General features: G+C 41.1%; 1 protein-coding gene across 3 annotated transcripts; it reads left to right on the top strand.

Annotated features, from left to right (window-relative positions):
• The first annotated feature begins 35,361 nt into the window (after positions 1-35,361).
• On the top strand, positions 35,362-52,706 carry LOC107814329 (DNA mismatch repair protein MLH3). Of its 3 annotated transcripts, none has more exons than XR_012707912.1 (25): positions 35,362-35,631; positions 35,911-36,040; positions 36,766-36,817; positions 36,924-36,971; positions 38,643-38,797; positions 38,887-38,944; positions 39,028-39,085; positions 39,199-39,291; positions 39,375-39,537; positions 39,630-39,645; positions 39,771-39,967; positions 41,053-41,119; positions 41,436-42,839; positions 42,922-43,051; positions 43,178-43,272; positions 43,543-43,616; positions 43,707-43,904; positions 49,622-49,656; positions 49,730-49,783; positions 49,913-50,019; positions 50,179-50,227; positions 51,276-51,335; positions 51,560-51,632; positions 51,935-52,020; positions 52,144-52,706. XR_012707912.1 is itself a non-coding variant. In XM_075250020.1 (25 exons), exons 2-25 carry the CDS (start codon positions 35,915-35,917, stop codon positions 52,315-52,317), a joined length of 3,582 nt encoding a protein of 1,193 aa, XP_075106121.1. In that variant the 5' UTR covers positions 35,365-35,631; positions 35,911-35,914; the 3' UTR covers positions 52,318-52,706. The 3 variants fall into 3 exon arrangements, 2 of the variants coding, with proteins under 2 accessions (XP_075106122.1, XP_075106121.1); XM_075250020.1 differs by having other exon boundaries at positions 35,365-35,631; positions 49,612-49,656; XM_075250021.1 differs by lacking the exons at positions 49,622-49,656; positions 49,730-49,783; positions 49,913-50,019; ... (3 more) ...; positions 51,935-52,020; positions 52,144-52,706 and adding an exon at positions 44,645-45,393.
• The last annotated feature ends 19,383 nt before the right edge of the window (positions 52,707-72,089 follow it).

Raw genomic sequence — 72,089 nt, 5'->3', positions numbered from 1 at the left:
GCAGTCGCGCTGGCTCTTCCGCGATTGCACGCGATTTCTTGCGGACCGCACTAGACGGTTCAGAGACTGCAGCTTCCTGAACCTGCAACACCTGACTTTCTAAGCCTAAGGCATCTCGGAACCTACTCGAAACTCACCCGAGCCCTCGAAACTCCAACCTATGTATACACACAACCTCAAAAACATCCAAAGACATATTCGTGTAATCAAATTACCAAAATAACATCACGAGCATCGAATTAAACATCAATAAAATTTCTCAAAACTCTTTTAAACATCAAGTTTCTCAATTAAGGTCCGGATCGCATCAAACGACGTCTGTTTTTAACCAAATTTCACAAGAATGACTCAAGTCATATATAAGACCTGTACAAGGCGCCGGAACAAAAATACGGGCCCGATACCATTGCTTTCTAATCAGTTTTCATTTCAAATTTCCTTGAACAATTTCTGAAAATAATTTCACTTAAAAAAATTTATTTCATGGGCTTGGGACCTCGGAATTCGATTCCGGGAATATGCTCAATTCCCATATTTTTCTACGGACCCTATAGGCCCGTCGAATCACGGATCCGGGTCTGTTTACCCAAAATATTGACCGAAGTCAAATTTATTCATTTTAACATCAAAACTTAGCATTTTTCAAGGAGTTTTCATATTTAAGCTTTCCGGCTATGCGCCCGGACTGCGCACGCAAATCGAGGCAACTCTAATGAGGTTTTCAAGGCCTCAGAGACACAGAAATCAACTGAAAGCAAGTGATTACCCTTTGGATCGTCACATTCTCCACCTCTAAAACAATCGTTCTTCCCCGAACTGATAGAAAAAGGAAGTACCTGAGTCGAGAAAAAGATGAGGATAACGGCTACGCATATCGGACTCGGACTCCCAGGTCGACGCCTCAGGAGGCTGACCTCTCCACTGAACATGAACAAAAGGAAAACTATTCAACCTCAACTGACGAACTTGCCAGTCTAGAATAGCTACCGGCTCCTCCTTATAAGACAAGTCCTTGTCCAACTGGACAGTGCTGAAATCTAACACGTGGGATGGATTGCTGTGATATTTCCGAAGCATGGACACATAAAACACTGGGTGCACGCCTAATAAGCTCAGCGGCAATGCAAGTCTATAAGCTACCTCTCCCACTCGATCAAGAATCTCAAACGGACCGATGCACCTAGGGCTAAGCTTGCCCTTCTTCCCAATCTCATCACACCCTTCATAGGCGACACTCGGAGCAATACCCGCTCTACAACTATAAAAGCCACATCTCGAACCTTGCGGTCTGCATAACTCTTCTACCTAGATTCAGCTGTACGAAGCCTATCCTGAATGATCCTAACCTTGTCCAAGGCCTCCTGAACCAGATCCGTACCCAACAACCGAGCCTCCCTCGGCTCAAACCATCCAACCGAAGATCGACATTACCTACCATACAAAGCCTCATAAGGAGCCATCTGGATACTCGGTTGGTAGTTGTTGTTGTAGGCAAACTCTGCTAAAGGCAAGAACCGATCCCACGAGCCTCCAAAGTCAATAACACAAGCTCGGAGCATATCCTCCAATATCTGAATAGTCCGCTCGGACTGCCCGTCTGTCTGAGGATGAAATGTTGTACTCAACTCAACCTGGGTGCCCAACTCTCCTGAACTGCTTTCCAGAAGCGCAAGGTAAACTGCATAACTCGGTCCGAAATGATAGATACCGGCAAACCATGAAGACGAACAATCTCCCAGATATAAATATCAGCTAACCTTTCGGAAGAATAGAAAACTGCCACAGGAATGAAATGCGCTAACTTGGTCAGCCTATCAACAATGACCCAAACTGCATCGAACTTCTTCCGAGTCTACGGGAGTCCAACAACGAAGTCCATAGTAATCCGCTCCCACTTCCACTCGGGAAGCTCAATCCTCTGAAATAAACCACCAGACCTCTGATGCTCGTACTTAACTTGCTGACAATTCAAACATCGAGCCACATATGCAACAATATCTTTCTTCATTCTACGCCACCAATAATGCTGCCGCAAATCCTGATACATCTTCGCGGCGTCCGGATGAATAGAGTTCCGGGAGCTATGGGCCTCCTCTAAAATCAACTCTCAAAGCCCATCCACATTAGGCACACAAACTCGACCCTACAATCTCAAAATTCCATCATCACCTAAGGTAACCTACTTAGCACCTCCACGTTGCACCGTGTCTCTAAGGACACACAAATGGGGATCATCAAACTGCCGATCACAGATACGCTCCAATAATGAATAACGAGCGACCGTGCAAGCTAATACTCGGCTAGGCTCAGAAATATCCAACCTCATAAACTGATTAGCCAAAGCCTTAACATCCAAAGCAAGCGGCCTCTCACCAACCGGAATATAAGCAAGACTGCCCATACTGGCTGACTTTCTACTCAAGGCATCGGCCACCACGTTGGCCTTTCCCGGGTGATATAAGATAGTGATGTCATAATCCTTCAACAACTCCAACCACCTTCTTTGCCTCAAATTCAACTCCTTTTGCTTGAACAAATACTAAAGACTCTTATGATCCGTGAACAACTCACACGCCACGCCATACAGATAGTGCCTCCAAATCTTCAATGCGTGAACAATGACTGCCAACTCTAAATCATGAACTGGATAGTTCTTCTCATGGATCTTCAACTGCCTTGAAGCGTAGGCAATGACCTTGCCATCCTACATCAATACGGCGCCAAGCCCAATACGGGAAGCATCACAATAAACTGTGTAAGGCCCTGAACTTGTGGGCAAAACTAACACCGGTGCCGTAGTCAGAGCTGTCTTGAGCTTCTGAAAGCTCTCCTCACACTCATCCGACCATATGAACTGGGCACCCTTCTGGGTCAACCTGGTCATCGGGGCTGCAATAAATGAGAACCCCTCCACGAACCGATGGTAGTAGCCTGCCAATCACAAGAAACTCCGAATCTCTGAAGTTGATGCTGGTCTAGGCCAGTTCTTGACTGCCTCAATCTTCTTCGGATCAACCTGAATACCCTCTGCTGATACGATATGACCCAGGAATGCAACTGAACTCAACCAGAACTCACACTTTGAGAACTTATCATATAACTGACTATCCTTTAGAGTCTGAAGAACCACTTTGAGATGTTGCTCGTGCTCCTCCTGGCTGCGGGAATATATCAAGATATCATCAATGAAGACTATCACGAACGAGTCCAAATAAGGCCTGGACACTCGGTTCATCAAATCCATAAAAGTTGCTGGGGCATTTGTCAACCCGAATGACATAACCAAGAACTCATAATGTCCGTACTGAGTGCGGAAAGCTGTCTTAGGGACATCAGATGCCCTAATCCTCAACTGATGGTAGCCAGATCTCAAGTCAATCTTTGAAAATACCTTGGCACCCTAAAGCTGATCGAACAAATCATCAATCCTCGACAGCGGATACTTATTCTTGATGGTGACCTTGTTCAACTACCAGTAATCAATACACATTCTCATCGAACCATCCTTTTTCTTAACAAACAAAACTGGCGCACCCCAAGGCGAAACGCTGGGTCTAATGAAACCCTTCTCAAGCAAGTCTTGCAACTACTCGTCAACTCTTTCAACTCTGGCGGGGCCATGCGATATGGCGGGATAGATATGGGCTGAGTGCCCGGAGCCAAATCAATGCAGAAGCCAATATCCCTGTCGGGTGGCATCCCTGGCTAGTCTAAAGGAAAAACCTCAGGAAACTCATGAACCACGGGCACATAATCAATAGAAGGAACCTCAGCACTGGAATCACGAATGCAAGCCAAATAGGCCAAATGCCCCTTCTCGACCATATGCTGAGCCTTCACATAAGAGATAACGCTACGGGTAGAATGACCAGGAGTTCCTCTACACTCTAAACGAGGCATACCCGGCAAAGCTAAGGTCACAGTCTTGGCATGATAGTCCAAGATAGCATGGTAAGGTGATAACCAATCCATCCCCAATATAATATTGAAGTCGACCATGTCTAGAAGCAACAAATCCACATGAGTTTCAAGACCCCCAATCACAACTACATAAGAGCGATGGACTCGATCTACTACAATAGAATCACCCATCGGTATAGACATATAAATAGGAATACTCAACGAATCACTAGGCATAACTAGATACGGTACAAAATAAGATGACACATACGAGTATGTAGATCCTGGATCAAATAACACTGAAGCATCTCTATCACAAACCTGAACCGTACCTGTAATAACTACATCTGAAGCCTCAGCCTCGGGCTTGGCGGGAGAGCATAATATCGGGGCTGGGCCCCACCACCCTGAACTACCTCTCTAGGACGGCCTGCAGCTGGCTGGTCTCCACCTCTAGAGGCCTGAGCTCCACCTCTAGGACCTCTACCTACACCTCTAGCACCTCTACCCCTACCTCTAGCTGGCTGGGCAGGCTGTGGAACATCTGGTGCCTGAACTATAACATAGGAACTCTGATGCGGAGAACTGCTTGAAGCTCGAGGGCAATACCAAGCAATGTTCCTCGTGTCGCCACAAGTAAAACAAGCCCTGGGTTGCTGGGGCTGACGACCCTGAAAACTCTGAAGCGGTGGTGCACTGATAGGTGTTGGTGGTGCACTGAAGGACTGCTGATCAGAATACTGCATCGGAGGACCACGACTACCGGAAGAACCGTGAGAAACCTGAAGAGCTGAATGAAAGGGCCTAGGAGGATGGCCTCTACCATATGAATCTCTACCTCCAGATGAGGTACCACTGAATCTGCCTGAATGACGGGGCCTCTTATCCGACCCCTGACCACCTCCCTACGATAGGACCATCTCCACTCTACGGGCCACATTGGCCACCTCCTGAAAAGTGATCTCACTCCCAGCCTCCCTAGCCATCTGAAGGCGAATCGACTGAATAAGACCATCAATAAACCTCCTCACCCTCTCTCTCTCTCGGTAGGAAGTATGACAAGAACATGGCGAGCTAAGTCGATGAACCTGGTCTCATACTGGATGACCGTCATGGAACCCTGTTGGAGGCACTCAAACTGCCTCCAATAGGCCTCTCTCTGAGTCACAGGGAGAAACTTCTCCAGAAACAACACTGTAAACTGCTCCCAAGTCAAAGATGGTGATCCGGCTAGTCTAGCTAAGCAATAATCCTTTCACCAAGTCTTGCCGGATCCAGACAAGCAAAATGTAACAAAATCGACCCCATTAGTCTCAACAATACCCATGTTCCTGATAACCTCGTGGTAGTTGTCTAAATAATCCTGGGGATCCTCAATAGATGCACCGCTGAAAGTGGACGTGAAGAGCTTGGTGAACTTATCCAGCCTCCACAAAGCATCGGCAAACATTTTCGGTCTAAGCTACCATACCCGGCTGAACTACTCCAACTAGCTGAACCGCTAGAGTCTGAATCTGGGGAGCTACCTGCTCCGGAGTGCGTGTAGTAGGAGTCTGAGCCCCTCCTCCAGCCTGAGAAGTGGTTGGTGCTACAGGAAGCAAACCTGCTCGGGTGACACTCTCCATAAGGCCCACCAAGCAGACTCTACTAAGTTTGTCTGTGAACTGTGAGACCCATGTAACCTAGTGCTCTAATACCAAGTTGTCACGACCCGGAATTCCCACCCTCAAAAGTCGTGATGACGCCTGCTAATGTGAGATAGGAAAGCCAACCCTTAACTATCTACTACCTTTTTCATATTATTTCTTTTAAAACAAACACAGGGCGACAATATAAATAAAGCAGAAGTTAGGAAATAGGCTGAAGTCAACATTTATAAAGCGTAGAGCTACGTCTATTACCACTTTTAAGCTACAATACCCCAAAATCTGGTGTCACAGTACCACAGACTGTCTAAGAGTCACTACATGCAAAGTTTGAAGAAAATACATAGTACTGTTCCTGAGCAAGAGATAAAGGAAATAGGAAATAGAGATAGAGGGATTCGCTAGGGCCCGCGAACGTCTGCAGGTCTACCTTGGGTCTCCGAATGGACTGAAGGAAGCCCTCCAACTACTGTCCGAAAGCTGCTCCAAGATTTGCATACAGTGCAGAGTGTAATATCAGCACAACCGACCCCATGTGCTGGTAAGTGTCTGGCCTAACCCCGGCGAAGTAGTGACGAGGCTAGGACCAGACTCCAGATAAACCTGTGCAGTTATATAATATATGGCGGAAAAGTAAACAGATAATAAGCAATTAAAACTGGGTAAGGGGAATATGCTTCGAGGGTAGCTGACAAAACAAAATAACAAGAAATAACAAGGAAGCTAACAATATAACTTCTAACACAGATAAAGAACAACTTTCACTTTCAGTTTCCATCTTGTTGCAGGCGTGCAACCCGATCCCATTTTTCATATCTCGTGGTAGGCGTACCCCCCGCTCCCATTTTAGAATATCTTGTGGTAGGCGTACCACCCGCTTCCATTTCATAATATCTTGTGGTAGGCGTACCACCCGCTCCCATTTCATAATATCTTGTGGTAGGCGTACCACCCGCTCCCATTTCATAATATCTTGTGGTAGGCGTACCACCCGCTCCCATTTCAAAATATCTTGTGGTAGGCATACCACCCACTCCCATTTCATATTATCTTGTAATTTCAAGGAATCCCAGCAAGGGAAAATAATCAATATATTGACTCCCCGGCAAGGAAGCACAACAATGTAATAATTTTCCCGGCAAGGGAGAATCAACTATAACCAATCTCAACTTAGCTTGTGCTCAGTTCAATTATTGAAAATGCTCAATCATAGAAGATCATTAAGTAAAGCACCCAAGTGTCATTTAAGAACACAACAACTTTCAATTTAAGACTCACGGTAATGCTTGACACTAACGTATATATAATCGTCACCATGCCTATACGTCGTACTCAACAAGAAGCAAGTAGCAAATATGACTCAACTCCTAATCCCTCAAGCTAGGGTTAGACCAAACACTTACCTCGATGCTTTGAACACCACTCAAGTCTCAATTATAGCTTTACTCCTCGATTCCACCACCAATCCGCTCGAATCTAGTCACAAGTTACTTAATTACATCAAGAAGTGCTAAATGAATCAACCTCAATGCATGAAAATGAATTTTCCAAAGTTTACTCAAAAAGTCAAAATCACCCCCGAGCCCACATGGTCGAAACTCGAGGTTCGGACCAAAACTCGATTACCCATTCCCCCACGAATCCAAATATATAATTTGTTTTGAAATCGGACCTCAAATTGAGGTCCAAATCCCCAATTTTAGAAAAACCAAGGTTCTACCCAAAACACCCAATTTTCCCCATGAAAATCTTTGATTTGAAGTTGAAATCATGTTAAAAGATGTTAAGGAGTGAAGAAAATGATATAGAAATCACTTACCAACATTTTGGAGAAGAAAGGTTGTCTGAAAAATCGTCTCTTATGTTTTTGGGGTTTTGAAAAGTGAAAAATAACAGAAATTCCCGTTTATTTTATACCCCTCTCAGACCCCTTGTGCGGACCGCATCAAATGGACCGCGGCTGCACTAGCGTACCGGAAGACCTGCAGTTCAGCACCCTGTGCGGACCGCACAAGGCCGACTGCGGCCGCACAACCTCCACCACGGACCGCACAAAGGCAACCGCAACCGCATTGGCCCCTTGATGGTCGCACGCGATTTCTTGCGGACCGCACTAGAGGGTTCAGAGACTGCAGCTTCCTGAACCTGCAACACCTGACTTTCTAAGCCTAAGGCATCTCAGAACCTACTCGAAACTCACCCGAGCCCTCGAAACTCCAACCCAAGTATACACACAACCTCAAAAACATCTTACGGACATATTCGTGTAATCAAATTACCAAATAACATCACGAGCATCGAATTAAACCTTGAGATCAATAAAATTTCTCAAAACTCTTTTAAACATCAAATTTCTCAATTAAGGTCCGGATTGCGTCAAACGACGTCCATTTTTAACCAAATTTCACAGGAATGACTCAAGTCATATATAAGACCTGTACCGGGTGCCGGAACCAAAATACGGGTCCGATACCATTACTTTCTAATCAGTTTTCATTTCAAATTTCCTTAAATAATTTCTAAAAGCAATTTCACTTAAAATAATTCATTTCTCGAGCTTGGGACCTCGGAATTTGATTCTGGGCATACGCCCAAGTCCCATATTTTCCTACGGACCCTTCGGGACCGTCAAATTATGGATTCGGGTCCGTTTACCCAAAATATTGACCGAAATCAAATTTATTCATTTTAATATCAAAACTTAGCATTTTTCACAGAATTTTCATATTTAAGCTTTCCGGCTAAACGTCCGGACTGCGCACGCAAATCAAGGCAACTCTAATGAGGTTTTCAAGGCCTCGGAGACACAGAAATCAACTGAAAGCAAGTGATGACCCTTTGGGTCGTCACATTCTCCACCTCTAAAACAATCGTTCGTCCTCGAACAGACAGAAGAAGGAAGTACCTAAGTCGGGAAAAAGATGAGGATAATGGCTACACATATCATACTCGGACTCCCAGGTCGATGCCTTAGGAGGCTGACACTTACGAGCACATGGGGTCGGTAACACTCTGCATTGTGTGCAGATTCAGGAGCAGCTTTCGGACAGTAGTTGGAGTGCTTCCTTCAGTCTACCCGGAGACCCAAGGTAGACCTGCAGTCGTTCGCAGGCCTTGGCATCTCCCTCTATCTCTATTTCCTGTTTCATTTCTTTTTGTTCAAAAACAGTGTATTGTATTTCTTCAAACCTTGTATGTAGTAACTCTTAGACAGTCTGTGACACTGTGACACCAGGTTTTGGGTATTGGAGGTTTTAAAGGTTGTAATAGACGTATCCTTAAGATATATAATTGTTGACTTCCGCTTATTTATTTAAAATTCCGCTTTATCATATTATCGACTTGTGTTTGTTAAAAAGAAGCAAAAATGAAAGTGTAGCAAGTAGTTAATGTTTGGATTGCCTAGCTCCCATTAGTAGGCGCCATCACGACTCCCGAGGGTGGGAAATTCAGGTCGTGACAAGTTGGTATCAGAGCTCTAGGTTACATAGGTCTCACAGATCACAGACAAGCTTAGTAGAGTTTGAGGGATCGATACGGAGACGTCTGTATTTATCCCCCAGAGGCTACAGAGTTAGGAAAAACTTCACATTTGTTCTTCCTCGTCGTACGATTTTGTTTCTCATACTAATTGAACTTCTACTCTGTTCTTTCACAGATGGTGAGAACACACACTTCCTCATCCTCCACTCAGTAGCTCGAGCCCCCAACAGCCGCTCCCATGAGGGGGAGAGGGCGAGGCCGTGCTAGAGGCCAAGGTAGGGGCAAATCTCAGCCCCGAGCAACAGCCCTAGTGACGGAGTCTCAGGTTAATTTTGATGATGAGGTTCCGGCTCCAGCAATTTTGATGGGCCCAGAGGGGTTTATTGCTACCCTAGTTCTTTAGGATGCTCTGGTCCGATTAGTGGGCCTCATGGAGAGTGTCACCCGGGTAGGCTTGCTTCCTATAACACCAGCCGTCTCTCAAGCTGTAGGAGGGGCCCAGACTCCTGCTACTCGCACTCCGGAGCAGGTAGCTCCTCAGATTCAGACTCCAGTGGTTCAGCCAGTTGGAGTAGTACAGCCGGGTGTGATAGCTCAGACCGGTGATGGAGCGGCTATGTCTGCCGATGCTTTGTGGAGACTGGATAGGTTCACCAGGCTCTTTACTTCTACTTTCGGCAGTGCATCTACTGAGGATCCCCAGGATTATCTAGATAGCTGTCACGAGGTTCTCAGGAACATAGGCATTGTTAAGACCAATGGGGTCGATTTTGCTACATTTTGCTTGTCTGGATCTGCCAAGACTTTGTGGAGGGATTATTGCTTAGTAAGACTAGTCGGATCGCCAGCCTTCACTTGGGAGAAGTTTATAGTGTTATTCCTGGAGAAGTTTCTCCCCGTTACTTAGAGAGAGGCCTATCGGAGGTAGTTTGAGAGCCTCCAATAGGGTTCCATGACTGTAACCCAGTATGAGACCAGGTTTATTGATTTGGCTTGCCATGCTCTCATCATACTCCCCACTGCGAGAGAGAGAGAGAGAGAGAGGGTGAGGAGGTTTATTGACGGTCTTATTCAGCCGATTCATCTTCAGATGGCTAGAGAGGCTGGGAGTGAGATTTCTTTTCAGGAGGCGGCCAATGTGGCCTATAGAGTTGAGATGGTTCTGTCACAGGGAGGCGGACATGGGTCAGACAAGAGGCCCCATCATTCAGGCTGATTCAGTGGTACCTCATCCGGAGGTCGAGATTCGTATGGTAGAGACCATCCTCCTAGGCCCTTTTAGTCAGCGCTCCACATTTCTCACGGTACTCCAGGTGGTCTTGGTCCCTAGATGTAGTATCCCGATCAGCAGTCCTATAGTGCACCACCTGCTCCTATCAGTGCATCACCGCTTCAGAGTTTTCGGGGGTCATTCAGGTCGTTAGGGCCAGCAATCTCAGTAGCTGAGGGCTTGTTACTCGTGTGGTGATCCGAGTCACATTGCCAGGTTTTTCCCTCGAGCACCGAGTAGCTCTCAGCATCATGGTTCTCATGCTATAGTACATGCACCAGGTGTTCCATAGCCCGCCCATCCAGCTAGAGGTGGGGGTAGAGGTGTTAGAGATGGAGGTAGAGGTACTAGAGGTGGAGTCAAGCCATCTACAGGCCATCCCAGAGATATCATTCAGGGTGGTGGGGTCCAGCCCCGATGTTACGCCCTTCTAGACAGGCCCGAGGTTGAGGCTTCAGATGCAGTCATTACAGGTACTATCCGCTTAGAGTGGAGAGGGACTCCTGGTCATTCTACCCGTAGTGTTATCTCGTATGTGAAGGCTCGACGTATGGTCGAGAAGGGGTGTTTGGCCTATTTGGCATATGTTTGTGATTCTAGTGTTGAGGTCCCTTCTATTGATTCTGTGCCCGTTGTTCGAGAGTTTCCTGATATTTTCCCTTCAAACCTGCCGGGTATGCCACCCGACAGGAATATTGACTTTTGCATTGATTTGGCTCCGGGTACTCCACCCATTTCTATCCCGCCGTATCATATGGCCCTGCTGGAGTTGAAAGAGTTGAAGGAACAGTTGAAAGACTTGTTTGAGAAGGGTTTCATTAGACCCAGTGTTTCGCCTTGGGGTGCACCGATGTTGTTTGTTAAGAAGAAGGACGAATCGATGCGAATGTGTATTGATTACCGACAGTTAAACAAGGTTACAATCAAGAATAAGTATCCATTGCCGAGAATCGACGATTTGTTTGATCAGATTCAGGGTACTAAGGTGTTCTCAAAGATTGATTTGAGATCTAGCTATCATCATTTAAGGATTAGGGCATCCGATGTCCCTAAGACAGCTTTTCGCACTCGGTACGGGCATTATGAGTTCCTGGTGATGTCATTTGGGTTGACCAATGCCCCAGCAGCTTTTATGGATTTGATGAACCGAGTGTCCAGGACTTATTTGGACTCGTTCGTGATAGTCTTCATTGATGATATTTTGATATATTCCCGCACCCGGGAGGAGCACGAGCAGCATTTTAGAGTGGTTCTTCAGACCTTGAGGGATAGCCAGTTATATGCTAAGTTCTCGAAGTGTGAGTTCTGATTGAGTTCAGTTGCATTTATGGGTCATGTTGTATCAGCATAGGGTATTCAGGTTGATCCGAAGAAGATTAAGGCAGTCAAGAACTGGCCTAGACCAGCATCAGCTACAAAGATTCGGAGTTTCTTGGGATTGGCAGGCTACTATTATCGGTTCGTGGAGGGGTTTTCATCTATCGCTGCCCCGATGACCAGGTTGACCCAGAAGGGTGCCCGGTTCAGATGGTCGGACGAGTGTTAGGCGAACTTTCAGAAGCTCAAGACAACTCTGACTACGGCACCGATGTTGGTTTTGCCCACAGGTTCAGGGACTTATATAGTTTATTGTGATGCATCTCATGTTGGGCTTGGTGCAGTGTTGATGCAGGATGACAAGGTCATTGCTTATGCTTCGCAGTAGTTGAAGATTTATGAGAAGAACTATCCGGTTCATAATTTGGAGTTGGCAGCCATTGTTCACGCACTGAAGATTTGGAGACATTATTTGCATGGCGTGGCATGTGAGGTGTTCATGGATCACAAGAGTCTCTAGTATTTATTCAAGTAAAAGGAGTTGAATTTGAGGCAAAGGAGGTGGTTGGAGTTGTTGAAGGATAACGATATCACTATCTTATATCACCCGGGAAAGGCCAATGTGGTGGCCGATGCGTTGAGTAGGAAGTCAGCCAGTATGGGCAGTCTTGCTTATATTCCAGTCGGTGAGAGACCGCTTGCTTTGGACGTTCAGGCTTTGGCCAATCAGTTTGTGAGGTTGGATATTTCTGAGCCTAGTTGTGTATTGGCCTGCACGGTCGCTCATTTTTCTTTATTGGAGCGTATCCGTGATCGGTAGTATGATGATCCTCATTTATGTGTCCTTAGAGACACAGTGCAGCACAGAGGTGCTAAGCAGGTTACCTTAGATGATGATGGAGTTTTGAGATTGCAGGGTCGAGTTTGTGTGCCTAATTGTTGATACCCAATTTTTTCCTGTATTTTTATGTACAAAATACCTTTCAAAATAGCATGTATATGCATATATAGGTATGTCCCAAGGTCCAATTATTTTCCCCAATTTTTTCAAGGATTTTTAAATCAATTTACTACCCTATTTTATCAAGAAAAAACCAATAATAATCCCCAAAATTATCATTTTGGTGATTCATTTATTGGAGTCTCATGTTTACACTGAAATATGGCTAAGATATTTTTTATATATTTTTTACAAATTTATTTGATATTTTAAGGATAAAATTGCATAATTGCAATATTAGCCATGTTTAGATTTAAATTCGTCTCGTGTTTATAAAATAGGGTCTTATATTTTTAATTTATTAATTTTATATTATAAACCGTTTTAGCACTTTCAATTTGTTTTCAAAAATTCATTTACTATTTTTATAAATTAAATGGGAAAAAGGGGCTATTTAACTTATAACCAGATTTGGCTTTATAATCTAGCCTAAATTACACCAGACCCCAACCCAAATTAAACCAGCCCAAAGACCCAAGCCCAATCCCTAAATCTACCAAAACCGGATTAAATCTTGGTCGTTGATCAAAATTGATCAACAACCCAGATTCACTCTTACCAAATTAAACCCAAACGACCATCCCAAACCCCTCTCATTTCCTCACTCAACCGACTCTATTCTCTCTCTCTCTCTCTCTCTCTCTCTCTATGGTTCTCTCTAGAACCTTCCCCCTTCCCCTCCACTTCGATGAGCTCCACTCGCCTTCTCCGGCCACCTCCTGCCTGAATCCATGGTGGTCTAACCACCTACCAGCCTATTATGGTTCCTACACGCTTGGTTACTAAAGACTCATGACTTGACCACGAAGAAGCTGGGTCCTAACCTTGTTTGATTCGAGTTCCATGGCTATCTCCGGCAAGCCATGTCTGTTCGAGCCTGGCCTCGACTCCTCCTGTTTAGATCAACGACCATCCAAGTCTTTCTCACCATTTGGGTTCCTCTAAAACCCTAGCTTTTGAGGTTCTTCTGATTTCCTTAGATCTATTCTAGATCCATGTTTTCCCTAAACTTTTGAAACGATTTCTTGACATTTCTTTTAAAACTATGCTTTCAAAACCTTTATTTCTTCCGATCTAGGGTTTTTGAGTTATATTTCTCCGACTTTATTTTTTCTCTTATATGTTTCTTTGATTTTCTTATTCTTTATGTGTTTCTTCCACTATGTTGCTTCTACTGTGTTCTTTGTGTATTTCGTCTACCTTATTTTCTCCTACTGTGTTCTTGTTAAGTTTTTTTTCACCATGTTCTTATTTGTTTCTTCTACTAGTTCTTCTATTGGTTTCGCATGTTGTTCTTTTACTATGTCTATCATGAGTTCCTACAACTAAAAGAGCATGTTAAAGGTCTCAGTTCCTTTTTGAGACCTCTGAACCTGTTTCAATTAGTATCTTTTCCCATAATCACTTGCCATTTTGTCTCTGCACTCGGTTAATGGCAAGAACCCTAAATTTGGGGGTTCATCCGAGTTTTGAGACCCCTATCTATGTGATTTGATTGCTCTTCATCTTTGAACTTGTTTGATTTCAGAAAACCTAACTCTTTTGGACCTATTTCGAGTTTTCTGAATTTGTTAACTGAGTCTTGAAATCTCTATTTCTTTAAGCGATTCTGATTTTTCTACTAAAACTCCTCTAAGGTCCTTATACTGGACCCTTTGTATGCTATTTGATACTATCTTTTCTAACCTATGTGACTACCTACTGATTTTGCAATGGCATGACGTTTTCTTTGCTCTAAATTCAACTTAGCATATTTGTGTGCTCTTTATATGTGTTGAACTTCCCTCTAAAAAATGGCTTTTAATTTTGATTGGTTTCAGACTTCCCTTGTATAAGTTTGATTGATTTCTTTCCTTGTTTGCTGATTTCCCTGTTACTTGATTTGAGTCGAAAACTTTCCTTAGCCCATCCATGAGCCAGTAATTTCAAACCTCTGACCCCTTGATTTATTGTATACTGATTGATCCTTACCTTATTTGTTTTAGCCGTGTATTTCAAAATTCTTCCCTTAATTAAAACTCCTATGTATTTACCCCTAATTGCCTACTTTGCTCAAGATGTTTATTTGATTCCTTTTCCTAAATAGCTTTTACCGTTTAAGTCTGAATTCCTTAATTAAAGGAAGTCTTGTATTGATTGATTTTAATTGATATTCAGTTCCTTAATTATTTTCTTACCTTGTTTCTGCCTGTTTTCACACTATAAATACCTGCTCTTCATTGACACAAACAATGATCTCTTATAGTCATTCTGAACTTACACTTACACTCGGAAAAAAAAAATTCTTTCTTGTTGCTTGTACTGTGGCTTGTTTACAAGATCTACTACTTACTTTTCTTTACTTGCTTCTTTGAAAACTGGTATGTCCTGATTTAAGCTTTTAGTATCACAACAATGTGTTTATTTACTGCTTTTGTATCCCTGTCAGCTTACTGTTTCTGTGTGTTTCAACACTACTGATTTCTTTCTGCCTGCTCTATTATGAATCCCAAACCCCTGCCCCCTATGTGTTTAAGCTATAGTTTGAGGCATGGCAATAATGCAAGTTATTGTCCATGAATCAAACTCGATCCCTTGGGATCCTAGCCTCTAAATAGTGTGTTTTGGAAGGTTTGAGGGTATGCTAGCATCCTCCATTGCTGAGCATGCTTGAAGCCTGCCCTTGCCTAAGCAATAGGCCCTTTACAACCTCCATATTCCCTATTTCCCTACGTGTACTTATTTGTAGTTGTTTCCCTCTCCCTTTCCCCTTTCAGAATTCTGTTTCTGCACTTGCACCCTCTCTTAGTCTTTAAGTTCTGCCCTCCTCTTGTGAGCCTTGCCTTGGGACCCTTTGAGCTCCCTCTGAACTTGGACACTTGAGGGTTGGCCCTTCCACACTACACTTGTCCTAATCTGATAATACATTTGGGTGTGAGCATTGCCTAGAGTCCCATTGAGGCTCTTAGGGAACTTTGACACATTCAAATGAGAGAAAGGCTTTGGATCATGATCTCTTGGAGTTGGTTTACCTCATATTTCAGACAAGAAGTCTGAATCAGGCTCTCCTTTGGTTGTACTTTTATATTTTCTGATGTATTTTTTTACTTTATTCCGGGCTGTAATAATTTGTAATAAACTCTTGGGGATGGTTAGTGAAAAGGGGCGGGTAACTACGTATGCAAAGGGTAGATACCATGAAAAGGGCGGGTAACTATGTGTGCAAAAGGTAGATACTATGCCTACAGGTCATTCTAAGTGCTACATTCTCACATAGATACCATGTCTATAGGTGTTTTTAAATTCTGCACATTCAAATGCATATAGAAAGCATGCCTATAGGGGATTCTGAATGTCCATTTTCACATAGAAATCATGATCATAGGATTACTACATTCGTATAGATATTATGCTCATAGGTTTTAAACAAATGTTGCATTTAGATATCATGCTCATAGGTTTTTCTGCCAGTTAGATACCATGTTTATAGGTTAAAACCAGTTTTATTCATTTAGATATCATGTCTATAAGGCTTCTGCATTTTTTTTACCATGTCTACAAAAGGCTTAAAATCAACTACGCATAGAAAGTATGTCTATAGGAATTCCTAATCGAATCTGAATCGCTTCATTCACGTCTAGAGCTAAAACCAGTAATAACGAGTATCATCAATGGCAGAACTTGTGACCTTCGTAAAAGCTTGCTCTCTTTAATAATCTGACAACCTTTTTAACTAATACTTGTTCAGTTTATTATTGCTTACTGAATTCAGTAGATACCATGCCCATAGGATCCTTGTCCAACATTTAGGCAAGCCTTAGGGTAAAGTTATAAACTGGATCTGTTCTATTAACTACAACAAGCAGGCAGGCCTGATTCGGGCTTCTTATCTGAATTATGTAACAAATTAGTCTGCCTCAACCTTTAAGTCCTATCATATTAGTATTTAATCAGGCCATAAACAGTATGTGAAAGTCATGCTAATTATGTGTTGTCTTTGTTCAAGGAGGTATATCTGAGCCTCTTACTTGTTATGTGTTTTCCCCTAACTTGCTATACATGTTTTGTGTGTCGCCTTAGAATTTTGCCTTTGAAACTACAAATAAGCCTAATATCCCTCCCCTTTAGGATTAGTAGTCCTAAATGCCTCTGGGACTGATAGGATTGGGACGGGTAATAGCATGCAATAAGTAAACGAGACCATTTCGCGCTTTAATACCTTAACGGGGTGGGAAAGGGTAGATATAGATATGATGACCATGCGATAATGTCACGTGTAACCCCTCATTGAGGAGTTATTACCGTACATTGTGTGGGTTGATACATATTATTAATAAACCTAGGAACCCCCCCCCTTTTCTTTGTTTCTTCTAAAGATTTCAAACTATTTATTTTAAGAAAATCATCTTTCTTTTAGTTCTTTCCAACTTTGTTTATTTGTCAACCATTATATGAAAATCCCCTCTTATTTGAAGTTTTATTTGCTTACATGTTATTTGCACCTAAAGTCACAACAATAGTCTGACTGGGAACCACACTAGTGGATCCTGAGGGGTGCCTAACACCTTCCCCTTGGGATAATTTCAAGCCCTTACCCCAATCTCTGGTTACTCAAATCAAACCTTCTTGGTGTCCTAATACACCTTAATCATTAGGTGGAGACTCTTCGATTCAAACCCAAATTCCCAAAAGGGAATGAGTTGTCCTCCCAAATGTCATAAACCAGATTTCGCGAGGAAAAAGGGGGCGCGACAGTATGGCGACTCTGCTGGGGACCTTTTAGGCTTTTACCATTTCAGACTATTACTGCGGCTTGACATTTTCTTTATATGCCTTTATTTGTCTAATACCTTTAAGCATTCAATTTCCCTTTCAACAACAAAACTGACTTGTCTTTTTGTTTCTTTCCTTTATTTCTTTGACTGATTTTCTTTACTGCTTTAAATTATGAAGAACCATTGTATTTACTGCTTTCTCAACGTGCAAATACATGACAATCTGCTTTAGTTATTGCATAAACATGTTTTCAACATCATATTCCACTCGTGCCAAACAAAATACCATAGCAACGCTTATAATGAGTGGTTGCGCTCTTCCGATATTATCACCCCTAAATTCGGCAAAGGCATATTTGCGGTAAAACCAGTCGATCAACGGTGTAGTCGACGGTTCCGCGCCTTTCCCTCTTGAGTTGTCCGCTCAAGGGTACCAGTCTAAAACCCTATAGAAACCCTACTCTGTTTAATTGTGCATGCATCATGGTCAAACCTAGCCGAGTCAGTTATGTTGTCCGCATAATGACTCTTTAAGATAGCATTGTCCAAAGTCCACTAGGTTTCCCTAAAACCCAAACGAACACTACCACGTTTTGTGCATTTATTTGGAGAACTAAATGTTTTATGCCAATTATTGATATTTAATAGTCGAGTCAGGTGGAGTTAAGGGCCTAACCCTTTTGTCTTGTAGAAATATAAGACACGAAGTCCCCAGATTCAGCATGATCACTTACATCCACCCAAAATTGCTAAGCTGGTGGGAGGATCTTCATTCTAGTGATCAGACTCTTGTCCGGAAATACCTAGGAAATATACCTTCTCTCCTGGAAATCCAAGGTTAGAATCTAATCACGATGGTCTGGGTCATCTAGGACTTGCTAGGGGCTACAGGATCATAGACGAGAGGGCCGAGGCATAGGTCAAATACAATCAACTGTGCAAGAGGATTCGGGAATGCGAAAACGAGCACCGTGAGATACAAGAAGCCCACCAAAGGTTGATTGAAGAGTGGAAAGACATGGTTGTCAGTGCCAACAAACGACTGAGATATTTGGAGTGGGGTTTAGTAGAGCTGGAAAGGAAATTTATCAAAAGAATCAAGGATTGCCAAAATGCTGAAGGAAACGAGGGCGGACACCTAGCCAGAGCTTACCTGTTGCTGGGACTTCGCGAGTTGGTGAAGCTTTTCGATAGAGCCAAAGATGTCGAGTCTGGGGAAGGTCCTTCTAGGACCAAGTAGATAGGAGTTTTTCCTTTTTTGCTTTACAAGATGTAATAAGGCCAACGACCATTAGTGATTTTTCACTTCCTGTTTATTTAGTGTCAATTTGGGATTCGTCTACTTTTTATCAATAAAATGAGGCATTTAGCATTCTAAGTTCTCCAAATCAATTTGTCGCTAGGCCTACCTCGGGCATAAAGAGGTCCCCAAATTAAGACACGATTTAACGCACTATGTGTTTAAATACTGCAATACTTTTTATGATCCTCACTAACTTGGTTACCTTTGGTTTTATTCTTTGTTTTTTCTATTCCCCTCCCCAAAGGTTAGTTCGTGCAGTCTCGCATCATCATTTTACTTCACAAGGCCCTTTCATATGGGCTGTAAGCAGAGGTGCACATCTCAATAATTGTACCATCAAGACAACCAGAGCCCGACGAGCCTCGGGGTAGCAAGGCTAAAACAAGCATTATCCATTGTTTTTACTAAATGATTTTCTTTTCGCATTTTCAACTCCCGCAATAAAACCTTCAACGTTCAAAACGGTTATGCAATTTATCAAAGCATTTTGATTTTTTTCCTCATAAATCAACACTCATTATAATTTGCTCTCATTACTCTACTTATACAACGTTACTATTACTTATCTTGATGAACCAATGACTGTGACATGCAATGAGACAACGCAACAAACAGACATTGATTCAGAGGAAGATGGCATACCAGAGGAGATTGTCAAAGAAGTTGAGAACTTTGAGAATAGACCTAAGTCCAACCTGGACGAGACTGAGATTGTTAACCTGGGAGATGTAGAGAACGTCAAAGAAACAAGAATAAACATTCATTTGTCACCGTCAGAAAGGGAAGAGTACACAGAATTTCTAAGAGAATATGAAGATATATTCGCCTGGTCGTATGATGATATGACTGGTCTGAGTACATCTATTGTGGCTCACAAACTACCAACTGATCCAACATGTCCACCGGTAAAGCAGAAGCTCAGAAAATTCAAACCTGATATGAGTTTGAAGATCAAGGAAGAAGCAGACGGAAAGCCTTGGTTTTATGATATCAAGGAATATTTGACAAAAGGAGAATACCTAAAACTTGCAAAACCTACTCAGAAACGCACACTTTGGACGTTGTCCAACAATTTCTTTCACAGCAAAGGTATCCTGTATAGGAGGACTCCTGATTTGGGATTACTAAGGTGTGTCGACGTGAAAGAAGCATCTAAACTGCTAGAAGAAATCCATGTTGGGACCTGCAGTCCATATATGAATGGTTTTGTCTTAGCTAAGAAGATACTCCGGGCTGGTTACTTCTGGATGACTATGGAAACGGACTGCATCTAGTATGTCCGAAAATGCCACCGCTATGATAAAGGTGCCCCAAATGAGTTTACTGCAACAAGCTCACCATGGCCGTTCGCCTCCTGGGAATGGACGTTATTGGACCAATCGAACCTGCCGCGTCCAACGGGCACAAATTCATCCTAGTAGCAATCAACTATTTCACTAAATGGGTCGAAGCATCGTCTTACAGAGCAGTAACTAAGAAAGTCGTGGCAGACTTTGTCCGCGATCGCATTGTTTGCCGATTTGGGATTTCAGAGTCAATCATCACTGATAATGGCTCCAATCTCAACAGTGACTTGATGAAAGCTATGTGTGAAACTTTCAAGATCAGACACAAGAATTCTACAGCCTACATGCCTCAGATAAATGGAGCCGTAGAAGCCGCCAATAAGAACATCAAGAAGATACTAAGGAAGATGATAGAGAAGCATAAGCAGTGGCACGAGAAGCTATCATTTGCTTTACTAGGGTACCACACCACAGTCTGCACATCAACAAGGGCAACCCCCTACATGCTGGTACATAGCACAGAAGCGGTCATTCCCGCTGAAGTAGAAATCCCTTCCTTGAGGATCATACAGGAAGTAGAGCTCGACGATGCAGAATGGGTAAAAATTCGATATGAGCAGTTAGCCCTCATAGACGGAAAGAGGATGAATGCAGTTTGCCATGGTCAACTTTATCAAAACAGGATGTCTAGAGCCTTCAACAAAAGAGTCAAGTCAAGACAGTTCACACTGGGGCAACTAGGGGTGTAGCCCGCACAGCAACTAGGGCAGCACCTGCAAATCCACCAGCCGCCCTAGTTCATGATCAGGTCCTAGTTGCGGATGCTCCAGCAAGACCATCTCAGGCTCTTGATGTGCCTGTATTTATCCCAGGCCTTTAGGAGGCCCTAGCCCAGATTTTATCAGTGTGTACTGGCCTAGCTCAGGCGGTCTCAATTACTACGGCCGCAACTACTTCTCATGCCGGGGGAGGCACTCCGACTCCCGCCGCTCGCACACATAAGCAGGTTGTACAGGGACTTCAGACACCGAGGGCACCTCCAGCCCAGCCGGTTACAGCTGCACAGGATTATGTAGCTCCTGTTATGCCAGAGGACGAGCAATGCAGATTGGAGAGATTTGGGATACTCCAGCCTCCGTCATTTAGTGGTGTTGAGGGTGAGAATGCACAGGGTTTCTTAGATAAGTGTCAGAGGATGCTTCGAACCGCAGGTATTCTGGAGACCAGTGGGGTCTCATTCACTACTTTCCAGTTCTCCGGGGCTACACTTAGTTGGTGGGAGGCTTACCAGAGGCGTAGGCCGATTGGCGCAGCACCCCTTTCTTGGCAGCAGTTCTCCGTTATCTTTTTGGAGAAGTTTGTACCTAAATCTCGCCGAGAGGAGCTGCGCAGGCAGTTCGAGCAGCTTCGTCAGGGTGATAGGTCTATTACACAGTATGAGATACGGTTCTTTGAGTTGGCTCGTCATGCGGTCTGGTTGGTTCCCACAGACCGAGAGAGGATCGGGAGGTTTATAGATAGCATCGTTTTTCATCTTCGGTTGCTTTTGACCATAGAGAGGGTGTATGGTGCCATTTTTGATGAGGTTGTTGACATAGCTCTATAGATTGAGATGTTTCGTGGTCATGAGAGGGTTGAGAGGGAGGCCAAGAGGCCTCATGGTCAGGGTGGATTCAGTGGTACTCCTTATGGGGGTTAATTTCAGCATGGCAGAGGCCGTCCATTTAGGCATGCTCGGTCAGTTCACCCAGTTCATCGTGGGGCATCATCGGGTTGTGGTTCTCACAGTTCTCATCAGGGCCATTCATCACTTAGTGCCCTTCTAGCCCAGAGTTCGTCCCATGCTCCATCAATTCAGGGCTCTTCCATGCCAGGTTCTTCTACTAGTCATCCCGGTGCTAGGGGTTCCCTTCAGTTCCCGTCTCCAACACCAGGGGTTGTTATGAGTGTGGAGAGTTAGGACATATGTGAAGGCAGTGTCCTCGTCGTCATGGGGGTCCGCCTCAATAGAGGAGTCAGCCATCGACTTCAACACCAGTTACTTCACCACCCACCCAGTCACCTAGAGGTGAAGGACAGTGAGCTAGGGGTCGCCCCAGAGGGGGAGGTCGATCAGGTGGTGGTCAGGCCCGTTTTTATGCACTCCCAGCTAGACCAGATGGTATTGCTTCAGATACCGTGATCACAAGTATTGTCTTAGTTTGCCATAGAGATGCCTCTATATTATTTGATCCTGGTTTCACTTTTTAATATGTGTCATCATATTTTGCTCGTTATTTGGATACGCCCCGTGAGTCTCTGATAACTAGGAATTCTAGTCTATTTTATACTCCTTTTTTCTTGAGTTTTGGACTAAAAATATATACAAGTAATACCGAAAGCTTACATGTTGTGCTTGTTTGCAGGGTTTGATCAAAAAATGACAAGTAGTCAAAACCGGCTCAAAAATGAGTGAAACCTGCACAAGTACCAAGAACAAGTCAAGGCACTACTGTAGCATAAAATCCACTACAACTGCAACAGACCCACCGCGGCCGTAGTCCATTTAGTGCGGTCCGCGGTGGAAAAGATCAAAGAGATGCACTTTTGGAAGCTCAAGCACTGTGATCCGCAATAGATTCTTCGTGGCCACAGTAGCCTCTTCGCGGTCGCAATCTACTTATGTGGTCCGCTGAGAGGGGATTCAGAGAGCTGGGAATTTTGAAGATTAGAAGCCATTGCGGTCTACGGTTCATTTTGTGTGGACCGCAGTGAAGCCACCGCGGTCGCGGTGAATTTTATGCGGTCTGCGGTGGCCAGATTCACAGACTGAGCAATGAAGCTAAAAAGTCTCACCGCAGTCGCGGTGCATTTTTCGTAGTCCACGGTACCTTCGTCAGGGGTATTTTTGTCTAGAAAATTCGGCATTGTATAAATAGTTCTTTTTCACATTTTTAGGGTATCTTTATCTTAGCAGAGCACGTGAACGACAGATTTGTTCTATTTTGAGTAATTTGTAGCTACTTTAACACTGAATCTTCAATTCTTAGTTTTTAATCATATTATACGGGTTATTCTTCATCTAATTTTCTGATTTCTTCCATTATTATGAGTAGCTAGACCCATTAGCTAGGGTTGTGGCATCCCTAGTGTGGGTATTTGATGGGTCTTTTATTTTAAGGCTTAGGTGTTTATGGGTAGTTGATATTTGGGCTGATTTATGTTTTCCATGTTGAATTAGTGGTTGCAAACACTAATTTGTGCCTTTTTGACTTGGGCTTTTCTTGAGAAAGAGAGCTTGAGTCTAGAAAAATCAGCCCAACAAGGAATTGGGGTGTATTCAAGAAATTGATAGCCCCAATTAAAGGGTTAAACCTAGAGATAGTAATACCTGACTTGAGCCTATATTGCTTGCACAATTTTGACACCCAATTGGTCTCGAGAAAGTCAATTAGGGCAAAGTCACTCAGGCTGTCGAGAGGTATAGAGTGAGTAATTCTGTGCATTAACTATATCGCAATCCCCAACATAAAAACTTTTTCTTAGGCTTTAGATCCCGTCAAGTATTCACCTAGGAGAAAGTCACTTCCCTAGTGCCTCTTTAACCATTTAGAAAACGTTACAAACATTCATACTTAGTTTAATTTAGCATCTTATTAGCATTAAATTAGAAGTAACAAACGAACAATTATGATTGGAAGTGTAATTAAGAGCACTACACACTGCTAGTTTAGATAGGAATCCAAATCCCAAACAATCTAGCTCCTTGTGATTCGATCCCGACCATCTCGGGTAAAAGCTGCATCGACCGCTCTTGCCACTTTGTAGTGGGTAGGGTTGGACCTGATTAGTCTCTTGTTTCTTCTGTTCATGTATCTACTCCGGTAGGCGATACTATTATTGTGGACCGCGTATATCGATCGCGTGTGGTGACTATTAGGGGTTTGGAGACCCGAGTGGACCTTCTGTTGCTTTGCATTGCTGATTTTGATGTGATATCGGTCATGGATTGGTTATCTCCGTATCATGCTATGTTGGACTGTCATGCTAAGATAGTGACGTTGGCCATGCCGGGTGAGCCACGGATTGAGTGGCGAGGTTCGTTGGATTATGTTCCTAGTAGAGTAATTTCATTTCTGAAGGCCCAACAGATGGTTGGGAAGGGTTGTCTTTCTTATTTGGCCTTCATGAGGACTCCTACCATTGATTTAGTCCCGGTAGTGAGGGACTTTCCGGATGTGTTTCCTGCAGACCTGCTGGGCATGCTACCAGATAGGGATATTGACTTTGGTATTGATTTGGTGCTTGACACTCAGCTTATTTCTATTCCACCGTATCGTATGGCACCAATGGAGTTGAAGGAGTTGAAGGAACATCTTTAGGAACTCTTTTATAAGGGGTTTATTCGGCCTAATATGTCGCCTTGGGGTGTGCCTATTCTATTTGTGAAGAAGAAGGATGGAACGATGAGGATATGCATTGATTACAGGCAGTTGAACAAAGTCACAATCAAGAACAAATATCATTTGCCTTGTATTGATGATTTATTTGGCCAACTTCAGGGAGCGAGGGTGTTCACCAGTTGAAGATCAGGGACTCGGATATTCTTAAGACAGCTTTCAGGACCTGATATGGTCATTATGAGTTCCTTGTAATGTCTTTTGGGCTGACCAATACCCTAGAAGCATTTATGCATTTGATGAACAGCGTATTTCAGCCCTATCTCGACTCATTTGTTATTGTATTCACTGATGATATTCTGGTGTACTTACGTAGTCAGGAGGAATACGCTGAGCATTTGAGAGTTGTATTGCAGCAGTTGAGGGAGGAAAAGCTTTATGCAAAGTTCTCTAAGTGTGAGTTTTGGCTCAGTTCAGTGGCTTTCTTGGGGCATGTGGTGTCCAGTGAGGGTATTCAAGTTGATCCGAAGAAGATAGAGGAGGTTTAGAGTTGGCCCAGGCCGTCCTCAGCCATAGAGATTCGCAGCTTTCTTGGTTTGGCAGGTTATTACCGTTGGTTCGTTCAGGGATTTTCATCCATAGCATCACCCTTGACCAAATTGACTCAAAAGGGTGCTCCTTTCATGTGGTCGGATGAGTGCGATGCGAGCTTTCAAAAGCTCAAGATTGCCGTGACTACAGCTCCAGTGTTAGTTTTGCCATCAACTTCAGGTTCATATACATTATATTGTGATACTTCTGGATCGGTATTGGATGTGTTTTGATGTAGGAGGGTAGAGTGATTGTTTATGCTTCTCGTCAGTTGAAGTCCCATGAGAAAAACTACCATGTTCATGATTTAGAGTTGGCTGTCATTGTTCACGCGTTGAAGATTTGGAGGCATTACCTCTATGGTGTGTCTTGTGAGGTGTTTACTGATCATCGTAGCCTCCAACACTTGTTCAAGCAGAAGGATCTCAATTTGAGGCAGCGGAGATGGCTGGAGCTGTTAAAGGATTATGATATCACTATTTTGTACCATCCGGGGAAGGCCAATGTAGTGGTCGATGCCTTGAGTAGGAAGGCGGTGAGTATGGGTAGTTTGGCGTATATTCTTGTTGGGGAGAGACCTCTTGCAGTTGATGTTCAGGACTTAGCCAATCGGTTTATGAGGTTGGATGTTTCGGAGTCCAGTCGGATCTTAGCTTATGTGGTTTCTCGGTCTTCCTTGTTTGATCGCATCAGAGAGCGCCAGTCTGGCGATCCTCATTTACTTTTCCTTAAGGACAGAGTTCAGCATGAAGATGCCAGAGATGTGACTATTGGTGATGATGGGGTATTGAGGATGCAGGGCCGGATATGTATGCCCAATGTAGATGGGCTTCGGGAGTTGATTCTTGAGGAGGCCCATAGCTCGCAGTATTTCATCCATCCCGGTGCCGCGAAGATGTATAAGGATTTGAGGCAGCATTACTGGTGGAGAAGAATGAACAAAGATATAGTAGGATTTGTAGCTCGGTGTCTCAATTGTTAGCAAGTAAAATATGAGCATCAGAAGACCGAGTGGCTTGCTTCAACAGATGGATATTCCAGAGTGGAAGTGGGAGAGGATCACCATGGATTTCGTAGTTGGACTCCCACGGACTTTGAGAAAGTTCGATGTTATTTAGGTAATTATGGATCGACTGATCAAGTTCGTGCACTTCATTCCTGTGTGTACTACCTATTCTTCAGAGCGGTTAGCTGAGATTTATATCCGAGAGATTGTTTGCCTGCATGGTGTTCCAGTTTCCATCATTTCAGATAGAGGTACTCAGTTTACATCGCAGTTTTTGAGAACCGTGCAGCGAGAGTTAGGTACTTAGGTTGAGTTGAGCACAACTTTTCACCCTCAAACGAATGAGCAGTCCGATCGCACTATTCAGATATTGGAGGATATGTTGCGCACTTGTGTCCTTCATTTTGGGGGTTCATAGGACCAGTTTCTACCGCTCGCGGAGTTTGCATATAACAATAGTTATCAATCGAGTATTAAGATGGCTCCATATGAGGCTTTATATGGGAGACAGTCTAGATCTCTAGTAGGTTGGTTTGAGCCGGGTTAGGCTAGAATTTTGGGTACAGACTTGGTGCAAGATGCTTTGGACAAGGTGAAAGTGATTCAGGAGTGGCTTCGTACAGCACAGTCGAGACAAAAGAGTTATGCTGACAGGAAGGTTCGTGATGTATCTTACATGGTTGGGGAGAAGGTTCTACTGAAGGTTTCACCCATGAAGGGTGTCATGAGATTTGGAAAGAAGGGTAAATTTTGGTTCATTGGGCCTTTTGAGGTGCTTCAGAGGATTGGGGAGTTGGCTTATGAGCCGGCTTTGCCACCTAGCTTGTCAAGTGTGCATTCGGTATTTCATGTTTCTATATTCTAGAAGTACATTGGCGATCTGTCTCATATTTTGGATTTCAGCACAGTTCAGTTAGACAGTGATTTGACTTATGATGTGGAGACAGTGGCTATTTTGGAGCGGTAGGTCCGAAAGTTGAGATAAAAGGATATAGCTTTAGTGAAAGTGCAGTGGAGAGGTCGGCCCGTGGAGGAGGCTACGTGGGATACCAAGCGGAAGATGCAGAGCATTTATCCACACCTGTTTGAGGATTCAGGTATGTTTCTTGACTCGTTCGAGGACGAACATTTGTTTAAGAGGGGGATGATGTAATGACTTGGCCGGTTGTTTCACGAGTTACAACCCCGCTTCCCCCATTTCCTCTTTTTTATGTGTTGTTCAGCTGTATTTCATCGTATCGTATTGGTTGTTTTGTGTTTTGAGTGGCCTTAGATTGGACTGAGACACTTAGTCTCTTATTTAGAAGCTTAAGCTGGAGACATTAACCGGATATTGACTTATGTGTAGAAGATCTTGGATGTGAATTCTAATAGTTTGGATAGCTTCGTTATGTGATTTTGGACTTATGAGGGTGTTTGGAATGTAATTTGGAGGTCCGTGAAAGATTTAGGCTTGAATTGGCGAAATTGGAAATTTGTCATTTTCTGGTCGGTAGTGGAAATCTTGATATCGGGGTCGGAATGGAATTCTGGAAATTAGAGTAGGTCCGTATGTCGTTTTGTGATGTGTGTGCAAAATTTCGGGTCATTCAGGTGAGGTTTGATAGGTTTCGACATCGTTTGCTGAATTCAAAAGTTTGGAAATCTTTAAGTTTGCATCCGAGGGTGATTTGGCGTTTTGATGTTATTTTGAGCGTTCCGAAGGTTTGAATAAATTTGAATGGTGATACATGACTTGTTGGAATATTTGGTTGAGGTCCCGAGAGTCTCGAGTTGATTTCGGAAGGTTGACGGATCAAGGATGAGATTTGAGGAAGTACTGAAGATTTTCTTCAGCTGTCATAATCGCACCTGTGGAGTGGGGACTGCAGGTGCGAGATTTGCAGAAGCGGGAGAGCAGCCGCAGAAGCGGCCAAGGCCAAGGAAGCCAGGAGCCGCAGGTGCGGAAGGGGGAACGCACCTGCGTGACCGCATGTGCGGGTATTCAGATGTAGATGCGAATAAGGGCGGTTAAGTGAAAACCGCATATGCGATTGGTTTGATCGCAGAAGCGGTGTCGCAGAAGCGACTTATGGACCACAAATGCAGAAGTTCTGGGCATAAATTATATAAGTTCTCCTTTGCGAATTTCAATTCATTTTCCACCATTTTTGGACGAGTTTGGAGCTTAGAGCTGTGATTTCAAGAGGGAATTGAGGGGTATCAGTGAGGTAAGTTATTTGGACTTTATATTTTGTGTTTGTGATAATTTTTCCACTATTTAATCATTAAATTAGTGGGGGATTTGGGGTGAATTTGAAGGGTTAGGGCTTGAGTTTTGGAGAGTTTTTATTGAGGATTTGAGGGGACATTTGAGGTCATATTTTGATGATTTTGGAATGTATAGACTCGGGAGTGAAAGGAGTTTCTAGTTTTGCGATTTTTGTTGGATTCCAAGACGTGGGCCCGGGGGTTGGGTTTGAGTCCAATTCGGGATCTTTGGTCAAATTTAATTATTTTCGTGTGGAATTCATTCCTTTAGTGTATATTGATGTTAATATACTGATTTTGGTTAGATTCGGAGCATTTGGAGGCCGAGTCGAGAAGCAAGGGCATCGCGGGTTAGAGTTTTGTCCGGTTTGATGTAAGTAATGATTGTAAATCTTGTCATGAGGGTATGAAACTCCGGATTTCACATCGTTTCACTATTTTGAGGTGACGCATACGCTGGATGACGAGCGTGAGGGAGTGTACCGTTGGGGATTGTGACTTGGTCCGTAACGACTATTAAGTTGCGTATTTGACTGAAAACTATTTGATACTTATGTGCTTTGGAAAGTATTACTATGTTTTGGACTGAATGCCATATTTGGGCCTCGTGCCAAGCTGTTGGACCCTTAAGGGCTTTTCACTAGGGCTGTGCATTTGGATCGGATATCCGAAATCCGATCCGACATACTCTATTTCGGATTTTCGGATTTCGGATTTTCGGATTGGATACAGATTATGTTTTATAAAATTTTGGATTTTCGGATTGGATTCGGATTGACATGATTTTAATCCGATCCGATCCGAAATCCGAAATTATATGGGCCTATATATAAATAGTTAAATACTATACTACCCTAAAATTTTAGGGTTAACTTAACCCGGTTAAGTATACTATACTACCCTAAATACTATTCCTAGGTTATATCGATGCTTCCTCTTTTCCGCCTCTCTTCACTAGTTCACTCTTCAGACTTCAGAGTTCATTGTTTCCACAATCAAGCCAGTGAAGTTCAGAGTTCAGTCGACCAAGCTTCCGCGGTTCCGCCTCTCTTCTTCTTCACTCTTTATCTCAGTGACTCAGTCCTCTCGGTCTCGAAGTCTCAAGCCAGTGAAGTAGTGAACTCCAAGTGGTCTCGAAGTCTCAAGCCAGTAAAGTAATCTTCTTCTTCACTATTAGTTATTATTGGTTCATTGTTGCTTTCCCCTCTGTCTTAGAGCTCAAATGTGATGTTTTCCACCTTTTATTTCTCGACATAGAAATTAAATAATGTGTGTTTTTGTGTGTTAGAGAGATATTACAACATCTTTATTTTGAATTTTCATACTGTTTTTTCAATTTTTATGTATGTATCGATTTGTCTTTATGTTCTGTTTTTTATCTCTTTCATTTTCTATTCTTTTATTTCTGATTTTATTTTGGTTTTTTTGTTTGTTTTGGTAGATGGAAAACGAGACAGAGACAGTGAATGAACTTCAAATTGTTGAAACAGTTGGTGAAAGTAATGCTTCAATTGATTCACATTCAACAACCAATAACAGTGAATCTGAACCTGGTTCGAAGAAAAGAAAAATGGTTAAAGAAAGATCAATGGCTTGGCGCTACTTCAACAAGTTCACTGATTCCGAGGGTGTGAAAAAAGCGAGATGCAAGTTTTGTTCAGAAGAATATGTAGCTGATACTAAGCATAGTGGCACAAGCAATTTGTTATTGCATATTCCCAAATGTCCGACCAATCCCTACAAGGCAGAAGGTAGCCAGACAACATTAGGTTTTCAGCCGCAAGGTCTAACAGGTGATGTTTCAGTTATCCCTTGGAAATTTGATCAAAAGGCATGTAGGAGGGCTTTAGCTCGTATGATTATTAAAGATGAAATTCCTTTTATTTCTGTTGAAAAAGATGGATTTAGAGACTTTGTTAGAAGTCTTCAACCTTTATTTCATATTCCATCTCGTACTACTATGACTAGGGATTGTCTTGAGATTTACCATGAAGAGAGACTTGCTTTGAAGTCTATTCTTAAAGAATCAAAACAGAGAATATGTATTACTACTGATACATGGACTTCAATTCAAAGAATTAATTATATGTGTGGTACAGCCCATTACATTGACAATAATTGGAAATTACATAAAAGTATATTGAATTTTTGTCCAATTACTAGTCATAAAGGTCAAGATTTAGCTAGTGGTATTGCAAAGTGTTTACTTGAATGAGGAGTGGATAAAGTATTTACTGTGACAGTTGATAATGCGAGTTCTAATGATGTGATGGTTAGAGAGTTATCCAAGCAATTTACTAGATGGAACACTAACTTGATGGAAGGTAAGCATGTTCATGTGAGATGTATGGCTCACATCATCAATCTAGTTGTTCAAGATGGGTTGAGAGATGGGAGTGTGTCTGTTGAACGAATAAGACAAGCTGTTAGGTACATAAGACAATCTCCCGCAAGATGGAAAAAGTTTAAAGAATGTTGTGATCTTGATAGGATAACTTCTAAAAAATCATTGTGCTTGGATGTTCCTACTAGGTGGAACTCCACATATTTGATGTTGAAGGTTGCTACAGTTTATGAGGAAGCCTTTACAAAGTATTGTGATATTGATTATGGTTTGATGTCATGTATTTCTAACTGCATTTGTGAGGATGGACAACCTGCAGGTCCACTTTTACGTGGTGATTGGGATAGTGTAAGACGTATTGTGAAGTTTCTAGAAATTTTTTATGAACTCACCTTGAAAATATCAGGTACACTTTATATTACGTCTAATGTGCACTTTCTTGAAATATGTGTTTGTTGATTCTTCTTTGAAAGAGTTGATGCAAAATGAAGATGCTTTCTTGAGAGAAATGGCAAAGAATATGAAAGAGAAATTTGACAAGTATTGGGGGGATCCACATAAGATGAACAAAATGATTTTTATCTCATGTGTGCTTGATCCACACCATAAGTTTAATACTCTTTCATTTGCACTTGGTTCTATGTTTGGAGAAACAATAGGTTTGAAAATACAAGAGGATGTGAAAACATACATGGATACTTTGTTTAATGTGTATGCAATGAAAAATGGTGGTTCTGGTTCATGTTCATCTTCTCCATCTTCTCCATCTTCTCCATGTTCTGGTCCATCTTCTCCAGCTTCTTCATCATTGCTCTCAAAATTCATGCTAGATTTAAAGAAGCATAAGAAATGTGGCGGAGTTGATTTTAAAACGGAGTTAGATAAATATTTGGGTGAAGATTTTGAGGAAGACCATGAAAAGTTTAACATTCTGGGGTGGTGGAAGTTGAACTCACCTTGATTTCCCACTCTTGCTGAGATGGCACGTGATGTGCTAGCCATTCCGATTTCTAGTGTTGCCTCAGAATCAACCTTTAGCACCGGCGGACGCATACTTGATCCATTTAGGAGTTCATTGACTCCTAGATTGGTTCAAGCTCTTGTGTGTGTCCAAGGTTGGCTTCGTAATGAATCAACAACTCTGATTAAAATTGAAGAAGATTTAGATAATCTTGAACAACTTGAAGCTGGTAAGCCTATCTTATTACTTGTGTTTAATGTATACTTTATTTGTATGTTTATTTAGATTACTTCTAAACTAATTTCTTGTGTTACTATCTTATTATACAGAATTTATGAATACGGGAAGAGAGCCTTGCATTGTCGACATATAGTGATTTTCCATTTGTTGTACAAGCTCAGGTATTTCATTATACACTTGCTTTGAAAATGCTCTTTGTATTGATTCATTATACACTTGCTCTCATGTAGTTCATTATACAAGATCTTTGTATTATACAGGTATTTCTGGACCATGAGCTGTCTTTTTCTTTCTCTGAAAATGCTCTTTGTATTGTTTGAAATTGCAGATTTTTAACTTGTCTCACAGTCCTACTGAGAATCTGAGATTGAGAGCTACATTTGGCCTGGTTGCTGGTTTGTGTTGACTGTTGCGGCTTCCCAAAACTTGGAACTTGGAACTCTTTTGTTTTGTGTAATATGTTAAAGAACTGTTAGGACTTTAGTAGTTTGGTTTGTTTTATTTTGCTATGAAAATATGGTTTGAAAGACAATTGATTGTGTTTTGTTTGGGGTCTTCAGTTTGGTTTACTGTCCAGTTGTGTAAATTTCAGATTGTTGTTTTGTTTTGTTAAGTTCGAACATTGTTACCCAGTTGTGTAAATTGAACTCAGTTGCATTATTAATTTTTATGAGTACTCAGTTCAGTCAGTTGTGTACTGTAAATTGAACATTGTTAACAATGTTAAGTACTTAATTTCGAAGTTCAAACAAGTATTTGAAAAGTGATTGCTCAATTTGTATTTGGAAAGTAATTCCCAACATTTGTTTATGTACTTCGAACAAGTTCTGAAAAGTGACAATCCGATCCGACAATCCGAAAAATTATCCGATCCAAAGTTTAAAATCCGATCCGATCCAATGTTAATTCGGATCGGATTCGGATTGCCCTTTTCAGAATCCGAAATCCGAATCCGAAATATGCTAAATCCGATCCGATCCGTGCACATGCCTACTTTTCACTACTATCTCCTCACTGATTTGATTTAAGATATGTACTCAGTCATGCTATATTTTACTGATTTCATAACTCAGTCTTATTTACTCTGTTTTGATGCATAAAATGATATTTTGGGCTGAGCACCCCGTTTTATTGATAGCCCGATTAGATTGAGAGGTTTATGACTGAGTGAGGCCGAGAGCCTGTGTTGTGAGGATATCATGGGATCGGGCTGCGCGTCGCAGCATGTTGTACTAGTATGTGATATATGAGAGGCTGAGGGCCTGATTTATTATGCCACGAGATGGCTTGTTATAGCGCTTGGGCTATAGGATCCCCTCCGGAGTTTGTACACCCCAATGAGGGCGAATACCCTGAAAGAGTGATATAATGTTGCCCGGGGGGTTGTTCTTGGTTGATGTTGTGACCGAGGGGCTAATTACGAGTGATTGTAAGGTTGTCCGAGGGGCTGATTTTGAGTGATGTTATGCCCGAGGGGCGGTTTATGATACATGTTTTGCCCGATGGGTATTTATAATTTTTATCACTTTACTCGAAAATTGCATTGAGCTTCTGCTGAAACTATTGAAAAGCAACTTTAAATGATTTTTACTGAAAAATGGATTTTAAACGAGATGTTTTGACTATATTCTATTTTGAAGGCAGGTTGTACTTACTGTGATTTCATGATGTGGATTTATGTGTTTCTTACTGCTCAGTCCTTATTTATTTTTATTACTTACTGAGTTGGTGTACTCACATTACTCCCTGCACCTTATGTGCCGATCCAGGAGTTGCTGGACGTGATAGCGAGCGTTGATCTTTCATCCGTCGCGGATATTCGGAGTCAGCAAGGTAGCTGCATGGCGATCGCAACCTTGCTTTTCTCCCTCTTATCTTCCTTAGATTATATTAGTGTTTTTCCAGACTGTAATAGTCTTAGCTATATTCAAACAACCCTTAGTAGATGCTCGTGATTTGTGACACCCCGATGTCGGGCCTTTGTTCTTTCCGCACTTGTTATTTAGACTTATGCTGTGAAATTTTATTAATTAATAGTTTGAAGCATCTTTATTTTGAAATATCGATTTGATTGGGATTGTGTCGGCTGAGCTAGTTTTATGATAGGCGCCATCACGATCGGGTTGGTTTTGTGGGTCGTGACATAACCAAACACAACTTTATCTTCAAATCAAATTATAGTGAAATTTCAAATTAAAAAAAATCTTAGAATTTATGTCTAAACGCCTACTTTGACATCCCCAACTAAAAATAATTTCTTTTTTTCAACAAGCTAATAATAAAAACTCACAAGTACAAGAAACTGGCTTTTCATGAAAGTTAGCAAAAGAAGAGAAAATGAAATAACATGACTAGGTTACTTGCCTGTCACTTAACTACCTCACTAACCAATCAAAGAAAAGAATCAACGCCAAATACTAAATACATTCGGTTTTTAGCCAATGGAAACTGCACGTGTAATGTTTAACTCATCTCTGGAGCAATGGACCCTATTTCTTTCTTTTGGACAACAATTTACTAATGCCTCTTAAAATAAAAAAGGTTACAAGTAACACACGTCAAACAACAATATATATATTGTAATCCCACTTCGATTTTATTTCCTGTGTAAGATTCCCCTATACAAAATTTAATATAATAATTTGAATTATACATTATCTAATCAACTTGGTAATTGTATTGGCAAAATCCGGACTCTATATGGCATCATGAGGAGACGGCGCGTGGCTGGATTCGAAATGCGTGAATTGTAATTGGAGCTATATGATATGGAACAACTCGAAAGGGCAAAGGCGGGAATGGAGTTGAAGACTCTCGAAGACTTGGTCAATAGAATTCGAATCTTTTTGGAGATTGTGATCCATTATGTTGCGTCGAAAAGATCAGCATTAGTTGGAATCTCACTCATACGATTTATCCTCTCCAACGTGCAACTGAGGGATTTGGAGTTGCTGCTTATCCCTTCGGCTATAAATAGGTGACTATCCCGGGAGGTGGAGGTGGGTAGGGTGCTCGAAGAGAAGAGAAAAACGATCTTTACATACAAAATAATATTGAAATATAACTTTTTCAGCCATTATGTAATTTGATCTCTTTGGCTTTTGGAAGATTGTTCGAAAATTAGAAATTGAGAAGAATTTCTTGCTCTACTGCTTAATTGATTTATGTTTTATTTGCTTTTTAGTGTTTACTACTTTTTTAATGCTCCGAATCAACTGATGTTAGTGGTTCAAAAAATATAAATCCAATTATTTAATCTCAAAATCAATTTTTGTGGTCAAACAGTAATAGATTTCATATAGTAACTATATAATTATTGAAGTTAACTAAAGAAGATATCATGTACAAGTTTTTAAAATAAATTATATTTTTGTTAGCTACAAACATTTAATAAAAGTAGAGTAATCTTAAATATTTTGGAAGTTTATACTGAGGTTAGAGACATAAGAGTTGGTCAATACATATTATAAAGTACATCCAGTAATTATCTTAGGCGTCAATATTTGCAAATTGCACTAAATAAAACAATTTAGTCATTGTAGAATATAATAATAATAAAAATTAAAGTGAGAGTACACCCCTCTTGTTCTTGAAAAGGATTATTAAGCAATATAAAATTAAATAACAGTAGATGAAGTTTACGCCGACACGTCATCGAAATACCACCAGCGCATTTTAGAAATTTGCGCCCTTTCACCACCATCATATACCGTAACCGACCGCCAATCTTCACCTTGCTTTCAAATTATAAAAGCCCGCTCAACTGAAAAAGCCGAACTTGGTACCCTACCGGCGCAGCATAGCATATTCCGCCGAGTTGTTTCTCTTAACTGTTTCACTGACGATGTCCGATCAAAACCCTAAACCCTGATTCAATTTTCCCGCCAATTTCTTTTCTCAGGTAATTCTACTCTTCTTACCATTATCTTGGCATTTTGCTTGCATAATTTTAAAAAGTTCCAGAGCTCGTTCGGTTTTAAAAACTACACAGGCATTTTTGAATATTATAAGGAAATTATAAAAATAGTAGGGTTTTACGATTATATTGGCATTCACATTGCTGCATGCACATTTTAAGGAAATTCAAGAAATCTTCTTTTTTTAAATAAATAAAAAAAAGGTTGGCGTTCCGACAGCTTAGGTAAATCATATTCAAGAATGTATTTTTTATTTTCTTTAGGGATATGGGAAGCATTAAGCGATTGCCTGAGGGTATTCGGAGCTCAATTAGATCAGGGTTTATATTGTATGATTTCACAAGGGTTGTTGAGGAGTTGGTTTTCAACAGCCTTGATGCTGGTGCTACCAAGGTACTCCCATTTACCCTTTCAATGTTTCAATACTCTTTATGATTTTGCAAGGTATTGAATGGAAAATTGTGGAGTTGTTCTTAAAGGTCCCAGTCACACAACTTTTTCAAGAAACTAAGTAATTATAATTATAAAAAGTAGCGATTTGGCCAGATTTTCATAAATGCCCTCACCTGTCCTTCTCCTTTACGGGGTCTAGATTTTTCGAGGTCGATTGATTCTTAAAATTGTGCCTTACAAGATAATGGGGGAAGTATATGTTTTTTCTTTTTTGAGTTTGTTAATGATTTGAGGATCATTAGAGGCGGGGTTGAGAATATCATAGGTAAGTGAACTAATGCTGGCAAGTTGTGCTTTTATCCAATTTTAATTGCGTAGACTAATTGCACCTGCGAATTTGTGAGTTGCTGGGACAAAAGGCAGTGCCCGGCGAGGCACTTCATTACTTCAATGAATTTTACCTTCCTTCGTTTGTTACCGCAGATGACAATGACATATGCTTCACGTTCTAACAATTTGACAGAGTTAACATTTCCCAGTAATGGGATGATCCTTTTGTATGAAAATTGATACGTCTTTCTCCTGTTAGTATGATTGGTGTTCCATTCTGATATCACAATTCCTTTTCTTTTCATGAGATTTATTTCCTCATAGGGCTGTTATTTTATGTTTGTTATTCTTATAAATAGTACTCCAAGATTGATCTTAAACCCACTTTCTACCAGGTATATGTTGCTCTTAGTGTTGGGACCTGCTATATTAAGGTGAATGACAACGGTAAGTACTAGTTTCTTTGATTGATGTAATGCATTTTGATCTGCAGAAAAGTTCTGCTCAATTTATTATTTTACTTGATCTCGTAAAATTGTACTTTCTTTTGAAGGATCTGGTGTTTCACGAGACGGACTGGTGCTGATAGGAGAAAGATATGGTAATCTTTTTGCAAAATGTTGGACTGACATAATCTTTTCTATTGTATTGATGCTGCTGTACGTAATTTCTTCTGCCTGACAACTTGGATGGAGGAGCATGCATAGTTACTTTGCTGATAGGATGTTTGTCGGTTTGTGTGTTCACTAGCTTCTTTTGGCATACACGTTTTAGTGGTTTTACTTGTAATCGGGCTAACTTGATTTCAAATGTTCTTGAAATAAAATAGAACTAAACTTTTAGTGGTATCATCATGATCTTTAATTTGCATGGTGGACTCATTGTCGAATTTGCTGTAATGACAAATGCAGTTGATGCCTATATTTGGTAGATTGATATTTTTATCATTTTCTCTAGCTACAATTGGGTTAGGATCCTAGTTTTTCTATCTGTTATGGATATTAATATTAGGAAATTGTAAATATGGAAAGAATCCGTTCCTTGTAAATATGGAAAAGATTTAGAATTAATCGTGTAATAAGAAGTAGGAATTTATTTCTTTTCCTTTTTGAGATTACTTGTAAACTCTATTTTAAATCCGGACATGCTTGATGGAATAATCATGCAAGACATTCCCCATATATCTTCTTTCTTCACAGTTCACATTCTTCACTTGGCATCCCTCTTTTGAATTCCTTCACTTTGCTTCTCGAAATTCTTTCTTCTTTTCGTGGCAAAAAAAAGTAAGGCTGAACAAACAAAATCTGTCTTGTCTCCTCCCCCTTTTTCTCCTGCTCCAATCACAAGTTTGTGGCAGTCTAAAATTCTGTGACTCATGATTTGAGCAACCTGACAGATACTTTTGATCATTTTCATCCGAGTTATCTATGGATATACTACTTTTGAGATGAGCAGGTAGTATGATGCTATTTATATGAAACTTTGATGAGGCTGTAAAGCGAGACTTTGAGTCTCTATGAAACTCTACTCCAAGAAACTGAGACTCGAATAATCGAATGGATATGTAGAGAACTCGAGGGGATATCAGAGAAAGAGAAGGAATGGCTGTAGAGATCTTTTCTCTGCTGAGGAGTTGAGCTGGTAATTAAGAACATGCAGGGCAATGCCTCTGGACAAGATGGCTATACTATGGCGATCAGAGATGTTAGGCTATCTTGAAGGATGATGTAAAGAAGGCATTGCAGCACTTTCACGAGACAGAGAGTGTTTCAGAAGAGTTGGTATTCAACCTTCATAGGATTAATTCCTGAAAAGAAAAGAGTTAGGTGCTAAATTACTGCCGAGGTACTAACAAAATTATTGGAGACAATAATTGGCATTTTCATCTCAGAGATACGGAAGGCTTTTGTTAATGGCAGACAAATTTAGGATGCAGTATTGTTAGCTGATGAGTGTTTATACTTTCTAGAATGAGGAAGAATGAAGCTGGGATTGTTTCTAAGCTGGACTTGGGAAATGCTTATGATCATGTCAAGTGGGTCTTCCTTGTGGAGTTAATGAAGTCGGTGGCTATTGGAATATGCTTTTGGAGTTCCGCTGTAGTTTCGATTATTATCTTAGCTGAAGTTGAGCCGGAACATACATATTGGTGATGAGGAAGTTTTGGCTCAGCTTACGGAGATAGTATATGTGCCTGTTTCTTTCATCTTCTGTTAAGCTTCCTTTTTGTCTGCCCATTCTTACAATGGTCTGAATGCTTGCTTTATGCCAGTGACATCAAAATACAGACACTTGGATGATGTGCATGCTTTCCCAGCAAGCTTTGGCTTTAAAGGAGAGGCTCTGAGCTCTATTTCTGACGTTTCTTTGTTGGAAATTGTTACGAAAACTCACGGAAAGCCAAATGGATATCATAAGGTTTTGAAGGTAAAGATCTTTTTAGTTTTAGTTGGTAGTATCCATCAGGATAGGTATAAAACTACTAACTTGGTCTTTTTTCTTAACATTGTTTACAGGACGGCAAGTGTTTGTACCTTGGAATTGATGATGATAGACAAGATGTTGGTACAACAGGTAATTGTGTCTAAGCTTACCTGATACGCGAGTTGACTGCTGTTTGCTAATAAGGAGATTTCTTGGCATTTTTCTTTTTGCAGTCATTGTTCGTGATTTATTTTACAACCAACCAGTTCGAAGGAAGCAAATGCTCTCCAAGTACTTCTAGTTTTCTTGCAATTCAGACAAAACAAAGTTATTGATTTACATAATGTATTTCTAAAGCTGTTCTCAGACCTGATTGGCTTTGGTTTGCATATATCTTCTGGAAGCCCAAAGAGGATCTTGCATTCCGTGAAAGAGTGTCTGCTAAGAATCGCCCTTGTGCATCCCAGTGTCTCCTTCAGAATTGTTGATATTGAAAGGTCTTTCTTTGTTACACTTGCTAAAGGGTATTTCCTGTCTGTTTCCTTAGATTTTTTTTTTCCATTTGACGATTTGAATGCAGTGAGGATGACCTGCTTTGCACGCGTGCTTCTCCTTCTCCGTTGCCCCTGTTGTCCAGTGGGTTTGGTATTCAGGATTTGAGCTCCCTAAACAAATTGAATGCAAGTGATGGTTCACTCAACCTCTCTGGATACATCTCAGGTCCTGATGTTTACACGATGAAGGTATATACGTCCCGCCAAATTGATGGATAAGAGATGTGATAAAGTTATCTTTCTACACTTTTTTCCCCTAACTAGAACTGCTTAATTTGCAGGTCCTTCAATATTTCTGTATCCACTTATTTCAGTACATTTTCCTGCCCAAAGAAAGAAAAACTAATCTTTGGTTGACAATTACTATATTGGATGCTTGTCTTTTACAGTGAATTTGTTCTCCTTGACCTTCACTAATGCAGACATCAATTTAAGATTTGTTTCCAAGGGACCAATACATAAACTACTCAATAACTTAGCAATGAGCTTTGACAACGCTTCTGATGTTGAGCGGCGAAGTAGCTCCCAGATGTATCCACTGTTTTTGTTGAACCTAAACTGCCCAAGATCTTTTTATGATTTAACTTTGGAGCCATCAAAGGCCTCTGTGGAATTTAAGGTGAGATTGTTCGTTGCTGTCTATGGTTTTATTTTGCTTTGGGGTTTGGAAATCTAATGTGAGTGTTTGGATATATTCTTTATGGAATTAGGTTCAGGTTTTTGGGTTTGTTTTTCAGTATTGGTTGGGGTTGTTTTTGAAAAATTATCACTAAACACCTTATCATTTTTCGGGACTTTAATAAGGGCGAAATTAATAGGTTTACTAAATAAACACCATTGGTCGCTACTAAACATATAGGATTTCAAAGTGTTAAAAAAAGGACCCCAACAGGCAAGACCCTGGCATAATGGCTGTTTCTGGAGAACAGAGTAATCTCCTTATTGTTGTGGGAGAACAGTGCAAAACCATGTTTCTAAACTTCTTTGGTTGCAAAACCAAACAGGTCAGTGTTAACAACGATATGTCATACAAATTTGTCTTACTGATTGGAATGTTGTATTTCTTAGTATGACTTGTTTGCTGCATCTGTGACTGATAATTCTTACAGTTTCAAATTCTCCTGGTTTTTGCTTACCCATTCATTTCCACTTCCCTTTAAATGAATTTTGCAGTCTGATTTACATAGACACATTTCCTTTTTAGCTTTTTGGTTTAGACCATAAAATGTTAATACTGTGGATAGGATGATGGATTTCTTCAGCTTCCTGCAGTAACTGTAAAGGGTCTGCACTGTTTGTAATTTTGGCACAATCTTTATGCTCCATTTATACAACCTTACCATGCTCAAAATAAAAAAGAATTTGCTACATCAATCTACTTCATTGAGTTTATGTGCCATGTAGGTTAAGAGAGGAATGGCTTGAGGTATCAGTTATCACCACAAGGAAAAAAAGGGGCGGGGTGGGGTGGGGTGGGTGGGTGGGGGGTCTGGTTTTGTTTGTCTATCTTAGTCTTAGAATATGTCACTTGTTCATTTTTCTTCCATGTTAGATGCACAATCCAATTGCAAAAATGATGTGCAGCGTTTAATTTCCTTTTAAGGTATCACTGATACTGGTTGCGTTCATCTAATAATGCTATTTTGATGTGCTTTTCAAGAATCTCTTCTGATAACCAGTTGCTTCTTCATTTTACTGTTGAAGGATTGGAGCCCTGTCCTTCCCTTTATTAAGGATACTGTCACAAATCTCTGGGCAGAAAGTAACTCTGGTGAGAGCAATTGCACTATCGACATTCTTATGCAACGCCACTTAGGATTCATTATACTTGATGTATTCTGTACATTTTGGTTTGACCACCCCACACACATTCCCTTCCCTGTAGCTTCCACCTACCTCCAAATTGGGGGGGTGGGGGGTGGGGGGGTGGAGACAGAGTTACTTATGCATCAGATGGTGCAAAGTATTTCATTGTTATGGTATCGTCTAGATTTGTCACTTTCTTTTCTCTTAATTAGCTTTAGAAAACCTAGATAAGAAGTATCCTCCTCATCTCTTGCTATCCCACTCCCTGCTTCTCTTCTCAGATATGTCTGTGAATCATGAGATCAGGAAAAAGAGGTGCAGGGCCCGGAGTTGCAATCCTACGCTTGAGCTTCCTTCCCCGCAGCCAAAGAAACTAACTGAAGAGTACTCTGTCAGGAGAGAGATTCAATCTTCGCAGAATATTCTGTGGGGAAGTGCTTCTGAAAAGCATGATCCTGAGTCCAGATTTCTCTGTCAGACTGAAAGTTCAAATCGGTCAGTTGATGGATCTACTGGTCATTGCACAATGGGTGTGAACTGGAAATCCAGAAGCTCTCCGCAGCCTTTTTCATCTAATGTTTTCTCTATAGGAGATGATTTCCCGGAGAACAAATTCAATTCTCCAGCTAGCTCCAGTCATAAATCAGACTGCCAGTTAGGTTCAGGATGGAAGGATGAGTGCCTAACAATTGTAGCTGGCTCATCAGAGGAAGCCTCGTTTATGGAGTCTCTTGAGCTTGATGATAGTTCAAATGTGATGCATGACAGAAGGAAACCATTTATGCAGAGTTGTTCTTTGCGTAGAAGCCTGATACATGATGGAGCATCTTTTGATAGTGATGAAGATATTAAACTTAAAAGAAGTGATTACAGAATTAAACGAGATCTCCTTGAAGGTGATTACAGTGTTGAATTTGAAGTAGTTGATGATATTAACCAGGTCCTAGATCAAAGGTTTCCTAGGGGCAAGGAGCTATTTTTTGAAAATTTCTCCGGGTGCAGAACTCAAAGCAAGGACATCCTAGATGAAGACAATCATCTTCTTGACTTTGTTAAACAGACTGAAAATTGTGATTCTAGTCAGCTGCCTTTTAGTTCAGATCCATGTCCGCTGCTACCAGTTCCTTTGCTCGGTACCCGTTTTCAAGATGTTGATCCTTATATTGCTGAAAATGGGATTGAAACCTCCGTTAAAGATGAAATTGGTGTCACGTATAATTTTGGAAAACATAATCTCCTGGGTCCTGCCCTACACAATTTGGGAAAAGAGGATTGCTTGTTCCGAAGTTCTGCAAAGTTCGATCTCAATTTTAATGCTTGTTCTGTGGAGGATATGGGCAGAATAGGGGTTCATGATCCGCAGGACATTTACAGTTCAGGTCCTTCTGAATTCTATTATGATGGAGGTGATTTGTCACGTGTACATTCTCATGGTGAAGAAAATCTTAATAATTATTTGATACCACGAGCTATGCTCTCCTCTAGGGTGGATGGAGACTCGCATAAATGGATTGATACAGGAAATCAAGGTATAACAGATAAGCTAAGAAGGCACAGTGGAAGAAGTCATTCAGCTCCTCCATTTTACCAAGGCAAGAAGAAGTTCTTTTCCATGAGTGAGTCTTTAAGAAAAGCAGCAGGAAATAACAACCTTAAAACTGTTCATGATGTACCACTCATGCCAGGTATTTTGTCCTTGAGTGCTTGTTTGTGCTAATAATGAATGATGATGTGCATAACTAATTAATGCTCTTTTGTACCATGCAGAAACTAGTGCTGCAAGGAGACTGCAACATTCTGCAGAAGCTGTTAACTTGGAGCTTCCACAGCAGTCATCCCGTCAATGTGATCAATCTTCCATCCCAAGTTGTGGTGATGGTATATTCTCTAATGTCAGGTACTGTTATCAATTTTTTTTGTGTGGGTGGGGGGGCGGGTGGGGGGGGGGGCGCTCAGGTCTCTCTCTTATATTATCTCTATCAAATATGTTTGTAACTCACACAGCCTGATGTTTTCTCTTCAGGCCAAATGTGAAAACGAAACTTGTTAACATCTGGAATAGCGAACTACAAACTCAAGGGGAGTGGACAAGTACACACAATCTGGAGTCAAAAGAAGGTAAACCAGTTCCTGCCATTCGTTCCTGACCTGAATAAAAGCTGAATGATTCCTAGTGCATGTTTCAGTTTGTTAGCTCATTTCTTTCACCCGCTTTTCAAGATTATCTCAGAGGCCGTTCTTATTAATCATGAAAGTATTCCTCAGTCATAGGTTACAACGTCTCTTTTGTGGTCTCCTAAGCCACATAGTCTCTTTCTATTCCGTCCTGCTTATTTTTTGATCTTGTGATAGAATTGTCATGCCTTACATTTCTATTCAATAATTCAGAATTTGCATCAACAAAAACTCAAAATTTCTTAGATTCTGGGGCAAAATGGAGGAACTACTGTCCAGAGACTGCAGTTGAGTACCTTAGCAACTCCCTGATGTTTTTGTGAATTTTATTTATTGTTGAGATGGTGAACTTTTTGCTTTTTCAACATGAGGTACAGAGCGGGAGTGGAGCAGAGGATCTTAAGAATCAGGATACCATACTCAATGTCACTTCTGGCATCTTGCATTTTGTTGGTGATTCATTGGTTCCTGATACCATTGATAAAAACTGCCTGGAGGGTGCCAAAGTTCTCCAACAGGTTGATAAGAAGTATATTCCGATTGTGGCGGGCAAAACTCTTGCTATAATTGATCAGGTCTATTCTAATCTTTGCATAGTGCATTGTGGCCGTTCTTGTTTTCTCGTGAATTTCCTTTATGCATTTACTTTAAAGATTGTTTCTCTTAGAGGTCACATAAAATTTGACATAAAAAATATAATCTTGTTTGCCTTGTAAGAAAATATAATATCAGTATAACTAATGCAGCGTTTGATTGGTGGTATTAAACTTTACATTATTAATGCCCTCATAATTTATGCAATAACCTATGCATTGTTTTATGCGGGCTAGAATGTGAAATAAGATAACATGTATAAGCAGTGGATGGATAAGAGTATTTGAAAATGTTGGTTTATGTTTAGTTAACAATGACATGCTGAAAATGTTGGTTTATGTTTAGTCAACAATGGCATGCCAATTGGAAGAGTTGGTGGAAAGATTTGGTGTGGATGCTAGGAGGAAGCTTCCTCCTTTGATGTCACCCATGACATCAAGAGGAGGTAGTTTGATGTCACCAATGACATCAAGAGGAGGTCTTTACCTCTATAAATAGATGCACTCCTTCACTTGTAGAAATCATCCCAAAATAATACAATACATTGTAGTGAGTAGAGAGTTAAGAGAGAAATTCTCTTAAGTGTAATTGGGAAATCTCCCCTTCCTTTGTTAATATTAAAAAGGGCAATTGTTCTCTGGTGGACGTAGGATTATTTTGATCCGAACCACGTTAAATCTTGTGTTCTTTCTTTTACGTTTCCGCTAACAATTGGTATCAGAGCGACAAGATTCTTTAACGATCCAAGGAGGAAGAACAAGCAAATATGAGTTCCATGAAGTTTGAAATTGATAGATTCAATGGACGCAACAACTTCAATATCTGGAAGATCCAGATGATGGCGTTACTGCGGAGGGAAGGTTCAATCCATGCTATTGACAGAAAGTATCCTACGGATATATTAGCTCCCGACAAGGAGAAGATTGAAGGGGATGCATTGAGTGCAATCCAACTATCCCTTGCACCTAACGTGCTTTGTGAAGTGAGTACGGGTACCGAAGAGACGGCCAAACAGTTGTGGGAAAAGCTAGAAGGGCTATACCAAGACCGATCAGTGACAACAAGAATGTTGTTACAACGGCGTCTTCACACATTTAAGATGGGGCCAGGTACTTCGTTACAAGATCATTTAGATGCGTTTAATAAACTTGTCATGGACTTACAGATTGCAGGAATTAAAAGGGAGGAGGAGACGCTTGCATGTGCTTTGCTATTTTCATTGACTTCAGGATATCGTGATATTGAGAATTCAATGATGTATAGCAAGGAGCTTATCAAGCTTGAGCAAGTGCGGCAGGCACTTAACTCTAGTGATGTGCGGAGGCACATTGAAGGAGATAGAGATGACCAGGCAAGTGGCCTCTTTGTAAGAGGCCGGACTAGCCAACAGGGAAAGACCAAATCAAAGCACAGATCAAAGTCTCGTGTGAACAAGAAGAATACAGAGTGTTGGGGTTGTGGCAAGAAGGGCACTTTGAACGAGATTGCCCAATGTCAAAGTCCAAGGAAAAGGCGAGTGCATCTACAGTTGAACAGGTACATAATTTTGATAATGATTATGTACTAACAACATCGTGTAATAATAATAGTAGTTATGAAAACAAATGGGTGTTAGACTCTGCTTGTACTCTGCATATGACGTTCCGAAAAGACTGGTTTAGCAGCTACGAGAAAAGTGGAGGAACCGTAGTAATGGGCAATAATGCAACTTGTGCAATAGTTGGCATTGGCTCAGTTCGGGTTCGCTGCCATGATGGAATCGTGAGGACTATTACACAAGTCCGTCATGTTCCTGATCTGAAGAAGAATTTGATCTCCTTGAGTACTCTGGATGAACAAGGCTACAGGTACATGAGCGAAGCAGGAACTATGAAGGTGACTAAAGGTTCTTTAGTCATGCTGAAAGGCAAGCTGGAGAACGGCCTTTACACATTGGCCGGAAGCACCATTGTTGGCTCTGCAAATGCATCTACAGTGCAGTTATCTAATGATGACAAGGCAAGACTATGGCACATGAGACTGGGTCATATGAGCGCACGTGGACTGGAGATGTTGAGCAATCGTAAACTTTTGGAAGGTGAGAAGATCAGCACGCTTGACTTCTGTGAGCACTGCGTTCTAGGGAAGCAGAAGAAGGTCAGCTTCAGCACTGGCAAACACAAGACAAGAGGAGTGCTAGACTACATCCATTCAGATTTATGGGGTCCTTCTAAACTTCCATCGAAGGGCGGAAAAAGGTATCTTCTCATTTTTATTGATGATTTCTCACGAAAGGTTTGGGTGTATTTTTTGAAGGCAAAAAGTGATGCTTTTGAAGCATTTAAAGAGTGGAAGATTTTGATTGAAAATCAAATGGAGCGGAAAATCAAGTATCTTCGCACAGACAATGGCTTGGAGTTTTGCAATGAAGAGTTTAATGAATTCTGCAAGGTTCATGGGATCTCAAGACATAAGACTGTCAGGCATACCCCACAGCAGAATGGAGTTGCCGAGAGAATGAACAGAACTCTTCTTGAAAAGGCTCGTTGTATGCTCCTACAAGCCAAAATGTCCAAAGTATTTTGGGCTGAAGCAGTTCACACTGCTGCTCATATTGTCAATTGATCTCCAGCATCGGCAATTGACTTTAAGACTCCGAATGAGGTATGGTCAGGTGAACCCTCTAACTATTCATACTTACGAGTATTTGGGTGTCCAGCTTATTATCACGTTAATGAAGGAAAGCTTGAACCAAGGGCTAAGAAGGCCATATTCGTAGGGTATGTGGATGGAGTAAAAGGGTACAAACTTTGGTGTTTGTCTTTACTCAAATTTATAGTTAGTAGAGATGTCACCTTCGATGAATCCTCTATACTTGATCCCCGTAAAGTTTCCGTGGAGTTTTCAGGAAACAAGAACAACGAGCAGGTGGAGCTTCCGGTGGAGCTTGCCAAGGAAAAGGATCAAGAGACTCAGGTTAAAGATGAGTCAGAAGATGTAGGCGTTGAAGAACTTGCTGTCAATGAACCATACACAATTGCGAAGGGGAGGGAGAAGAGGCAGACACGAGAACCGGAACGCCTTATAAATCAAGCAAACTTGATTGCATATGCGTTCGTAGCTGCACAAGAAGAGATTAAAGATCTGGAGCCCTCCTCGTATATTGAAGCAACTTCTTGCAAGGATGCCGCACAATGGCGGTTAGCCATGACTGAAGAGATGGAGTCTCTTCACAAGAATCAGACATGGGTCTTAGTGAAAAGACAAAAGGGGAAGAGGACAGTTGGATGCAAGTGGGTCTACCGAAAGAAAGAGGGAATTCCTGAAGTGGAAGATGCTAGGTTCAAGGCGAGATTGGTTGCAAAAGGTTTCAGCCAAAAGGAGGGAATTGACTACAATGAGATTTTCTCTCCGGTCGTGAAGCATAGCTCAATTCGCGTGCTACTAGCATTGGTTGCACAATTTGACTTGGAGCTTCAACAGCTTGATGTCAAAACTGCTTTCTTACACGGTGATCTAGAAGAGACAATCTATATGGATCAACCTGAAGGTTTCCTAGCTGAGGGAAAAGAAGATCACGTATGCCAACTAAAGAAGTCTTTGTATGGTTTGAAGCAATCCCCTAGACAGTGGTACAAGAGGTTTGATGCATTCATGACTACACATGAATTCTCAAGGAGTGCATTTGATAGTTGTGTGTATCACAAGAAGATGTCTGGTAACTCAATGATTTATTTACTGTTGTATGTTGATGATATGCTTATTGCTATCTAACAACATTACAGAGATAAATGCTTTGAAGAAACTATTGAGTAAGGAATTTGACATGAAGGATTTAGGAGCTGCAAAGAAAATCCTTGGTATGGAGATTTCAAGAGAAGACGATGTTGTACATCTTTCTCAGAAGAGGTATATTGAAAGGGTTCTCGAGAGATTCAATATGCAAACGTGCAAGCCTGTAAGTACACCATTAGCTCCTCATTTTAAACTTTCAGAGTCACAAATGCCTCAGTCCGAGGATGAGGTGGAGCATATGTTAAAGATTCCTTATGCCAGTGCAGTTGGTAGTATTATGTATGCTATGGTATGCACACGTCCAGATATTGCTCAATCTGTAAGTGTGGTAAGTAGATACATGTCCAACCCAGGAAAGAGGCATTGGGAAGCTGTCAAGTGGATATTGAGATATCTCAAAGGAGCTTCTGGTGTTGGTCTTACCTTTCGAAAAAGTGGTACAGGTATTTCAATTCTCGGTTATGTGGATTCTGACTATGCAGGAGATCTTGACAGAAGAAGGTCCACAACTGGATACATCTTTACCCTCGTTGGCAGTGCCGTCAGTTGGAAGTCGACTTTGCAGTCGATTGTCGCTTTGTCTACGACAGAAGCAGAATACATGGCAGCAGCGGAGGCGGTAAAGGAAGCTATCTGGTTGAAAAGTTTAGTAGCGGAATTGAGTTTGGTTCAGCTGGAATCAACTCTTAGATGTGATAGTCAGAGTGCTATTCATCTAATGAAAAATCAGAGATTTCATGAGCGCACTAAACACATTGATGTCAGATTTCATTTTATTCGAGATGTTATTGATGAGGGAACTATCAAGGTCGTGAAGGTTATCACAGACGATAATGCTGCAGACATGTTGACCAAGATAGTCCCGCTCGCTAAGTTTGCACACTGCAAGGACTTGGCGGGGGTGTGCATCAACTGATGCAACTCCGAAGAGAACAGTTGCTAGGTGGAGGTGGTATGTTCAACAATGGTTTGATTCTTCTTGTTTCTTACAACGGGGTTGCCCAGTAAGCTTAGAAGTTTTGGCCAGAGTTGTTCACACGCTCGAAACGCAAACCAAGGTGGAGATTGAAAATGTTGGTTTATGTTTAGTTAACAATGGCATGCTGAAAATGTTGGTTTATGTTTAGTCAACAATGGCATGCCAATTGGAAGAGTTGGTGGAAAGATTTGGTGTGGATGCTAGGAGGAAGCTTCCTCCTTTGATGTCACCCATGACATCAAGAGGAGGTAGTTTGATGTCACCAATGACATCAAGAGGAGGTCTTTACCTCTATAAATAGATGCACTCCTTCACTTGTAGAAATCATCCCAAAATAATACAATACATTGTAGTGAGTAGAGAGTTAAGAGAGAAATTCTCTTAAGTGTAATTGGGAAATCTCCCCTTCCTTTGTTAATATTAAAAAGGGCAATTGTTCTCTGGTGGACGTAGGATTATTTTGATCCGAACCACGTTAAATCTTGTGTTCTTTCTTTTACGTTTCCGCTAACAGTATTTAAGAACAAAGATGCCCCTTAAAGCAGGTAATCCCTGCATGACATCCCTGGATTATTATTTACCACATAAGAAACCCTACATCATTATTTACTGCATAACAGTCTTCGCATTATTATTCTGCATAAACATTCCCTGGATGGATAATACGTCAACCAAACAACCCATTAATGTCTTACTTTCTAGTTCGTCATGTCCTTCATATTTCTGAAGAAAAGAAGAATGATATAGGGTGCCTTGTCTTTTGCTTCAGTCGCTTTGTGACCGTCTGGCAGTGTATAGTATATTCTGATGTAGAAACTTAGGCCCATCTCAAAACGAATGTGCGACCCTTTTTACATAGTCATGAATTATGATCTTTTATTTGCTTCTAGCATTTATCGTCGTTGTGCTTACACTGGCATTGTAATATTTTACAGCATGCTGCAGATGAGCGAATTCGTTTGGAAGAACTGCGTGAGAAGGTACAGAATGTCCAAAACTCATTGATGTGTCATTTCAACTTGGAACCTGTAACTTAGATAGGCTAATTATCAGGTTCTATCTGGACAAATGAGGACAACTACATATCTTGATTCTGAACAAGAATTGGTACGCTTACGGTCATCTAATGTGAAATAGAGTTTATCTTTGCCTCGTGCTGCTTGGCATGTGGAGAAATTCTTGATACTATTTATAATAGAAAATGTTGATTCTGAGTCTTTCACCATGCTTTGGCAGGTTATGCCTGAAATTGGTTACCAGTTACTACACAACTATGCTGAACAAATTCAAAACTGGGGTTGGATCTGCAACATTCATTCTCAAGCTTCAAGATCATTTACCAGGTAAGCTATGGCCTATGGATCTTTGTTTAGCTGTTCAATACACAACCACTGTCTATGAACTTGATAAAATTACCAGAACTTCCATTGCACTAAATTTTTCAATGTTTTTAAAGTTGAACCCAACTCTGAGCATGAGGCTTTATGTTTTGCTTAAAGCAGGAACTTAAATCTGATCCACAAGAAGCCAAAAGCAGTCACACTTCTTGCGGTAACATTCTGTAATACTTGGCTCTGTTATATTATACTTTCAAAAAGTTTATGTATATGTGAGCCATTTGGTATTCTGTCTTAGAAGGGAAAATTAATATGTATAGTATTGATTGTAGTTGTTGTATTGCAAGATTAAGAAGTCACATCAACAATTAGGGATTGGGATTAGGAATCTTTGGGAATAACGTGACAATACGGTGTAAATAAACAAGGGAAGGGAGTGCGCGTCTATGCTTGGAACTTTTAGTTCTCCTTTTTCCACCATCCATTACTTGCAATATTATGTGGATTAGTACCTCCAAACAGCTTCTTGTCTGCAACAACATTGTTGCAAACATTTGTAACTGAAAATGAAGCCAACACCGAACCATTAATGTACTTTGTTGCCATTGTTTCAACTCCAACAATATGGTCAGGTGCTGAAGAACAGAGAGGATGCTGCCAAGTTATTTTCGTTTCAAAATGTAATTAGTTGATATGTTAGAATCTTCTTTTTATAAAGCTAATGCCAAATTATTGAATGAATGTTCTTTCCGCCAGCCACTTCATCGTCAAAACAATCATAGATATGATAAATTGGTATAGAGCTGCAATGGGGTTATTTTTGTCTTTTAACTCACTATTGTTAACAGTGTTAAACCAATTTTAAGGTAAGGGTTGTAAGTGTTTGATTTAGAAATACAGGGTGTGTGTCAGAAACTGAGCGATATTATAGGGGAGTTCAGTGTAATTTATCCAATTTATTAATTGGGTTGGATACAGAGGGTGAATTTTGAAGTATAACTTCCAAGGGAAGAGATTTTTGTTGTTGTAATACCATCAGTTAGAAGACAATGCTAGAGGTTCTCTCTTTTTACTTACCTTAGAGGTTCTCTCTTCCTGAATATTAGGCCTTGAAGATTGAATTGCTTCAACTTGCTTGGCAAACCATTCATGATCTCTTTCATGGTTTTAAGAAATGTATTGGTTAACCAGTTTCTTTTGCACATGCTTCATTAAAAATAATTGATTCTGAGGCGCTGTCGTTTTTGTTGTTGACAATACAGGTTCCGTGTATTTTGGGCGTTAATCTAACTGACGTGGATCTCTTAGAATTTCTTCAACAGGTTAGTCTAATGAAGGTGGGAAGGGTCGGGGGATCGGTTTTTGATAATCAATAAGTAGCATAGGCTTCGATTGACTTACAGCAGACCCTTGTGGATATACATTAACTAATTTTCGTATTTCACTCTCATTTAACTCTATTCTAACATCCTCGTTTGGTATCTTGCTTACGTTCTTCCTTAAATGTCGTGTCATGCTTTCTAAACAATGTGTTTGCAACCCTTAGCTTGCTGATACAGATGGATCATCTATAATACCCCCATCAGTGAACCGGGTCCTGAATAGCAAGGCTTGCAGGAGTAAGTTAATTATCTACTTTATGAATTAAGAGCTGCCTTGATGCTTTCTTTGCCTCCACCGCACCCCCACAGAAAAAAATAAAAGGAATTAGAACCAAACTTAGTTGGTTTAGGATATCTTTCTTTAATATTCCTGATGTCATGGCTTTTTACCAAGTATTCGAATTTGGAATGATAATTATGACATGGATGGAGTGGAACAGATACAGAGGATCAATTTAGCTGACAAACCAATTTTAGGTTGAAGCTTGGTTGATTATTGATTCCTGATGTCACCATTCTATTTATTTAATTTTTCTTAGGTGCAATTATGTTTGGAGATGCACTGTTACCTTCAGAATGTTCTCTCATTGTTGAGGAGTTGAAGCAGACTTCGTTGTGTTTTCAAGTGAGTGGAAAATTGCATTTCAGAAAATATATACCCGGATTTGTGTTGGATCTGCAGTTAATGGGTGTGTTTTAAGAGAGGAATTCCATATTACTAATGACTGCATTATGTTTTCTTTGCTAGTGTGCTCATGGGCGACCAACAACTGTCCCTCTTGTCAACTTGGATGCTCTGCATGAGCAGATTGCCAAGTTAGGTTCGTGTGGTAGGGGTTCATCTGAGGCATGGCATGAATTACATCGGCATGAAATCAGCTTAGAGCATGCAGCAAAGCGACTAAGATCAGCTGTATCCTAGTGTCGCAAAGCGCTCGTGAATATACCTAATCCCATTCTGGTTGTTACCTATCAAGCAAAGCTCGTGATATCCAGTCTGCATCATGGCAATGGAGGATGATCTGAATCTGGAGAATGATGCATCAATACTGATTCGTATATGAACGCATATACTAAAGAATGATAGGTAACTATATGAATGTAAATACTAAATTTGTAACTCTAGCCCCTTGGTGGTAGCAACTCTCTGTCACACACATGCACACACACTTGAACAAAAATAGGAAAAGGGAATGGACTCTACAGTTTCCATGTAGAGCCAGAATAACTCCCATTCATCATGTGTACAGAACGTGCAGAAATGCTATGATAATGAAATAGGTAATTTGATTATTGATCCTTGTAACTTCATTCAGATTGAATTGCTCACATGCTTAAGTTTGTATGTTCCATCGCAACCCTCCCAATCTTGCTAGACAATATTGGAAGATAATGGAACGCCGGTATTACAAATGTCCTGAACATATAAAACTTCAATTGACATTTGTTTTACCGCTCATTCCTAAGTTACACAGGAGCCAGCTACGCTGCCACAACTTGAGTGCTATATCGTTGCATGAATCAGATCTTTTTTAGTTAAACATATTGCCTTTTTTGCAGAACCGTACCTGACAGAAATTATTATTGGCAATACGGATATTATACTCCTATAGATTATTGGTGGACTCCTATCCTGTGATGTTCATGTTAACATCATGATGTATACTCATTGTCTGTGCTTGATCTGAAAGAGATATGGAGCCTCGTTACACGTAATAGAAGGAAAAGGACTGAGAATTGCAAAATAGAAGTGTAGCAGAAAATCTTTAGTACCGGGGAGCAGCTCTAACACAGTAATCAACCAGTTGTATTGGCCTTTTGAAGAGAAGCATATATGAGATGACATAATGGAGAACAACATGCAGTACAGCTTTTAAAAATAATGAACACGCGCCTCAAGATCTATTTGGCCAAATACATTTGACAACCCCTTAAATTTGTCGTCCCTTTTCACTTAAACACTCAATCTTAAGTCTGTTTCATTTGAACACTTTAATCGATCTTTAACTGTATCATTTAGACACAAAAAGCTGACATGGCAAGGCAAGTATTTCTCACATTTTTCAAGCGCGTGAAATGGTCCCAAAAACAAACTCCTCACCCTTTTTCTCATTATTTTTCTTGTCTTTTCTTTTTATTTTCTTTTCGTTTCTTCCCCTCTTACCTCTTCATCAGAAAATTTGGAATAACCAACGAATTTTTCCGGCAACTGGTTTCTTAATTTTTTATTCACTTTCCGGTCTCTCTCACTCACAAATTGTTGGAAATAAACCCCCTACAGAAATAATATTCACGGTAATAAAAGCGGAATAATAATGTAGCACCGAGATACGGTAATTAATAAGAATAAAAGAGTAATAACGACACCAAGATTTTTACATGGGAAACCCTTTTGAATAAGGAAAAAACCCCGGCCCCGAAAGGACCAACTGATATCACTATAGTAAAGAATTTTACACTTTGTAGGTGCGAGTAAAATACTCCAAAAACCTACAACACTCAAAAGAAATAACCTTATTTTGATATTTTCACCTCACAACAATATCGTTCACTCTCTATTTTTCTTACATACTATTTTCTTATACTCTGTCTGTGAAAGCTCACTCTTTCTTTCTAACTCTCAGATATATTTTTCCTCGGATGTTACAACAACAACAACGACCCAGTGAAATCCCACTAGTGGGGTCTGGGGAGGGTGTGTACGCAGACCTTATCCCTACCCCGAAGGAGTAGAGAGGCTGTTTCCGAAAGACCCTCGGCTTAAGAAAACAAAAAGACAAAAGAAGACAATATTAGTAACACCACCGAAATAATATGAAACAAATATGACAAATAGAAACAAAAATCAAGAAAAATGATCCAAAGCAAGGCAAAAGCAAAAGCAAGGCAAAAGCAAAATAGTATCCCTACCAAACTAGTGTCACAAAGATATGGTATAAGACAAGACTCAACTACCTCCTAACCTACAACCCTAATACTCGACCTCCACATGTTCCTATCAAGTGCCATGCCCTCGGAAATCTGAAGCCTCGCCATATCCTGCCTAATCACCTCCCCCCAATACTTCTTAGGCCGCCCTCTACCTCTCCTCGTGCCCTCCACAACCAGACATTCGCACCTCCTTACCGGAGCATCCAGGCTTCTCCTCTGAACATGCCCGAACCATCTGAGCCTTGCTTCCCGCATCTTGTCATCAATGGGAGCCACGTATACCTTCTCCCGAATATCAACATTCCTAATCTTATCCATCCTAGTGTGCCCGCACATCCACCTCAACATCCTCATTTCCGCTACCTCCATCCTCTGGATGTGTGATTTCTTAACTGGCCAACACTCAGCCCCATACATCATGGCCGGCCTAACCACCGCTTTATAGAACTTACCTTTGAGTATCAGTGACACTCTCTTGTCACACAATACTCCAGATGCTAATCTCCACTTCATCCATCCTACCCCAATACGGTGTATAACATCCTCGTCGATCTCCCTCCCCCTGGATAACCGACCCAAGGTACTTGAAGCTGCCTCTACTCGGGATGACCTGTGATTCCAGCCTCACATCCACGCCCACTTCCCTCTGCTCAGCACTGAACTTACACTCCAGGTATTCCGTCTTTGTCCTGCTAAGCTTGAAACCTTTAGATTCAAGAGCCTGTCTCCAAACCTCCATCCTCTCGTTAACACCGGTTTGCGACTCATCAATCAGAACTATGTCATCGGCGAATAGCATGCACCATGACACATCCCCTTGAATGTGATGTGTCAACGCGTCCATCACCAGGGCGAATAGGAACGAACTGAGTATAGAACCTTGATGTAGCCCCATAATAACTGGAAAATCCTCAGAGTCGCCTCCTACTGTCCTAACCCGAGTCTTCGCCCCATCATACATGTCCTTAATCGCCATAATGTAGGGAACCGACACGCCTTTTGCCTTCAAGCTTCTCCAAAGAACTTCTCTAGGAACCTTATCATATGCTTTTTCTAGGTCAATAAATACCATGTGCATGTCTTTATTCCTATCCCTGTACTGTTCAACCAACCTCCTAACAAGGTGTATAGCTTCTGTATTAGAATGACCCGGCATGAAACCAAACTGGTTGTCGGAAACGGACACCGTCATCCTCAACCTTGCTTCGACCACCCTCTCCCATACTTTCATAGTATGACTCAGTAATTTGATACCCCTATAATTGTTGCAGCTTTGGATATCACCCTTGTTCTTATATAGTGGGACCATCGTACTCCACCTCCACTCTTCCGGCATCCTCTTCGCCTTAAAAATAACATTCAACAACCTATTCAACCACTCCAAACCTGCTTTCCCCCACACTTCCAAAATTCTACCGGAATCTCATCAGGCCCGGTCACTTTGCCCCTACTCATCTTACTCATAGCTCCCACGACCTCCTCAACCTTGATGCGCCTGCAGTACCCAGAGTCACTGTGACTCTCGGAATGCTCCAATTCACCGAGCACAATATCCCGATCCCCTACTTCGTTAAGAAGTTTTTGAAAGTAAGTCTGCCATCTCCTCTTAATTTTGGAATCTTCCATCAATACTCTACCATGTCGTCCTTGATGCATCTCACTCGGTCTAAATCTCGAGCTTTCCTCTCTCTCCGCTTGGCCAGTTGAAATAACTTCTTCTCCCCGCCTTTTCCCCTAGTTCCTCGTACATATGACTATAAGCCACAGTCTTAGCCTCCGTGACCGCCAGCTTCACTTCCTTCCTAGTTACCTTATACCTCTCTATGCACGCTCGCCTCTCCTCCTCGCTTATGCTCCCCACTAATGACTGGTACGCCTCCTTCTTCGCTTCCACTTTACCTTGTACCACTTCATTCCACCACCAGTCACCTTTGTGCCTGCCGGAGATGCCCGTTGAGACCCCTAACACCTCTCTCGCAGCCTCCCTTATACAGTCTGCTATTGTTGACCATATAGTGCTCGCGTCACCACTGCTCCTCCAAGATCCCATCGCCGACAACCGCCCTTCCAACTCTTGGGCTTTATCCTTAGTTAAGGCTCCCCACCTGATTCTCGGTCTTCCTCAAGCAGACATTTTCCTCCTTTTCACCACAATACCAACGTCCATCACCAAGAGCCTATGCCGCATCACGCGTATCTCACCTGGAATCACCTTGCAATCCTTGCACTACTCTCTGTCACGCCTCTTAAGAAGGAGATAGTCAATCTAAGTCTGTGCTACCGCGTTCTGAAAAGTAACCAAATGCTCATCTCTCTTTGAAAAGATAGAGTTTGCAATCACCAACCCAAAAGCCTTAGCAAAGTCCAGTAATGAGGTTCCTCCTCCATTCCTCTCCCCAAAATCGAAGCCTCCATGTACTTCGTCATACCCACCTGCTATTGACCCAATATGACCATTGAAATCTCCTCCTATAAATAACTTCTCAGCAGGTGGTACCTGACGTACAATCTCATCTAACCCCTCGCAAAAGCGTCTTTTAACCTCCTCGTCTAGGCCCTCATGAGGCGCATAGGCGCTAACGACGTTTAGGGTGCACTGACCTACCACTAACTTAATAATCATCAACCGATCATTCACTTGTGTAACCTCAACCACAGACTCTCTAAGTTCCCTATCCACCAAAATACCCACTCCATTCTTACCCTTCTCGGTTCCTGAGTACCAAAGTTTATACCCGTCCGCATCCCTCGCATTCGACCCTGGCCACCTTGTCTCCTGGACACACGCTATATTGATCCTTCTCTTCTGGAGGATCTTCTCCAACTCTATAGACTTACCTGTCAATGTACCTACGTTCTATGACCCAATTCGTAACTGATAAACACCTTTGTTCCCTTTACCTCCCTTGCCTCCCGACCCACCCCTAACCCCTGCCCCCTATACCCACCCCTGAGGACATGATCACACTCGACCATACCAGACCACAGCCACCATACCTCCGACGAACTAAGGGGAGTCACTAACACACACAACAGATCAAACTAGAAGAAGACAAGATGCCACTACAGGCACACTAATGCGGTGAACAAACTGATAAGAACTCACACTACAACAATTCAACTAACACAACTAATACAATAGAGGGAAACATGAAAATGGGAGGTACCAACTCCCGTGAGTAGAACCTGGGAATTGTTTCAGTATACCCGACGGTGTTGCGGCCACCTAGCTCGTTCATGTCCAACTCCTTCCGTCCCTTGCTAACACTTGGGTTGTACTTCACTGTTTGCACGTGCCCGTCTCGCTCGTCGTCCAAAGCCAGCAATACACAGAAAATTCCACGGAACCAAACCAATAGGGGGCTATCACCGCTACCACTGATGATGCCCCGTAGAGAGATAGACCCAGAAGCGAATAAATTATCCAGAAGCACAGATCAAAGAACATGAGACAATTATCCGATCCAGATCTAATCTATGAAGTTTTCATACCTAGACGAGTCTTTTGCAGCTTCTTCAGATTGTAGAGGTATGCACAAGAATTTTTCCTCTGAGGTTGGTGTGTAGAAATAAGAGCCGAAGCTCTCCTTTTATAGTCGAAGCTTCACTCTCTAAAGCCTACTATATTTGACATTTTTCCTCTTTGCAGATTTGCAAATCCCATAGCCTATCACCAATTTTGGCATCTTGCAGATTTTTCTTCTTCGTTATGGGGATGGAGCCCCCAATCTTTTTCTTCTTCATTATGGGGATGGACCCCAGGATCTCATTTTTTTCTTTGTTTCATTTATGGGGATGGATCTTACAAATCTAACCCTCCAGACCCATTCTCCTGAAGGAGGTAACACTGGACTTCTAGCTTGAGTGCATGCCGACAAGTTCTTTGTACAATTCAAACTTGTCTCTTGGTACCACATTGCTCAGCATATCTGCGAGATTCTCACTTGTAGAAATCTTCAAGACTTCTAGAGATTCATTCTCTATTATTCCAGTGATATCTCACGTCGATATGTTTGGTCCTTGAATGGTACATAGTGTTCTTGCTAAGGTCTATTGCACTTTGACTGTCGCAATAGATGACATACTCCTTTTGATGTAATCCAAGCTCTTGAAGGAACCGTTTCAACCATATCATCTCCTTGCCAGCTTCAGTAGCGGCAATATACTCCGCTTCAGTTGTAGAGAATGCGACATACTTATGCAACCTCGACTACCATGATATAGCTCCCCTTGAAAATGTGTACATGTATCCTGTAGTAGATTTTTGATTATCAAGATCACCTGCCATATCAGCATCCGTGTAGCCCTTCAAGATTGGATCAGGTTCTCCAAAACACAAGCAATCTCCTACAATACCTCTTAGGTACCTGTGTATCCACTTGACTCCTTCCCAATGTTCCTTTCCAGGATTTTCAAGGAATCTGCTAACAACACCAATTGCATGAGCAATATCAGGTCTGGTGCATACCATTGCATACATCAAGCTTCCGACTGCTGAAGAATAAGGAACTCTAGCCATGTTCCCTTTCTCCTCCACTATTGTAGGACACATCTTCTTGCTCAACTTTAGATGACTAGAAAGAGGTGTGCTAATTGGCTTAGCATTCTTCATGTTGAAGCGTTCCAGTACACGTTCAATGTACTTCTCTTGAGACAGCCACAACTTTCTGCTTGTTCGCTCTCGAACTATCTTCACACTCAGAATTTGTTGTGCTGGACCCAAGTCCTTCATATCAAATGACTTAGACAGATCTCCCTTCAACTTTGCGATCAACCCCTTCTCTTTTCCTACAATTAACATGTCATCCATATACAACAATAATATAATAAAGTTATTCTCAAAAAATCTTTTAAAGCATACACATGGATCAGAATAGGTCTTTATGTATGTTTGACTTTTCATGAATGAGTCAAACTTCATGTACCATTGCCTTGGTGCCTGCTTCAATCCATAAAGACTCTTGTTCAATTTGCACATCATGTGTTTCTTTTCAGCTACTTCAAATCCTTCTAGCTGCTCTATATAAATCTCCTCTTCCAAATCACCATGAAAAAATGCAGTTTTCACATCCAACTGCTCCACTTCAAGATCTAGGCTAGTAGCTAAGCTCAAAATTGTTCGAATAGAAGTCATTTTGGCAACATGTGAGAAAATTTCCTCAAAATCAAGACCTTTCTTCTATTCGAAGCCTTTAACCACCAATCGAGCTTTGTATCTGACCAGGTTACCATTTCCATCTTTCTTGAGTTTAAAGACCCACTACATTTGAGTGGTATTTTACCCCTTGGAAGTTCAAACAGTTTGTACGTGCCATTTTACTGCAGAGATTCCATCTCTTCTTGCATGGCTTTCATCCACTGGTTCTTTTCTGTATGGGACAACACCTCCTTAAGCCTTTCTGGCTCATCTTCATCACTGATGAGCACATACTCTATGGAAGGGTACCTGCATGACTCTACCCTTGGCCTCTCTAATCTCCTTAGAGGTTGAGGTTGTTCTTCTGCTTGAGTGGGGTGCTCCACTTGCTCAACATCATCATCAAGTTGCTCCCCCTGCTCGACAACCTCGTCGGTCGTACTTTCTGCACTTGTGGGATAGTCTGAAGAAGAAAGAATGGTAACAAGGTTAGGAATTATACCATTCTTGGCCTTCTCTGACATATCATCAGCAGTTCCAACTTCACTTTCTTGGAAGACTACATCTCTGCTTCTGATGACTTTCTTCTTTACAGGATCCCACAATATGTATCCGAACTCTTCATCTCCACATCCGATGAATATGGAGGGAACAAATTTATCATCCAGCTTTGTTCTTTGCTCCTTTGGTACATGTGCAAAAGCTCTGCAACCGAACATCTTCAGATGTGAGTAGGACACCTCCTTGTTGGTCCAAGCTCTCTTTGGGATGTCAAACGCCAATGGAAATGATGGACTCCTATTGATCAGGTAACATGATGTCTGAACTGCTTCACCCCAGAATGACTTAGGAAGTTTAGCCATTCTGAGCATGCTTCTCACCTTATCAATAATGGTGCGGTTCATTCTCTCGGCTACGCCATTGTGCTGTAGGGTTCCAGGAACTGTCTTTTCATATCTGATCCCATGACTTGAATAGTACTCTTCAAATTTTCTTAAAGTATACTCACCTCCATTGTCACTTCGGATACCCTTTAGCTTTCGACCCGTCTCCCTTTCTACCAGAGCATGAAACTTCTGGAAAACTTGAAACACCTGATCTTTGGTTTTCAAAATATAAACCCATAATGTTTGTGAAGCATCATCAATAAAAGTAAAAAAATATTTGTTACCGCCCATCGATTCAATTTCCATTGGACCACAAACATCAAAAAATACTAAATCAAGTATATTCAATTTTCTTTCAGACGATGTCTAAAATGAGACTCTATGCTGCTTACCAAATAAACATTAGTCACAAGGTATTACCGTTGTACCTTTGGCATAAGAAATGAATGATTGCTTGGCAAGACTGCAATCTCTTCTCGCTCATTTGACCCATTCTTTTGTGCCACAGATCTACAAAAATCTCATCTTGTGCCGCGTTCAATTCACCTCGGCATATTTTTGCATTTGTCCTGTACAACGTGTCACGAGCAACTCCCTTTGCAATCACCAATGATATCTTGGTGAGTCTCCACTTTTGATTTACAAAATAGTTCTTGTATCTATTTCTGTTTAAAGTAATCCCGAGATCGAGTTCATCCGCAAATCAGGTACATACCGCATATCTTTTAGAACCAATGTGCATCTGATATTTGTCTTGATACAAATGTCACCGATCCCTACAATCTTTAAGTAACTTGTGTTACCCACTCTCATAGTGCCGAAATCACCTGCTACATATCTGCAAAAAAGATCTCTTACCAGTGTGGCATAGTAAGATGCTGATGTATCAACCACCCATTCCGACTCTGGACCTGACAAGTGCATGCATTCCTCTTCCTCATTTATAAAGAGGACACCATTATCATTATGTTGCACTATGGCAGTTGTGTTATCGTCATTCTTCTGGCCACTGCTTTCATCTTTGCCCTTCCTTGGGTTTGGGCAATCTCTTTTGAAGTGACCTGGTTGATCACGGTTGTAGCAATTTCTGGCTTTTGATTTTGATTGGTTCTTAGACTTCCCACGAGCTCCGGATCTACCATAGTTGCTTGAAATCCTTTGATAACGCCTACCTCTACCTTCTGTGATGAGAGCCTGTCCTTGATTTTCAGGCTTCTTTCTCATCTTCTCATTAAGTAGAAAAGCAGATGTGACATCTTTAACTCAATGGTAGTCTAACCATCAATCTTACCATGTAGGATGGTTGTTGCTAAATTATCGTACGAAGATGGAAACGAGTTTAATAACAAGATCGCTTTATCTTCTTCCTCGATTTTCACTCCGAGGTTGGTGAGCTGTGTGATTAGTTCGTTAAATACATTTAAATGTAACAAGAAATTCGTACCTTCACCTATGTGTAGGCCGTATAGTTGCTTCTTTAGGTACAATTTATTTATTACCATTTTGGACATGTATAGACTTTTCAACCTTGTCCAAATGCCACATGCGGTGTCTTCATCAATGATGTTATTTACCACATCATCTGATAAGTGCAACCTGATTGCACTAGCAGCCCTTTCATCCAAGTCAGCCCAATCCTCAGCTTTCATGTATTAGGCTTTTTGGCATCAGCATCTAGTACCATGTATAATCCTTGTTGGATGAGTAGATACCTCATCCTTCTTTGCCATGTTGAGAAACCGCTATCTCCGTTAAATTTTTCTACCTCGTACTTTACTCCGGACATTTTTATTTTTCACCGAGTATAATACTACCGACAGTGAATAGTACTTATGTGAACGAGCAGAACCTGTACTCTGATACAGTTGTTGGGAATAAACCCCCTATAGAATAATATTCACGGTAATAAAAGCGGAATAATAACGTAGCACCGAGATACAATAATTAACAAGACTAAAAGAGTAACAATGATACCAAGATTTTTACGTGAAAACTCCTTTTGAATAAGAAAAAAACTACGGCCTCGAAAGGAGCAACTGATATCACTATATTAAGGAATTTTACAGTTGTAGGTCCGAGTAAAATACTCCAAAGACCACTACAACACTCAAAAAAATGACCCTCTTTTAATATTCCCACCTCACTACAATATCGCTCACTTTCTATTTTTCTCACAGAATATTTTCTTATACTCTGTCTGTGAAACTGTACTCTTTATTTCTAACTCTCAGATATATTTTTTCTCTGAGATTGGTGTGTAGAAATGAGAGCCGAAGCTCTCCTTTTATAGTCAAAACTTCACTCTCTGAAGCCTATTATATTTGACATTTTGTCTCTTTGCAGATTTGCAAATCTCATAGCCTATCACCAATTTTGGCATCTTGCAGATTTTTCTTGACCCCACAATCTTTTTCTTCTTCATTATGGGGATGGACCACACAATCTCATTTTTTCTTTGTTTCATTTATGGGGATGGATCCCACAAATCTCCCCCTCTAGACCCATTCTCCTAAAAGAGGTAACATTGGACTTCTAGCTTGAGTGCATATCGACAAGTTCTTTGCATAATTCAAACTTGTGTCTTGGTATCACCTTGGTCAGCAAATCTGCAGGATTCTCACTTGTATAAGAAGCCCAAATCTGTAAAGGAAAGAAATGAAAAAATGCCAAACCCAAATATTCCACCATCACCACCTGTTAGCCGAATCTATTGCTGAAAACCCAAAATATTTTCATGTTCCAAGTTAACTGAATCTATGGCTAAAAAAATAGGTGGCTCAAAAATTAATAGTAAAATGACTTGAAATGGCAGAAATAATGTTGGATATTGACCAGAAAGTGTTTAAAGAAAATGAGTTTGGATCTAAAAGGAGAAAGAATGGGATGCTGTGATGAAGAGGAAGAGGAAGAATGGTATTTAAGCTATGGCTTAAAAAATAGAAGAAAAAATGAGCGTGGAAGATGATGAGAAAGATGGATAAATATGGCCGAAAAATTGATTTTTCCGGCGAAGAAGGATTGTTGAGAAAGATGAAGACGGGTGGGGTGGAGTCCTCATTTTTATATTCATTTTTTCTATTTTTTTTAATATTAATCATTGATTTATGTCATCATAAAAGTATTCTCCAGTCAATTTGGTTCCAGAATCTTATATTAACAGTCAAAACTCTCTGTAATTTTAGCCCAAAAAGCAGGAGCGGATCTACCTTAGCCCAAGCGGTGTCACGTGACACCGCTTTGTTGAAATTTTTTACTAATTATTTATATATAATTCAAATGAAAAAAAAAAAAAACGGTAAAATTAAATAAGTGACACCACTTGTCACAAAGAGGTGTCTAGCTTATCTGGTAAAAGCCTAAAGATTTCTGTGCAGGGTCGTGAGTTCGAGCCTGTGTAGCCTCATTCTATGTTTTAATACTTTTGTACTACTTGACGAGCACATACTTTTTTTGAATTGGAAGGATGCTGCTTGTGTTATATCTTTTTCCTGATTGTTTTTTAAATATGATATTATTAAAATAATTTTTTTATTTGTTCATGTCTAAAATGGTGACACCGCTTACAAAAACTCCTGCGTACGTCCCTGCTAAAAAGGAAGAATGAAGAAGAAGAAAAAAAGACCAAATTTCTAGAGAAGAAGACATAGCTGGAAACCGAAAATTAATTTTTCGGCAATGAGGGGTCGTTAGGGAAGATGACGATGGGGTAGGGTGGTGTGGGTTCTGGTTTGTGTATTTATTTATTTTTAATTTTTAAAAGTTAAATCCACGTGTCCTCGTGTTATTCGTCACTGTGATGTGTTAATTACACGCAACTTTTGTATTTTGATGCCTACGAATTTTGTATCTGAATGACACAACAAAGGCCTTGTTAAAGTGTTCAAATAGAACAGACTTAATATTGAGTGTTTAAGTGAAAAAGGAGGACAACTTTAAGGGGCCGACCAAGTATTTGGCAGATCTATTTCCCAATGAGGAGTCAGCTAATTGGCGCTATGTATGCAATCGCGTCCGTGTTTTTCCCACATTTGAGAGCGTTCATACAAACAAGCCTTGAACAGAAGCATGTAGATAATTCCTTAGCAGTGCATACAAACAAGCCTTGAACAGGTAACTGAATCAGAATAGATGATAAAAAACAAAAGTTTTTTCGTGTCTATGGTAATTGTTTCCTTAATCTACTTATACCCCCAAAAAGTAGGATCCAGGATTTTCTTCTTAATTTGCATGATTATTACTCAAAGGCCCGTTCTTAAGATTTAGTATGTCATTAAAGGCTGAAATGAATCCTTTATCATCATACTATACTAAAAGTGGAAGTACCAAAGTCAAAAGTTAATTTACAAGAATATCCACTAAAAACTAAAAGACAATTTTGTCCTTGAGAAAAAAATAGCTTCTCTTATACTAGAAAATCCATATTGTTATAAATAGTTTGTACATTGGATGCCCATGTTGTGAATAGCATAGTTTATACATTGGATGCTATATTGGATGTCCATGTTGTGAATAGCTTAAAGATTAAATATCCTACTTTATGTCTATCATCTTTACTTTTTATGCCTATAAAAAGCTATGTAATTGCAATGGAAATACACACCAAAGTGAAAGAAGAAAAAACTTCTTCCTTCTTTCTATCTCTTCTTATTTACATTTTACTGTATTGCTTTTATTTTATAACATGTATCCGTTTTCTCACTTTTTGGGTTTTCCTAATTTATGTACAATTTAGCTCATTTTAAAAATTCTAGAAGTGTCTAAATGCATTACACAATTAAAGGAGAAAGATGAAAAGACTTCCGCTTCAAAAAATTTCATGCTCCAAGAACTATTTATTTTTTAGAACCTCTTAATTTTCTAATATAAATGAAGGACCAAGGTAAGCTTAACCTGCAAAGTATATTAGGATACTGAATAATGTTAGACAAATTATAGTGAAAGGCAAAGCCTTTAAGAAATGCGGTTTCAAATTCGTAAACCTGAAAATTTTATATAGTTTATATAAGCAAGCAGTAGCATAATATAGTTTTTTTTGTTGCAGAGCCTTTATAGAGCTTCTATTTCTGTTTGATTCCTTCTTCTTTTTTTCCTTTTATTTATCTATTTATGAATCATGTTTTTTGATTATGATTTGTTCCCTTTTTAGTTTTGTAGAATTTAAATTGGCCGGCCATGCAGTACTATGTTAACAATTTGTGAGATTGACCATTTAGCTTATTCAAAGCTCCTTATGTTTGTACGGGTCCAAATTTGGACGACCACAGCCATTGACAAGCACGACAGAAGACAAGGTCTTTATAGGCGATATCCTGTAGAGGACGACAAGCAACAGACGGAGGATATATGATTTTTATAGTAATGTAGGCCTAACAGGGGGCATTAGGAATATACTCTCGAATATTCCTTATGATATGTCCTTTAGGGTTCAGAAGGGGGGTTGTCCCTTATACATAGCGAGAGACAAATCTTATAGAGGGGACCTTTTTCTGCTTTTCTAGCTAAGAACACTAACTGTAATATTTTTACATAAGCAATTGGCATCCTTAACATTCGAGCACTCATCTTCACAAGATCAAGAAATATCATCCATTGTATTCATCTTTTATAACGTTGGTTCTAGAGCTTATTATACTTAGCTAAGATTTACCCCTTCATTTTATTTAATTGATTTATTCAAAAAGGTTCCAATATCTTTTGAGTCAAACAATTTGGCGCCGTCTGTGGGGATTTCTATAGTTGAGATTTTAGTTTTGTCTAGATCCTTGAAGGAGATAATCGCCTCCTCTTAGCCTCGCAAAGGCCAACAATGGCAGGAAAGGGAGAAGCAAGATTAAAGGCAATAGTAGGTGTCACGAACAACTTTCTGGATTCCATCAACGAAGCAGGTAGGGAAGACAATGAAAACGCAACGCCAAGTGCTACACCTAAGGGAGATGTCTCCCCCTGCACGAAAGCGTGATTGTCTCACGCGAGAGGGAAACCTCAACATCCGTAGCAGGAGAAGCACCACCGGTTGTGAAAAGGCTATTAGAGGAGTGGTTGACAAACACCTTGAGCAACATACTCGACAAACCCGCTCAAAGGGATATCGGAGGCACAATACACGCAGAAACCGCAACTGTCGCCGATGAGCCAGAAATCCACACACAGGTAACACTCATGCTGTCATTGATGCAGGTAACAATGCACTTGCGGCCATCTTAAAGAAAATGGAATAAATGGAAAACGACAACAAAATGCTCCGTGATCAGATAAAGGAGCATCAGGAAAGGGTCGATAAAATACCGGGCGCTCCGAAGTTGCTACCAAAATGTGACGTAGGCCGATTCATCGAGCAATCGTACAGTAAAGGAGCAGCCCCCCACTCTATCCCAAAAACCTTCAAAATTCCACCATACTTGAAAATATACGATGGAACCACAGACCCGGAAGATCATATAATCCACTACGTCACTGCAGTAAAAGGCAACGATCTATCGAAAGAACAAGTGCCATCAGTGCTGCTGAAAAAGTTCGGTGAAACTCTGATAGGGGGAGCGTTGACATGGTATTCCCAACTACTGCCATGGTCTATATCAACGTTCGAAGAAATGGCAGATAAATTCATCACCGCCCACGCGGGAGCGAAAAAGGCAGAAGCCAGGGTAAATGAAATCTTCGCCGATAGGCAAACAACAGGCGAAAGACTTTGGGACTTCCTAGACCGATTCAACAGGGTAAGAATGAGCCTACCAAACGTATCGGAAGGGATGGCGGTAGTAGCCTTTCAAAATGGGTTAAATAGAAGCGGGTCGAAAGCAACCAAAAAATTGCTAAGTAGACTCATGAAATACCCTCCCACCACGTGGGAAGAAATCCATAATGCCTATTGTGCCGAAGTAAGGGCAGGTGAGGACGACTTGAATGGTCTACTCCAACGACTAATGTCAGTCCAAACTGAAACAAGGAGTGATCGCCGCAACGATGGCCGAAGGGATCAACCATCCTGTTTCAATCAATAAAGGCATCAGCCCTACATCCGGGCATCCATCCCGCCTCCTCCACGACATACTAATGTCATGCCTCGACACACCGTGCCACACCGAAACGAAAGAAGTATGCTTACACTGTTATCTGCTCATAACTTTTGCGTTTCTCCTTCAGAAATAGGGTATGCACTGGAAAAGCTCGCCATAAAGGTGCAGTGGCCGCAAAAGATGACGTCAGATCCGAGCACCCGGAGATCGAACATTCTGTGTGAATTCCACCAGGAAAGGGGACACAAGACCGAAGACTGCATAGGTCTGCGACAGGAAGTGGTAAGATGCTAAACCAGGGACACCTGAAAGAACTATTGAGCGATCGGGGACGGGTTAACTTCGCTCGTGGACGCAATCAATCTCAAGGACCCCCAAAATCACCTTCAACAGCTCGTACCATACAAATGATCATTGGCGACGGTGATGATATGGTAATCAACCATGTGAAATTCACCACCACACATAAACTCAAGCGGACAGTCACCCATGAACAGTATGACGACCTCGAAGATAGTATCATCTTCGATAAGTCGGATACCAACAGTTTGTCTTTCCCTCACTATGATGTTTTAGTTATAACTTTATGTATCGCAGATACCGATGTAAAAAGAATAATGGTGGATGATGGAAGCGGCTCGTGTATTATTTACCCATGAGTCCTCATACAAATGAGACTCGAGGATAAGATAGTACCGCATTGCATAACACTGACGGGTTTCAATAATGCAGTGGAACGAACCTATGGAGAGATAGTGCTGCCCGTTCTAGCAGGAGTCACCCTAGAAACGACGTTCCACGTCATGAACCAGGAAACAACCTATAACGCTATCATAGGGCGTCCATGGATACACTCCATGCGAGCCGTCCCGTAAAGTTTCTACCAAGTAATCAAGTTTCCTACCCCATGGGGGATATTCAGCATCCGGGGTGAGCACCGCACTGCCCAAGAATGCTACCGAATCGCCAAAGAATGCACATACACCCAACAACTAAAGGGGGCAAGTGCGGAAGAATAGAAATCAACCATATTGGGAACCAAACCCGACATACAAATAGAGGCTATCAAAGACCCAGACGTCGTAGAAGCTTGCAAGACAACCATAGAAGACCTTGACCCTTTCAATTAGACAGCACCGACTGCACGAAAAAAGCTTATATCGGACACAACATCTCGGAACCATGTAAGTTTCATGAGTTCTTAACTAACAATGCCGATTTGTTTGCCTTTTCCCACTCAGATATGTCGGGGATCCCAAGGGACATCGCCACACACAAGCTGAATGTTGACCCTCTTTACCCGCTAGTGCGGCAAATGAGGAGAAAGTTCAACCCCGCAATCAATAATGCAATTAGCGAAGAAGTTGATAAGTTGCTCGCTAATGGCTCTGTTCGAGAATCAAAGTATCCTCAGTGGGTTGCCAATGTGGCCATGGTAAAAAAGAAGAACGGGAAGTGGCAGATGTGTGTCAACTTCACCGACCTGAACAAAGCGTGCCCAAAGGATTCCTTTCCATTACCACATATCGACCAACTTATCGATGCAACAGCGGGGCACGAACTATTAAGCTTCTTAGACGCCTATTCTGGTTACAACCAAATTCTAATGGCAGAAGAAGACTAAGAAAAGACCAGCTTTATCACTTACCAAGGAACATACTGCTACAGAGTCATGTCATTCGGACTCAAGAACGCAGGGGCGACGTATCAAAGGTAGTCACCAAAATGTTCAAAGAACAACTCGGAAAGATTATGGAGGTCTACATCGACGACATGCTAGTGAAGTCAAAAAGGAAGGAGGATCACATTGGTCATCTGAAAGAAGCCTTCAAAATATTGAGGCGATACGGGATGAAACCGAATCCCGATAAATGTACCTTTGGCGTAACCTCAGGAAAGTTCCTTGGTTTTTTGGTGTCGCAAAGAGGTATCGAGGTCAACCCGGATCAGATCAAGGCCATCAAAGAAATACCGGAGACATTAACCAGCAAAAAGCAAGTACAGAAATTGACAGGGTGAATAACCGCCCTATCGAGGTTCATCTCACCATCATCGGACCGATGCCATAAGTTTTTTAATGTACTAAGGAAGGATCATGGGCTACAATGAAATTCAGAATGCATTGACGCCTTAAGAAAGCTGAAATCTTACCTGTCCTCGTCGCCACTACTCGTCAAGGCAGACCCGGGCTAATGCCTCCTGGTGTACCTAGCAGTCTCCGAAGTCACGATAAGTGTCGTTCTGGTTCGTGAAAACAAAGGTACGCAATCTCCAATTTATTATATCAGCAAAACCTTAGTTGATGCCGAAACAAGGTACCCCCACCTTGAGAAACTAGCTCTGGCATTAGTCGTAGCTTCACGAAAGCTCAGACCATATTTTCAATGTCACCCCATAAAGGTAGCGACAACCTTCCCCCCTCAAGGGCATCCTACACAAACCCAAACTATCGGGTAGGTTGGCCAAATGGGCCATAGAATTAAGCGAGCATAACATAACATATCAACCGCGAACCGCTATAATGTCGCAAGTGATCGCCAATTTCGTCACCGATTTCAGCTTAGAAGTATTGCCTGAAGTAGAGCAGGAAGCGCTTGGCGCTTCCGCACATTCCGACCTCTGGGTCCTCTAAACCGAGGCACATCTAATGCATCGGGATCGGGATTGGGACTCGTTCTCGAAGTTCCTACGGGCGAAGTAATTCGCCAGTCCATACGGTACCTCGAGATGACTAACAACGAGGCCGAGTATGAAGCTGTGATTGAAGGATTAAAATTAGCCCTCAAATATGGCGCTCGACGACTCGTCCTCCATTGAGACTCTCAACTCATGGTGAACCAAGTCACTGGGACTTTCCAAATCAAAGAACAGTGACTACAAAAGTACCAGTCAGAAATTCACAAACTGTTACCAGAGTTCGACGAATGCCGCCTCGACCAGATACCTAGGGCACAAAATATCGAAGCGGACGGTCTCGCCAAGCTAGCAGTAGCCACCAGAAATATCATCCATTGTATTCATCTTTTATAATGTTGGTTCTAGAGCTTATTATACTTAGCTAAGATTTACCCCTTCATTTTCTTTAATTGATTTATGCAAAAAGGTTCTAATATCTTTTGAGTCGAACAATGTTATTGCTGTTAACTTTTTCATATTTTAGCAGTTATCATGGTAATGTCTTTTTGTTGAGCTAGAAGCAGAAATGAATTTTGGCTTTCAGGAAATTTGTTTCAATCAGTGTTAAAGTAAGGTGGCTTATTAGTGTACATTTGCTTGTATGTTGCAGTTTTTCAGATTGTGATTGATGCTAATTTCAATCTTATCCTGATATTTTCATATTTTGTTTCTGCGGATTGAGGTGTATTAGAAATTTAGTGTTTGGTGTAAAATGTTTGGGCTACAACATACGGAAGGTATTTAGATTATCAAGAAAGTGGAATCTTTTTAATTCTTAATTTGTATTATTTTTTCTCTTTCGCATTATTCTTTAATTTTAAGCAATATCTACCTCATTATTTTTCTTCTCTCTTTTATTTCCTTACATGTATACGTTGGTGTCTTTATGATTTGTAGTACATAGCTAAACTTAAAAAAATTAGTACTTCACATAGAGTGTTAAATTTTTACAAAGCAGTAATACATAGAACATTGGACAACTGACATGGAAACGACATACAAGAATTTTGCCATACTTTATTCACCCAATTAACTGCCTTTGATTCTTTTTAGGTGTTATGATTTATTATTTGAAATGGGGTTGTGATCACATGCTTTTTAAGGTTAATGTGATGTCCCCACATGTCATCATGCCACATAGACGCCATTTGGCATATATTAATGCCATGTGGAATCTTACATAAGAAGAAGACTAGCATTTGTGAGAAGATTCTAGAGAGGTATGGACATTTCCTTAGGAAGAATCTAAATCCTTATGGATTTGCTAGGAAAGTCCTTGGAATCTTGTAGGCTTGTAGAGAATTCTAGAAAAATCCTTTATCTTGTAAATATCAAGGACTTGTGTAATAATTAATATTTACACACTAGCCCCTAGGAGACTAGTATATAAAGTGGGCCATTCATTTGTAATTCATCAAGCAAATAATTCAAGTTCTCTATAATACAAAGCTTCATTTAACAATTCTCTTGTGTTCTTTCTTCCATTCTCTTAGCGATCTTGAGTGTAGTAAGGCTGACTTGACATAGCAAGAACGTGAGCAAGTTGAGCAAGATCGTGAACGAGTTGTTAAGTGCTACACGTGTACTTAGTTAACAACTAAAGACATGACAACGTGGTATCAGAGCGAAGGTTTCAACTAAGGGAATGGCGAACGACGGAGAAATTAACACTGCCAACATCCAAGCCAACGTCATCCAGGATGCTGCTGGCAAGAGCGGCCGTAGCAAAAAGAGGATTGCCACCAACAAGAGCCAGGAAGTGCCACCTGAGGTTGTGTCAAATGAAGGACTTACATCCAAAGAACCATCTGCCACTGAGGCGAGCGAGGATGAAGTGGAGGTCCTTCTAGAGGACGTCTCGCTCAGTAAAGAGTGGGTGATGAAGATAAATGCGGGGATGGACGCCGTGGAGATCTTTGTCCAACGCTTGGGGAAGGTGGAAGGCACCCTTAATGTTCTTGAGTGGAACACTCTTGAAGAGATTGAGAGTATCCGAAATGACTTGGAGGGACGTACACGGATTGAGATGGATCTAAGGCAAACCATC

This window comes from Nicotiana tabacum, chromosome 3, assembly GCF_000715075.1.
Source record: "Nicotiana tabacum cultivar K326 chromosome 3, ASM71507v2, whole genome shotgun sequence".
NCBI classification, from domain to species: Eukaryota; Viridiplantae; Streptophyta; class Magnoliopsida; order Solanales; family Solanaceae; genus Nicotiana; species Nicotiana tabacum.
The sequence above is the reverse complement of the archived record's forward strand: the minus strand, read 5'-3'. Positions and strand labels throughout refer to the sequence as shown.

What these genes read in the sequence shown, in the direction of transcription:
- LOC107814329 (XM_075250020.1), top strand. Translation starts at nt 35,915, where the DNA reads ATGGGAAGCATTAAGCGATTGCCTGAGGGTATTCGGAGCTCAATTAGA. An exon ending in CAATCTGGAGTCAAAAGAAG is followed by an intron (nt 43,273 to 43,542) that starts GTAAACCAGTTC and finishes TCAATAATTCAG; the next exon opens with AATTTGCATCAACAAAAACT. An exon ending in GAATAGCAAGGCTTGCAGGA is followed by an intron (nt 51,633 to 51,934) that starts GTAAGTTAATTA and finishes AATTTTTCTTAG; the next exon opens with GTGCAATTATGTTTGGAGAT.